Source organism: Pterocles gutturalis, unplaced genomic scaffold (assembly GCF_000699245.1).
Source record: "Pterocles gutturalis isolate BGI_N339 unplaced genomic scaffold, ASM69924v1 scaffold41624, whole genome shotgun sequence".
Classification (NCBI taxonomy): domain Eukaryota; kingdom Metazoa; phylum Chordata; class Aves; order Pterocliformes; family Pteroclidae; genus Pterocles; species Pterocles gutturalis.
In genome coordinates, this window is record NW_010129764.1 from 170,781 (window position 1) to 242,869 (window position 72,089).

Genomic DNA, 72,089 nt, shown 5'->3' on the forward strand with positions numbered 1-72,089 from the left:
GCAGACCATAAAAATCATGGACTTGCTGTGTGCACAAAGCTGTCTCTTTGACTCACAAACCACAGTACAATTTCAGAGAGAAAAACAGGTAGAGAAGAACGGCAGAAGTGGTGGATGTTCATCAAGTGCCTCTTCTGTTCTACCCAGAAAAATCCATGTGACAATAAAGTGTCATTTCTTTATCATCTGTGTGATCCAGGTTTGACAGACTTCTTGTTGACTCAGTACTAATAACTTTAGAAGGATTCCAGTTTGCGACTGTGACTTCCCATTAGTGCAAACACCCAGTGTGTACTAATTGCTCCTTTCTACAATTTAGTGACTTTCTTATCGTATGCCTACTGCTTACTCACACTTGTGATCCCTTTGCTAAATATTTTCAGCCTATCCAAGGAAAATTAGTGGATTATATTAGCACAATCATGAGTATTTTAAAAGCTGCAATATTTCCTGTATGCAAATGTACACATTGGAAAAACGAACAAGGCAGATAATTCTACATATCCTTGTAAAGGCACTAGGATAATTCAAAATCATGTATCAGGTCCCAGTCATCCTTTTGAATGCGTACCAGCTACACACGTACAGCAGATCCATAACTGCTGTATGACTTCACTGCAATGAAGGAAGAACTATCTCCTTCTTGTAGGCATAAAAATATCAATTTCCTTGTGCAAGGCAAAAAAAGATCATTGCATTAAGGGCAGAATATCTTCACATGAAACCCAGTCTCTTGCGTTCACAGGAAGAGCTGTGCACCCACGTTAAGGGCAGAATTTGGCCACCCTGTATAAACACAATTCAATATAAATATGAAAGCATTGCTTTATCTTCCCTTGATTGCTCCAGTGAGACAAAAAAATCATCAGAAGGTGAATCACTCTTGTAGCTGATACTTGCCAAGACATGAAAAAATGGGGATGGCCTGTGAAATAAGAGGCAATAGGAATAAGAGTGAAAACAAAGGAATTGTTCAAAAATACTAGATGCTATCGCACGAAAACAGAAAATAATTACCAAAACCTGTAAATGTTGCATCTGGATTGCTGTCTCCCCTTGTGCAGAACTTCTTATATGTGTTTAAAGTGTCATGCTGGAAATTAATGAAGATAAAATTAAAACACTTGTAATGTAAAATATTACACGCCTTCTCATAGGATTGAGACATACCACTCAAGAGGATTAGCTTATAAAAAGTCAGATAATCCTCACTAGTGGGATAAATATAATTTATAGAAATTCCTGAAGCATGCTCTCCAGAAGCATTTCACTAAAATTAATTTAGCAATAAAATTAGAATTCCTTTAGACATATTTTTCAAAAGTTGTTAAAGATTTCATCAGAGTAATGGAAAACGTTATTTTCTAACATACCGAAATTTCTTTTCTCCCTCAGCAACATTAGATACCTGCTTACAATTCTGCTCATCCCAGCAGTGATGAAAGGGGTGAACAAATGAGATTTTGTGTCTTCTTGTGACCTATTCCATGGTAGAAGAGAGAGGTAACTACTCATATTTTGTTGTTTGGTGTGGAGGAAAGTGAGTGCAGCATGTGGGAAATGGGATTTGGCTGCAGTTTGCAGCATGCTGGCTCTCTGGGATGTCTCAGTGGTAAATGGGAAAGAGATTCTCAGCTGGAAAAGGAGTGAGGATTCCTGCCTAGGACTGACAGCTTCTCACCTGCTATCCATTAAGGTTAAGTGAGTAGGCAGGCTGATTAGTTAAAATCGAAGGAGCTCAAGGAGCTGAATAATTAAACAGGAAAACATCTGGGGAAACGTATGAGAGGGAGAGGGAAAGGGAAATGATCTTATCTTCCTAAAAAGTACTCCTAGGAAGAACTGCTAATAGTTACTGAGAGAGCAATGAAAGTGAACCCCAGGAGCAGAGACGACAAAAGGACTGGACACAGCAGCTGGGTGATATGTTGCCTTGGGGTGGCTAGGGCTAGGAAAAACCATTTCTGCATAAGTGTCACTTGACGGGATGTATTAAAGAGTGCCGGTGATGTAGAAACAGCACTGGAGTTTGGGTGTGTATCCAAAGTCATGATGGAGAAAGAAAGAAGAAAATGATCCCTGTGCAACTTAAAATTTGCAGACACCCATCAGAAGGTTGAAGGTATATAGAAGTACGTAAGCCAAAAATTAAGATGAAAGAAAAACTAGCTGCTGCTTGAGGGATGTATTCAGGATCAGGTTTTCTTTACTAAAAAGAGGAAAGAGACATGGACAGAAACAAAAGCACAAATAACAAAAGCATGTCACAGGACAGGAAAAAGGAGGAACAATAGACCAAAGCCTAGAACTGGAAGGATGCTGAGGTGAGATAAGGCAACTGTGAGAGATAAGAAAAGAAAGGGTTATTCTGTTGAAATAAGGGAAAAGAGATGGAAAAGACCAAGGGGAAAAATATATATATATTAAAATCATGGGTCAAATTCTGCCTTTTGAATAAAGTCTTGGCTCATGTTGTGTCTTTAGAGAGCACTTGTAGAAAGATATCCAACCTGAATAGCTGCCTTGGAGTACTGGTCTTCAAGGACAAAGGCTGACCGAACTGATGACATCTTTAAATTGAACGTTGGGGAAAGAAAACTTGGATAATTAAGCTATGCTAGGGCATACAGACTGCTTCAGGCAGTCAGGTGTGGATGTCTAGCACACACAGCTCAAGAACTATGCTTGGACAGTAAGAAATAACTATAATGTTGTCTTCCCAGTATCAGGAACAAACAAAAAGGATGAACTTGAGAAGTTGAAGCAGTTTGTAGAATGAAATAAAATACAGACTAGCAAACTGTAGTGAAACAGAAATCACGACTTGAACATAGGAGATGAAAGGGTAGGGCTGTTCAGGAGAGAACACCAAGGACGAATGCGCTTGTTGGTGATGTACATTAATGATGTGAGAGAGTGTAAAGAAATCAGGAGAAATATCGTGGGGAGAACTGGATTGGGTTCAAATCACTTTCCTGATCAACTGCAGAAATGTTATATTGGCAATACACTGGAGGCTGACTCTAAATCTCATCTTTGTATTTGAGTATGGAGAAAATTCCGTCATACTGAAAAGACATATGCTGTCAGGAGTGGCCACTGTGAGAACATTTATCTATGAAAATGCACGCTGAAGAAACATTCTTAACTACAATACAGCCCAATTGTTCCCTCCTCACAGGATAAATCAAAACAAATGATTCTTTTTTACAGATGTTTTTGATAGGTGGAGAGAACTTTGAACGCACTTTGTAAGATGTTCATAGGAATAAATCCAAATTCAGTTATCATGAGTGTTTACAGTTTCAATTCAATAGTAAAGTAGAACTAAGTAACTAGACTTTTCCATTTCAAAAATGCCAACTTCAACATTTCGGCTTAATAAAGAGAGCAACAATTGCAGAGCTGGGATGACTTGAATCCAGTGAAAAATTGAGTCTGTTGAAATAAAAATAAAAGACTGTCTGGAATGTGTATTTTTAAGTCAAGGGGGAAAATGTTACAGCGAAGCTCTGGATTTATCTGGTTGGATGATGCGTAGTCTGGAAAATATGATTTATATCAACCAATTTAAAAGTATCATACCATTTAATTTATTCAAAGGAGAATTAAGAGGTGATTTATGAAATGCCTGCATGGGGTGCAAAAACCTGCTCTTGAAACGAGTATATTAGCAGAAAAAGGTACAATGACATCTAATGCTTAGAATATGATGCTGGACAAATTCATGCAAGAATGAAAGTGAAACCTGTCAAGCAATGAGGAAAATAAAGTGTACTTACGTGTAAAATACTTGTTTACATGTTATCAACCAAATACTTATTTTTCCAATAAGCAAGGTACAGGCATTCCTAATTTATTTGCAAACTTCCTAATTTAAAAATACACTTTACAAAATAATTGGAAATTATAACATACACAAAGTTATCTTTTTCTTTGTTAAACCTGCTCACCAATCTTTTTGGTAGAAATTGTCTTCTGTGTCCTGAGAAATGGACTCTTTAAGGTGGTGTGGCAGGAATGTTTTAAACAGAATCAGGACAGAGCAGTAGGACAGGTGTGAGGCTCTGACTGCACTGAAACCATGTGTTAAGGTTATTCATTATTGTTTTCTATTACACCAACCTTTGCAGTATGTTTATCGCTGACATTCATATTCAGTTATTTCTATCCCATGGCCCAGATTCCTCAGCTGTCAATTTAATACAGGTATTGCAAACAATGGGAAAATAAAATTGTTTATAATGACTCCCAACAGTCCCATACAATCATTTTATGATTTGTCTGTTCACCTACATCATGACAACATTGCCTTTGCGGAGAGTCAATGGGTTGAAGGAAGTCTCCTATGTAGTGTAGAATAACTTCTATAAGCAATAGATTCATGTTTATTTCCCCTAGCTATAATGGCACTCTTCTAGGTCAGTAAAAAGCTCTCAGTCTCTTTTTAGGCAAACTTTCTCCCTAAGCTGAGGAGTGAATGCCACAACTGAGTAAATATTTTATTTTCATATATCACCACTAGCACTGTAATACAAACTTTCCAAGGTCAATAGCTTCAGAAATTGCAACTGTGGTACCCGAATGGCATCCTTATCCTTTGAAATCAGACTTTGCAGTGCAAAATCAAAAGTAAATAGTGAAACCTAAAGTGCTGTGGGTTTTTCTCGTTCCTGTAATTTTGATCTGACAGCCCTGGGTAAGCACAAACCAGAGATGACAAGAGGCAGCCTTCCATGGCACAGGGCTGATGTGCTACAGCCTTAAGAGAGATGCTAGTCTTGCAAATGGCAGTGTCACTTCTTTGCCTATGAATAGACAGGTTTTTGTGAAGTAGATGTTTGCCTGTGAGGAGCAGGACAGAGATTCACCCAGCAGTCATCTGAGCTGAAAGACTTTCAGATTAAACTAAACCCAGAACAAAAACTGATCTTATGTTTAGTTTAAAGGAACAACAGTTTCTTATTTTCAGAATCTGAAGGAATAAAATCCTAGATACTGTGCTTAAATGCAGAACTCTCATGCAGAATACTGTGTGTTAGTCAAAATACATTTTTGGCACTTGGATAAATGACCTAATTTTGAGAGAAGTTAGAACACCTAATTTTGATCAACGTTTTTTGCACTTTTTTGCCCTGTAAGTCCAGCCCAGGTCACTGGAAAAAGCAACAGTAGCTGGCTAAGGACCTCGCAGGGTTTGGAAAAGCCATGCTGTAGCCCAGGGACATCTGCCTTTGCACGGGGGATGGGAACACAGAGCGGGTGGCACGTGGCAGCAGAGACACATCAAAGCCCTTCTTGGTGCCATGCCAGTGGCACTCCGGCAGGCACAGGGTGATTCAGACGTGCCAGTGCTTGGTGTGTATGGTGAAATGGGTTTTGAAGGAAGGGGGTTTTAAAAAGAGCAGGCATGGTAAGTTATGCCCTGCCAGCCTACAGTAAGTTACGTGGTATTGCAACACCGTAAGAGCAGAATCAGCCTGATTCACAAGACTCACTGAAGTTAATGAAACAGAAAAACACCCCAGTATGCAATGACTAAACCTTTAATTACCTCTCTGAATGATGGAGGGAGGCTAAAATCTGATAAACATGTTTAATTGCTGGCAATTACAAAAAGAAAAAAAAAAAAGAAAATCTTTTTGAAACACACCAAGTGTTTTGCAATATAATTTCAACACTCCAATGACAACTTCACTACTCTTAGGAAGTGGGTGACAGGAAATTTCTTCCACTGATTTTAGTGGAGCAGGATTAGGCTCAATGTTGCAAGGAATGGACACCTTCAGAAAAACCACAGTGTGAGACTGGTGAGAGCCTCATGCTTGGAGGCGTGTATTTCCTTGGAGGTGTACATTTCATCCATCTCTTTGGGAAAGGAGATCCCTGTTTGTAAGACATGGCTTTTCTTTGGAAATGACTGTGAGCTATGCTACAGACTCATGGCTTGTATTTACAGATAAAAACAGTCCCCTGTGCTTGAGCAAGATTTCTTGCAGGTGAGTAAATAGCAGTGGCTCTCATATTGCTCCCAAAACTCTGCAGTCCTCTGTTTGTCACTCGTTAATTTCTTATTAGAAAACTCATGAAAGCCTGTTACAAAATAATCTTTACAAATTATTGGCAAAACTTGAAAGAAGGGTAAGCTTTTCACTGATTTCTGTGTTCAGTGAGAGTAATAGTAATAAAAAGGTGGCATTTCCCATAAAATTGACAAAAAGCAGAAAAAAATAATTTCCCAGCTGATTTAATACATGCTGCAGATTTAATGGCCCTGAAGTTTGATTGATAATGTAACCTACCAAATCTCATCGTATGCCATCTTAAAGTGCATCTAATCTTCCTGAAACCAGATATGATGGATTTAGAACATGGCTGAAAAGTTCAAGGATTACTCAGGAAAGGGAATGAAGCATCAGCTAGTGCCATGACTTCAGGCTGTACTCGAGAGGAGAGGTTTGTTCGGGATTCAAGTTGTTCCACACCTGATTACATGAAAAATAAATTTTGTGATAGACACATAACCAACCTATAGGTGTTTTCCATATCCCAATGCTCAAGCGTCATCTGAGAACCTCATCATTTTCTATATATTTAGTATTTCAATTAAGTGGAAAAGCACGGTTATCTCCAGATGATGTTGGGGAAAAGGTTCTCAAATGATGAATTTACAGATGGGGAGGAAAGGCACAGAGAGACTAAGCAATATGCTGAAATCTGGGGCAGAGGAAAGAAGTGAATCCAGGTGTTCCTGCTCTCTCACCCATCCTTCCTCTTGCAACTGCCATTCAACTGGGAGGTGAGATTCATCCTGCTGCAGAGACAGCACCAGGCACCTGCACCCTTGAGCTCTTTGGGAATTCAGAGTCTGATGGCTCTGGCACTCTAAAAAACCTGTCTTCAGCAAAAATGCAACATGGAGCCACAGCAAGGGAAGATTTTTGCAAACACCTTCTCAGATGAAGGCTGGCATTTACAAAGGCATGAGACCCTGCTCTGAGATGCAATTAGTTGAAGCATCCTAGCTGAAGCTAGGTGGGCCATCTGGTCTCTAAAGCCCTTCACGTGGTTGTCAGGTCTGTAAAAAATAGCAGGACATTAGTGGCTGGCTACAGTTCTAGGAAGAGGGGTACTGAAAGCTTGAGTAGGAGAGAATGCAGTTTGTCAGGTGTTGCACTGGAGGGTCTGCAAACTCCTTGGCAAACAGAGGAAAGGGGATGTGGTTGACGAGGTGAATTTGGTTTATGTATTTTGTTCGAGGAAGAAATAAAGCTGGAAGCCTGAAGAGAAAGTGGCTGAAACCCTGCAGCTAGAGCGTGTTGTTGAGTGTGTTCCTGCGCTGTCTGTGGGGCTGCACCTGCTGGGAGGGAGCTCCCAGAGATCTGCAGGCAAGGGGAAAAGCAGGCTGTGGCTGTGGGAAAAATTGACTGGGGCTGCAGTGGGACACTTAACATGAGGCTGTTACATTTTACTGTGATATAGAAGCTATTTAGCATGTTGTACATTAGGATGTGATGCTGATAAAATGTCCATGTTTGCTTGTGTTTTTACTAGCAAGAAAAAGTCTTTGTTAAATTTTATGCAATGAACTGTTACTCCAAGCTCAGTGTCTCTAACTTCTACTGATGATATGACAATCTTCATGAGCCACCTCACTTTTAATTAAAAAAAAAAAAATCACTCATTAGGAAGCCAAAATGTTGTCTAGTGAGATGAGTCCAGCACAGCATCTTGAGCCTTATTTGCATCTATTCCTTGGCACACCATCTATAGAAGGCTTTTATGTGGTGTGAATGAGTGCTGTGTAAAACAGTAGTAGCCTGGGCCTTGGCAAAGACATAATTTTTCATCCATACCTTAAATATACCACTCTGTGCAATGGGAGGATGAAAATGCAGTCTCACCTGAGGACTCCCTCATAATCGCAATGCAGTGTGATAAAATTGCTTAAAGCCTTGAAACCTTGCTGCTTCATTTCTTAGGTTGGGTGGCTACTCCATGAGTGTCTCTTATCTCTAGGCAGCGAAGACAAATTACTTTGCCCATGGCGTGTCTGGATTTGTCTGCTGATGGAGCAGGAAGAGCTGTGAGCCTGGACTTTTCATCCCCACTTATGTTTCCATCTGGGAAGTCTGTGCTCCCCACAAAGCAAACCTGGGCATCTTCCCTCCAGCGATGAGAAACATGGGAAAAAAACTCCGAGACTCTCATTCCTCCTTGTTTAAGAGGATTCTTATCTATTTGTTTGGTTGGTTTTTTTACAGAAACCGATTTTGTGGGGTAGCTGAGTGCCTGTGTCACTTAAGGTCTTATTGGAAACATCAACTCCCAGTCAGCCTGCCGATGCCCTGCCTTTGACACAACACAGGTGCTGTTTCATTTACTCTGGGGTTACCCTTATGTCGATGGGTGTTTGCCATTGATTTTGATAGGAGAGGCGCCACTATTAATTCTTTTCCATCATGTACATACACGTGTATTATACAACTGTCTCAGCTACGAGCTCAGAAGTGATGAAAAGTAACTTCAAAATGAAGGATGATTTTAAAAAAATAAACAACAAAAAATTATACTTGATTTTGGTTTTATTTTCTACTAGTTGCTACTGATTACTTCTAGAGTCTTTCTTACTCTGCACAACAATAAATATTTACCTGATGCCACTGTGCCACACACTATACCACAACCTGTGCAACACCAATATCAAGTGTCTGGGATTTAACCACAGTAAACTCTATAGCCAGGAGACATTTTTATTTCCCTATGTGTTGTGTAAGGTCTTGTATTTCTTTTAGAACCATAATGGAAAGAACAGATTCACAGCTTTGGAATTCGTTCTTTCTTGGTCTGAAACTGCCTGAATTTCATGACATTCAGACATGCAGAAAGTTCACCTTTTCTCCCCCAGGCATTGGAGGATGATGAATAACTGTGGTGGTGGTGGGGAAATCACTTTTTACTGTTATTATTATTACCCGTCTTACCAGTAATGGTTTATATTAAATTCTGCTGCTTTTCTTAAGTTATTACTTGAGATTAGGGCTGTGAGATGAAAAAAAAAAAAGTCTGAAAATATGGTTTAGATAGAACCAAAAGCATTTAAATGAAAACCAAGTATTACCAATGCAGGTCGAAGAAATCTTTTTCCTGAGCTAGTAACAAATGAGTTTCCTTCCATGATGGGCACATGCAATGAAAGTAAAGCAATGCAAACAAAAGGGCTAGACTTAAGCACCTTTCCCTGGATGATGCAGCAATAATGTCTCTCTCCATTGAAACAGTCCAGGTGGCCAAACACGCATCTACACATAGATGATTTCAACCTGCAGCCTCAGGACACAACAAAAATTAATTCATATGGCTGGAAGGGTGGCTGGCAGTCTTTCTGATCTTCTGTTAACGTTATTTTTTCCCCAAAAAATGTTTTAAAAATATTGTGACTAATTTTAGACTGATTGATAGAGCATTCCCTAGTAAATACACTATTTATAGGGAAAAAAATTCAAATTTTTAGGATAGTTCATTTTTAAATAGTGAGAGGACTGCATTCACATGGTTAGATGCTGCGTTGGGAAGTTCATTAATACTGCAGTAACGGTCAAGAAGGTCCACTTACAGACAGAAACCCTGTCTGCAGCACAGTGTAAATATAGACCAAAGACTCGATTTCTGCCCTTAGTCTCTTCTAGTCTAAGACAAGAAATAGTAGTAGCAGATATAGTACCATAATAGTGGTAGTTGTACCAGGTAAACAGGGAAGCACAAGGGAATAATTAGCAAAGAGTAGCCAGAATGAAAAAAAAAAAAAAAAAGTCATTATATTTACTATCAGGTGTTTTCCTGTGGTTATCCCAGGAAAGGAGATATTTCTAGAGGCACGTGAGAGAGAACAATGAGGTGGGTTTGCTGATATTTATGGGAGTTTCTTCCATCCATGAAGGCTGGCATGGGAGAAAGGGCAAAAGGACACACTGGTGAACATAGCAAATGGGTGATGCAGTGGGCAGGCATCACTGGCTGATCAGTGGAGAGAGCTGACATGTTGACAGCATAGAAAAAATGATAGGTGGAGTGTGGATACGTCATGAAGGGCCTTTAGGGTGAAGATGAATAGCATACGCTCGATGCAGTGCCAAGTTCACAGATGATTCACTGTTTTCTTTTTGAAAGTCTGAATTTCCACATTTATTTTTATTTGATTAATGCTATTTAGTGCTTTTGACTTATTTTCTCGTAATAACAAACATTCCATTCATTTTACAAGGAATCTGTTCAAAATAATTGATGGATTCCATGAGCTCAATGCAGTTGATGTCATGACATGTTCGTACATTTCTATACTATCAGTTACAATGGCTCACTGCACAGAAAAGGTCACTTAAATTACTTAATATAAATTCCTTGATTGTTCCTAGGTAAAGATCATCAAGCAGGTTGTGGTAGGCTTGAGATAGGCAATATTAATTGCCTGGAGAAAGACTTTTAGATACTATAGTTAAAGATTGAATGCTACCCAAAGGTAACATCTGGTAGTTGAGTTTATTCGGATGTGTCTACCTTTTTAACCTGTGATATTACGTGAAGATTTCTTTTTGTGCCTTTCCAGGAATTGCAGTTTGGTGTGGAGAAACTGTTCCCGAGATGCATTTTTGGTGATGAATGCACTGCAGAAAACACTAGGTATGCTTTTCCAGTCTCATGTCGGTTGTTCCCCGTCCCTTCTCAGAGGGCGCGTGTGCAGACATCCACATGGTAATGGAACGATGTTTATTTCTCCTATTTTCTACTAATGCCTGAGAGTTCAAACTATCTAATCTGATTATATATGCACAACTTTACAATAAAACTACCTTTCCACCCTTGTTTGGAAGCCAGGGTTGTCTGTGGGCTAGCTGTACATGCAGCACCTCAAGTAATGAATCTTTGGTAGAAGCATCTCATTGGTACCTGAGAACAAAAATTAAAGCACCCAGGAATCTCAGTTTGATCAAAGATGTCTCCACATGTACGAGCAGCAAGCAACGTTCATCAGGTAACATCTTTACAAATGGCTAGCTTCCCTTAAAAAAAAAAAAAATAAAGTGGAGCTTTGGCTTCCTAAGGCAGTCTATTAGCCATCTTACTGATGCTCCAATTGCTGATAAAGTCAAAGAAAATGTTAAATGTCTTCATCTGTGTAGGATGAAGCCTGTAATCCTGAATGAAAACTTATGCAAATCTTGGTGAAAATGTGCTTGCCAGCGTTTCCATTGCGCTTGCTTTGTTCAGAGCATAGCAATCAGCTGGAACTTATCCATGAACCCTGTTTATCAGAAGAATGGGAAAAAGATGTCTGTGCAGCATAGTTGGATAGTAGGGCACTGAAGTGCTATATTCTTACATATATATTACGTGAAAAATCTTCATGCTGTTCATTCTTATCAACACTGCCTGTAGACCTTTTGCTGTCCTGATCATGGACAGATAAATTCCTTCACATCCTGCAACACACTCCCTGTAGCAGTGGCAATCGGGGACACTTTGTATTCTGAAAATCAATGAGAAAGAAATGACAAGATCATGACGTCTGGAAATGGAGATGCAAAAAAATGTAGGGGAGGGGAGAATCCTCTCTATTTTAGGAATACGTGTGAATGTGAAGAATCAAACAAAGTGTTCCCACAACATTTCTAAAACCCGTGGTTTTGTCTTCAGCTGCCGTATGTTGGTGGAACGACATTGATTTACACAGATCTAAGATACAGCCCTTTGAAAAGGTGAATTCATGTCCTTTCCTTGAGTGCTAAATATAGATTTAAGTAACAGAGCGAAGGCATCCAACTTTAATAATTTTGGCATGTACCTTCTTCTGGACTTCCATACCACCCCAAAAGAGAAGCTACTTCAATAAATGTTTTTGAAATATTACAAGACTAAGAGTCTTTTCTTTTTGATATTGGCTTTTAGAGGTGCTTATATATAATCCCTTTTAAATTACTGTGCCTATGGAAGTTTGCATGATAAGGCACCTTATAAATTAGACTGTATTATATTGTATTGAAAGTCAAAATATGAAGCTGGATTGGCTAGACGATATCTCATAATTAGAGTTTGGTTTCACCATCTAAGTGGAAGTGTTGACTGCTTCTCAGCCTGAAAGTGTGGCTCTCTGCTTAACATACAGCCCTGAGTAAATCCCTGTATCTTTAAACTCCACATTCTTAAAAGTGAGGTTTCTAGTATGTAGTATTTGATTTTTTTTCTCTCTCTCTGTATTTCTAGGCAAATGAAGGCTGAATGTTAAACACAAGATTTTCAGAAACAGGAGCCTAACGTTAGGTTTTTTTTCAAATATTTGTTTAGGGCCCTCTACAGAAGAGCTGGACACCATTTGACAGCTTTAGATACTGTCAAGAGTTACTGACTGCTCAACACTGGGAACCAGTGGACTTTGTTGACAAAATACGCAGAAAGATGACCAAGACTGGTGATCAAATGGTTTATCTGCATCAAAGCGCGTATTTCTGGTTCAAGTTCTGTCCATGTGTAGGACATTTTGACACCTTTCTTCCTATAAGATTCCAGTGTAATTATATATTTCTTATATAATGGGCCAGGATCAGTTTCAATATCTGATCAGTCTCAGTCGAGTCTTTATAAGACACAGCTAGAGATCAGCAGCAGTATAAAGGAAGGAAGAATACTTCATAAAGAATGAAAAATACTAGAGGATTTTGAAGGCCACAGATGTCCATTCTCATGCAAAGTGGAACCAGTTTTGAAATTGGGTTAACTTAATAGGCTGTGAATTATACAAGCTCTTTAAGTTAATCTGATTTCATAGCCACCTCAGCGTATCCACACTTAACTGTCTGAGGACCAGAGCACAAGTCCTTTGAAGTGTCAGATGAGGTGGATATTGCTGCAAATTTCCGTGCCATCGGAGAATGTTGCTGGTGGGATCTGCTACTGAAAGGTATTTGAACCTCAAACTATGACATGAATAGGTTGGTGCAGAAAACGTCATTGCCAGCACTTGTTTGCTTGGAGTGATGACAAATGATTATGCTGTTTCTTTCCATTGTGTGCACAGTTCTCTGATGTTATTCCATCCTCTTTGCTATATCACAAAGATCATTCAATTTCTGATTGAAGTCCCTGGCATCTTACTTCCAATGCCCTGCGGCATTAACACATTGCATGATTCTGTTTCAACATCCTTTGCTTCTTGGCAGAGATTTCCTCCTATATTCCAAGCCTAGACAGTGCATGAAAGGATTTCTGAGCTTTTATACAACAATCTTGGCTGCTTTTTTTTCCCCCTTTTTTTTTCAGGCAGTAACTAACTAGTCTATCTCCCCATTAGCTGTAATGAAGACATGAATTACACAGAGGTTACCTGAAGGTAAATGTCCCTGTAGGATTCAACACAAATACTTCCAGAAATGAAGGTTTTTGGTAACAGATTTTTTTGATAAACGAAAAATGTAAAACCTCAGATTTGTTTTATCTCAATTCAGATGAAAAAAATACATACATGTGTGCGCATATACATATGTGTGTGTATATATATATATGTACAACCCCCTGTGCACTTCTGTGATTGAACTTTTCATCAAAGCCAGCATTACTTCTTAAAACAAATATTTTTTGAGATGAAATTTTCTTTGGGAAAAATGATTCTTCAAACCTTTTTGTACCTGCTCTAAGCAGAACAACAGACTGATTCTCTGCTTGAAACTGCTTGGAAGGCATTTTATACCAGCTCATCCAAAAAGGCTGTGTTATGAAGAAGCAGTACATCCAATTCCTCTCTCAGAAAGACTAATAAATTTATAAGTGCTCAGAAATCTCCCCAATAACCATTTCTGTCTTTCCCAGCCTAATGCAGAGCACATTAGATAATGAAAGTAAACAGAAAACGCACACACCAATATTTCCTGTAGCACATAACTGCATCCTCACCTAAATGCTAATCACAAGCCGATACTTGCCTGCATAAATCTAATCAGTTTCTTTCAGAATTGCATGAGGAGTGATTCTTTTCATCCACATGGGAAAACATCCAAATTGAGTATCACATTTGTGTCCTTTAATAGCGCTGTTTCCTCTGAAATATACAATAACAGGCTCTCTGCTTCGCACAAGTGTCCTGACAGCAGTACACTCGCGCTCATTTTCATTTCCACGGCATCCAGCTCTGAAGGCAGAAGGGTTTTTAAGTGCTTAGACACATATCCTGCCAGGTACTGAGCAATTCAACTCAAAGAATGTGTTTTGTCACTATCTACGGTTGGACGGTGTGTTGATATGAGGTGTGATGAGATACAGAAGCAGGAATCTTGGCTGATGTAAACTAGCGTAGCTCCTACCGAAAGGCATAATTCTGGTCTGCTGAATATAAACACTGTAATACAGTTGTGTTGATTGCTCAGGGATTGCTTTTAAAGCAGGAAAGGTAGAGAAAATCTGGGGTTTAAGTTTGATCAGTTGTTTTGTTAAACTTCTGCCCTGTCCACCACGCAGCCCCCACTGGCGAGGGTAGGGGGGACATCCTGCCCTCTCCTCGGCACGGGCACAGCTCTGCTTAGCTACGTGCTTCTCTGCAGTTTCAGGAACCTATTTTCCATGTTATTATATGTGGTAGGGGGTATGCTGAAATAATTCTGTAACTTTTCTCCCCAGCAGAAGCAGTCTTCGGCTTGGTGAACGCCAGCACTGTGTGGAAAAGGTGCAATCCTACAACCTATAGGTTGTATAACTGCTGCAGGTCCTGGCATGAGCGTGTGCCCAGCTGTAGGCACCTGGGAATTTTGAGGCTGAATAGGAAAATATCTGTCGATGTTAAGAAGAACGACTCAGATTCTGAACTCCTTTGACCTCAACTGAGTTCAGTTTCAACAAACTGGACTTCAGAGCCTCTGCTCTGCCCAAGCCCAGCATGGGCTGTGTCCCTGTCCTGTATCTGGCTTTCAGTGTCTGTGCATCGCTTCCCCAAAATGGGAGAGGAGCATGGCCTCAGAGGGGGGGTTGCTATGGAAAAATTCTGGTTTATTCAGATATAATGGTGATGGAAGCCATAAAGTGACTACAGAAAACAATGAAGGATATTTTGTTGGTGGGTTTATTTTACATCAAATGTTTTTTTGACATTATCTCATCTCCTTCAGGCATGTAACAATAAAAATATCATTTTTTCAGTAAGCTCAGGATGAAATTTAGTGGAGAATTAAACCTAAAATAGAATGAAATGTGTTCTGTGCATCTTTTGTTTCACAGTTTTAAAAGTTGCGTGGATTGGCTGCTATGCATTTTTTCTTGTCAAACTCACAAAAAAGCAATTATGTAAGTCCTCATCACAAATGAGTCACCAGCATTGTTTTGTTTTATAAATTGAAAATGCTTTAGCACTGTGAATTGCCTCTGAGAGTGCAAAAAAAAGCATATATAAAACTCGGGCTGCTTCTGCTTTACCCCTTCATAACTCAAAAGTGGTTAAGTAAATTATAGCTACTAAACACCACTTTTTGTTATTGAAGAAAAGTAAGGTTAAAGCTTATTCATATGTAACTAAAATAGTGTTGTTGAGCAATCTTTAATAAACCACTGAAGGCAAGATAAAACTTAACAGGAAAACTGCTTTACTTAATATTTACCAGATAATGTTATTCCCAGTATCTGTAAAGCTAAAGTGCCTTAAATCTAAATTCCAACTTTCTGCTCTAAGAGAACTTAGGAGAGGTCACATTTTGAGCATATGTGTAAAACAGCATTCCATAATTGATTTATTAACATATGAGGTCATATTTATGATTCTCTTTGTGAAATATATGAAAGCAAGCTATAACTGTATAATCCTGTGTGATCTATTCAAGAAAAATCTGCTTCAAAAGTTTGAGAAAAGAGTGAAAGGGGGGGAAAAAAAAGCAAGAAAGCCAGTAGAGTATATTATGTAACATTTAAAGGTTATTCTCCAAAGGACAAATTATTGTAATTTGTACTTGATAAGGATCATATTGGATGTTTTATTTGCATTCTTTCACATCTCAGGAGAGATGTTGCTAAATAAATCCAAATGGGATAAAAAGAATATTTTTTTTATTTAAGTGCAAACATTGCTGTTTTCAGGCTACAATGTCATAGCATGTATGGGGCTCAGAAACACTACCTTAAAAAGACTCTTGATGCCCAGGACTTTTGTATGCTGTTTCCAAACCCCCCGCCACCCCCCCCACCCCTTGCTTTTTTCATCTGTGAAGTCTTTTTCTGCATATAATTTCTGAAATGTGAAGCACATGCTTGGTTGTTCTGTAGCACAGGTCCCTCTTCAGCAGCCCCTACTCACTCTCTATCAAAGTCAAAACTCCCTTTGAAGTCCCGTGTTTTGCCCGAGCCCTGCGTGCTGCAGAGGCGATGCCTCCTCCACGGCGTGTTCTTCAGGTCAGGGACTGCCGTGGCGTGTGTTCGCATGGGGCCCGGCCATGCCGGGCATTCACCCCTGGGCTGCTGCTGTCCTGAGAGTGTTTAATCACCGTTTAAACACACAATTTGATCCAACAGGTGGTCCCGCCGACTCCTCCGTGTCTGGCTACAATTTAGTTGCCATTTCTGGGTTGAGGTCCGAGAGGCACCCTTGGGTTCTCCCGAGCTGTGACCTCTGCGATCCCCCAAACTCCCACCCGCCGTTTACATGTGCTTTCCCAAGGCTCTGCAGGGGCTGGTCTTCTGCTTTATTCTGAGATGATGTTACAGGAAAACAATGAAATAAGCATGTGATTTTTTTAAAACAATAGGTTTAGCACATGGCTCTTAACTACAAGATTCCTTGAATTTGTTCAAGTATTAGACACGGTATTGGTCATCTTAGAGATGGTGGGAAAGTCCTGGTAGACACCGTCTCCTAATCTGAGCAGACTCTAATCTGAGTATCCAAAATTATTCTGAGTACACCCCACCCACACTCTGGAAAGGACATACAGAGAAAAGTCCCGTGATCATAACTCATCCTATCTCCTTGTCACATGCTCCAGTACCAACCTCTGATCTTGTTCACCTGCTCAGCACTTTGGGTACCTCATCCTTAAGGACCATTTTCTTTCAGAGGCAGCTCAGCAGTTCAAGGTGGCACAGGGTTACAGACTTGATGGTCTCCCAAAGGTAGTCCTCCAAGGGAGTGACAAGTGTCTCCCTTGGGCAGAGCTGCTGTCTGGAATGCTGCTTAATAGGCTTATCCTGGGCAAGCTGAGACATGAGTCAGACACATAATATGAACTGGAGTTTGCAATTTCGTACAAACAACCCTCTCTCAGTTATGATCCACTCTCCAAGGCTGCTGATGGATTGAGCTCAATAAAACAAAAGACATGGAAGGACAACATTAAATGAAGGGGGGAGAACTGATTTTCCCCAAATATGTAGCAAAATAAATTTGAAATCTGATGGAAGGTGTTCCACTAGCTGTACAGTTGATTAGGAATAAACAGGGAAAATTTCATGTTTTATTTCATTCTTAAAAAAATTTTAAAATTATTAAGTCTGATTTATTTACTAGCCAAAGCAAAGATTGTCCTTCAGGAAACTAATTTCAGGTGTGGAAAACCTTCTGTGCAAGAGCTGAATTTTTGGGAGCTTTGTTGATTGCAGAATCTTCTGTTGTGGAAACAATTAATAAAAATCATAATTGTGCATCTCTACAGATATATTCAATGGCTTAATTTCAAGACTTAGCTGTTTCCAATAGATGCTTTTTATACTTAATTATCTTACCATTTCTGGAAAATACTCTGCTGGTGTTCTCAGCACAGTTTCTATGTTGGCTCCTATGGAGAATATTGTGATATTTTAAGACGTTTGTGTGCGTCTCAGTTCGTACCTTCCTACCCTCCTATGTATTTTCCTACTTTTTTCTATCTTCTAAGATGCTGTGATTCACTGTTCAAGTCCACCACAGCTTTGGATAGAGGAGAGTAAACCATATATAAACATAGGTGCCACGTTGTGCAGTATAAAATAGAATCCTCAGACCTGAGTGACTGGGACCTGATGTCCCAGCAAGGGCTGAGCCCTCAGTGGCCCATGGACCAGACTGGGGATGCTGCAGCCCAAAAGCCCACGCTGGCATCAGTGTCCATCTGAAAAGCTACACTTGGAGCTGGTTTTGGCACAGATGGTGAGTGCTGGGGGTCCAGGAGAGGACTGGGGTGGCTTCAAAACCCAGACTGTATGCTTGTGGCAAGTGACAAAGACAAACCTTACCCAGAGCTTCTACAGTTGTTCCCGAGATCATACGGTAATCATGGATACCCTCTTTGAAGAAAAAGTGCTTGTTTTTTAAAGCCGTTTGTTGGCCTGTGGCAAAAAAAAATTGCTATGGGAAAAAGATCCTGACAGACACATGAAAAACATTTCAAGTCGTGTTATACTGTAATTATCCTCCTGGAGTTAGGCATTCATATAATTTTGGTATGACAGCGTGCTAGAAATTTTTTCATTCCCTGTGATTTTCGTAGGGTTCTTACTTAAAAAAGAGCTGGGGTATATTTATCCCCTGTCCCCAGCCTGTTATTTTTAATCACTAATGGAATGAGTCATTGATGCATTAGAATGGAAATAAGGTTTTTTCAAGGGACCTCGTACTTTTGAGGATCCTTCAAATGCCCAGAAACTTGGGGAAGGAAATATGGGAAGGAGCCGTGTCACTATATGTGTGTTCCCTGAAGTTTCTTTCGAACATATGTTCCTCGCTGGTTGAAGGGCTAACCCATCCCTGGGCAGACCCAAGGGCAGGTGCTGCCGCAGGTGTGGGAGTGGGTTAGGGACTGGAAACCACAGTAGCTCATGGTGAGCTTTCTGTGTGATCCAGAATGAGATGGTTTGCTTTAGAGAAAGAAGACGTAAAATGCAGGTGATCTAAAATCAGTGTTTTCTACAGGGAAGGCAGATTCTGTCATTCTTTTACCAGCTTGTATAATATTAAAAAAAGAAGAGGTGTTCAATGGTATTGAAAGGCAACAAATCAAGTTGTTAATCAGATGAGGAAGGAACTAAACTTATATTGTTCCATAATCATTCAAAACTTGTAAAAAAAACCGTAGCGGGTCAGGGGGAAACCTAATTTTATCATATCTGAAGTATTTTTGCAAAAATTTTAGTGAAGATTTCTGAGCTGAAGAAAGAAAGACACTGACTGATCTCCATCCAGAATGGTGCAGTGCCTAATTCATTCACCCCAGGTTGTGTCTCCCACCTTAGGTATCTGTTTCACAAGGAAATTTTTTGTCCTTTTGTTTATTCTTGAAGACGTTCATAAGTTTTATCTTCCTTCTAAACTTAAAAAAAATCAATTTCTGAAAATTCTAATTTCTGGATGAAGCTAAACTGCTGCTTTCTAGACCTTTCTATTTATTATCCAGGTTTCTGTTCATTTTCCTTTATGGTGTTTGTTACTAGCTACTGCTGAGCAAAGTGCTGGAGAATATGATTCCACATCTAATTTAGTGTCGCAGTTCTTGCATGTTTTACTCTGTTTAAGAAACCTTCGGCCAATTATCAAATACAAAATAGACTCTCTTTTTTTTCCTAGTCTAATCATATGAAAGATTATTTTAATTGGGACTAAAATAATCGAGTTTGCTTATTACATGTTTAATGTCAAGGACAGACCAAATAATTTTCTATTTTGCCAGGCTATACCATGATAAACTCTTCAGAACCGTCCCAACAGTATTGTATCTTCAGAAATGTCAGCCATACAAATCTCCTGTAATGCCACCAGAACAATGGCAAAAAAGCCACCATGGTTTCCCAGGAATACAGGGAGGGTTACAGCTTTTATGATGCAGAACATGAACCTCCCAAACATGGAAAATATTTCATCTGCCTGTTTTGTGGCTGCAGGTTGACAAAGATTAGGATTGGGATTACACAGTTTCTGTGATATGACCCAACCAAAATACGGATTTTTGGTACGTGGCACCCTCAGCGGTGCAGTGTGTTGTAAGGGGCTCAGCCACCCCTTGCCATTTGGAGAAATATTTGGCCAGTCAGTATCACTGCAGGTGATGTTAACTTGGAATGAAGAAGGCTAAATCCAGTGCTTTCCTCCTGGGCTGCCTGGAATTTCAGTCAATTATCTGGAAATAGTTCAGATATTTGTTTGTTTGTGCATTCTCCTTATCTCCTGAAGTTACAGAATGCTAATGAGATGTCTTTCTATTTATAGAAAATAAAACATATGGGAAAAGGATTATGTCTGTCACACACTGCCAAGCTGATTTCATAGAGCGACAGCTCTGCAGGGAAAGTTTCACTTCCAGTACTCCCGGGAAGTCGCACCAAGTCTGTGAGCCAGAAAGCCTGGGTTCCAGTCCCTCCATCTGCAAGGCACTTAACCCCCTGTTCCTCCCCTTCGTCTATGACTTAATTGGTTTAACTACACTTTCCTGCCTCACTCTGGATGCTGCAGGGCCAATTAATATGCAGAAAGTCCTTAAGATTATTGGATGTAAGTTTTGTTTTTCGTGTTTTCACAGTAGTTTTAGAAAGACATGTTCATACTGAAATAAAGCCCAAGGGTTTTCCAAGTGGAAGGTCACCTCTGCCACTACATCTTTTGCTGGGATGGGGCTGCAGTGGGTAGCATTGGCCATTAATAGGTCAATTTTGAGCAATCATTCAGTCCTTACCAGAGCTTCTACATGCTTTTCTTTGGCCATATGTCAGCTGAAGCTCAGCCCAAGTGTGTGTTTGCATCTCTGCAGCACAGAGCCTCTAAGTCAGGGTTTGAGCACAGACTCAGACTCACCCTGCGTAGGCAGAATGGCGAGACCTGAGGGATACCCACCGATGCTAGAGAGAGTCAAGATCCCCTTCACCTCATTGCTCAATCCATGCTAGCATGCACAGCTGAAATGTTCATTATCAGCTGCTAAACTGGGAATGATACTATAGACCCCTGGAAGATCTAGAGTTAAGCATTTCAATGTTTAGTTCTTTCTCCTGGCCTTCTCCCTCACCTCCTCTCTCCATACACCATCTCCTACATGTCAAGGAATCAGAAAAGAAGCTGCAGATGAAGTTGCATGGATAAGCTCCATGGGCCTCAAAAGTGTGCCTGTGTGTGAGACTGTGAGATTCTTATTTGTGTCTCAAGCTTGAAATTTACAGTGCTAAAGCATTCGAGCTCAGTGTATGATGAAATAAGTAACATTTTCAGAAATAAATTCACTGCGAGGCAGAGGAAAAGAAGAGCTTTCCTATCATGCTAAATTGTCACTGCATTTGAACTTTTGCTTTTGCCTGTGTCTTGCAGCCAAATCCTGGTCTCCTGAGCAAAACTCGGAAGAAACATATTTTGCACAGGGGATCTCTGCAGGGACTGGATTTCCCTCTGCAGACTCCAGCACAGCTCCAGCTACAATTTACAGCAAGTAGCCACGATTGCTTCTCCTGCACTCTCCGCAGGGGGAGGATTTTGTCCGATGGATCTGCCAATGCACCCACCTGCCTTTTCTCACGGTTTATTTATTTTCAAGGCAAGCAGCAGTGCCTGCACCTTGTGCTGAGTGCTCCTTCCCACTGTCTGGAGAGATTTCCTTGCCATACAGACAGCCTGCTCTTGAGTCCCCCTCCTTCCTTTGCCCAATCATTAACATAAATCATAACCTAGCAGATGAAAAGAAATTTCCAGTCTTTGTGATCTCCTGCCAGAGTTCTCCCAGTTTTTTCTCAGTTTGGGAAAACAAATGTGCATTGCAGCATGTCCTGAGGGTTGACAAAATAAGGCTGTTTCAGACCAAAGAAGAAGAATTCTGAACAGGAGATCCTGCTGTGACCCTCAGGTGGAGCTGTGGGGCCTCCATGGAGAGCCGTGGGGCAGGACAACCCCTCTGCCCACCCGCCACACTGACACTGATGTGGGAGGGGGGACACAGTGGAGCCTCCATCACCCCTTCCATGAGCCCCCAGAGCTGTCCACAGCCCAGGACCAGTGCCTGCAGGGAGGACAGAGCTTGTCCCCATCCTCTGGCACATCCCTGGGGACAGGATGAGGAGCAGTGCACTGAGAGTGGGGCAGGGGATGTTGTCCCTGCTGTCATCCTTCAACAGAGCTGCCTCCATGGTAAGGGGCTCCTGCTCTGCCAGGTGAGACAGTCACTCTGCACAAGTTGAATGCGGTCTTTGGGATCCATATTTTTCAAACAAGAGTTGTTTTCCAGATCCGACACCCACTCTGTAGAGATACAGGCTGGACTGTTGGTGATTTCTAGTTGTGACCTAAACAAGACATGATTCCAAGTGCAGTGATCTCCTGGAGAGGAGGGTGGCATTCTAAGAGGGCTTCAAAGAACATATTTCCAATAATCCCCTGAGAAGAAATATCACTTCTAAAATGCTGTCAGAAGTCAATAAAAAGTTCAGCTATGCAGATAAAAATGAACACCTTAAACCAGACTTACAATATGAACCAGTAAAGCTTCGCACTTCACCAGCAAGTCTTTTGCCTCGCTTGTGCTGGAGATTCAGTCCCAGAATTTGTTTGCCGTGGTCTCTGCCATTGCAGGACAGTGCACCAACTCTGTGAGTTTGTCCTGGAGGAAATTAGTATATGTAGGGATACTCAAAGATTACGACTTCTCAGATGTGCAGAAGTGGAAAATTTTACCTTGGTGCAAGCAAATGATCACATCTCAAGGTCACTAATGGCAGATAATAGTTGAATAACTGGCCTCAGCCCTTCAGCATAGCGTACTTTTAATAGGTTGATCCAAGCCCATATGGTCTTATTTTATTGTTCCTAGCTGCCTATTATATTGAATTTTGAGGTGGATTTTTGAAATGGATATGGCTTCCAAATTTATTCTGCTCAAGACTTCAACTTTGCTGTTTGAAATTTTATCTTTATTTGAATTTTTTTTTTTAATGAGGAAAATACATGTCATGTGACAAAAAATTTATTTGCTTTGCCATGCGGCCCCCTTTCCAAGACAGGAGGTACAGCGAGGAGTGCCCCTCTGGGGTTTTGTATTGGAGTTTCCCTCAGTTTATTAACTGAGTAGAACCTAACTTTAACAAAAGGATGCCAGGTCTTGTTCATCTAATGCATGCCTTGAATTGTAAAGGTTTTATTAAATTCCTTGGCTCTCCAAGGAATTGTTGCGGGTTTTTTTCGTTTGTTTGTTTTTGTGTGTGTGTGGTGACATAATCCACCAGCAACAGAGTTTCTCCTGTCCACCAGCTCCATGAAAACATGAATATTTCAAGTCAAGGGGATACTCATGGAAGACCTGTCGAGCCCATTTTATCTGACATTGCTTCATCACTTAAACTTTAAAGGCTAAGGGAACATTAACATGTGCATTGTTCTCTCACTTATAATCTTTGTTGTCTTACATCTCTTTCCACCCAGAACTGGGAGTGTTACCGAAGCAGCTGATTTCTGCCTTCATGAGGAAGAGCTGTGCATGTAATTGGGAGTGTTACACACAGGATCAGGTTTCTGGTACAGTTCTTGTCAGTATAATTAGATCTGCCATGATAGGGCTTGTAGCCTGACTGGCATCTCTGAAGATGTCTGTAATATGAATAATAATTATAAAAGCTCAGACAAAGAATAGTATTCCAGCATGTTTGCTGAAAAAGTGTTCTTTCAGAGCCTGTCAATGCGTTTGCAGAAATTCCTTGGAAAAGTAAACACCAAAGGCATGTGAACGTAGCAAAATAAAAAAAAATAAAATTAAGGATTCAGATGTATATTTGTAGGAAGCACGTTACAATTTCTTTCAGCTTTACAAACAGGATTACATGAGTAATCTTCAAGTAATATAAGGATAAATTATTTTTGGAAAAAGCCCCCAATGGTTTAGGTATCAGCAGGCTTTCACTTGCTAGCAGGCATGCATGTGTTTCTGGCCCACCTCTCTCGCAGTGTACAAAACACAAGGAAAATCCCACTCTTTCTTTAGGCCCAAACTCGCTATAATCCTGATGAATATGCATTTTACATCTAATTCCAGAAGGTGCTCAGATGCAAGTTTAGATTTCTGCATTTCTAAGTTGAAGTACTGCCATTAAACTGTTGTCCCCTGTACATAAGTATGTATCTAATTATTTCACTATTTGAATCTCCTCTTTCGAAGCCCAGAATTGAGCTGCTACTCAAACCTCAGTTCCTCAGTTTTGTTCGTGCAGTTGTGGACACCCAAGGGATGGATGCTGTAGCTGGTGAGACCTTTTGGATCAGCTTGGATTCCTGTGGAGTTTGGGGTTTCCAGCACCTCTCAGACAGAGCGTGGTACAGTTCCTCCCGTGATTTGTCCTGCAATTCCTGTTGAAGGCAGCAGGAGTAAAGCTCTTCCAAACAATTTTTAGGATTTGGGGGTACATGAATAGAAATGGCTGTGTCAAAATAGTTCCCATTTCTGTAAGTGCTGAGGAGGTTGTAATTACTCAGGCTGCTGTGGCTGCTTGGTTGTGCCACTGCTCCTTTCCATTCACAACATTCTTCCATTCTAGAGAACTATTTTGACTATTGGTCTATACAATTAATATATAAATCAAAAGCATAGCTCAGATTCAGGTAGGTGAAGTTTCAGAGAACTATCATAATGAACACAGCAATGATAATAAATTCCTTCTGACCCCTTGTTAGGTACACAGTTAATTTAGTGGACAACTGAAAGGACACGAAACCACAACAATCAAGGCTGTGTTAAGAGGTAACAATGTATTTATATATCTGTATCTCAGTCCTGAATATTACGAAAATGATTTGATTAATGATACCATTTAAAAATTATTTTAAATTGATTTTTTAACCTATTTTTTCAGAAGCTGGCAGATTTATTGAAAACGTTATTTGATAACCAAAATGCAATACCGAATACTCCATTTTGTGTACATGTAAAACTTTGTTTAAATAATACATTCAGTCTTTGAGGCCCTTACTCAGTCCGTAAAATAGCATTTAAAAAAAAAAAAAAAAAAAAAAAGTAAGGTAAAAGTTAGTCCAGTTCTGGAATAGCTTTTAGCATATGCACCTGCTCGCTACACAAAAAATCTAAATTTTAATTAGTGATTTGGCATGGTCTGCTCTTCTTAACTAGCAGTGTCTTTTATTTCTTCATCTGACAGCCTCCTCACCCCCAGGGTATGATGGAAAATGACTCATTTTCATATAAGGTAGAGGAGTTTAGTGAATATATGACCTACAGATTTTCCTATTTTTTTATAATATAATGTACTTTGATGCATTTCAAAGATAATCTGTCTGATGCTTTGCATATTCCTACTTAATTACAGTATCTCAAGATGATTTACTACAGTCAGATAATTCTGAAATAGTCTTGCTATGGAGGGCATGCATACCACAGGCAGCTGTACAATTAGCCACAGAGTTCATAGGGAAAATTACACGTGTATGTGGAAGTGAGGAGGGCTGGCACAGGAAGAGTTACAAATAAAAAGAGATATATGGCCTCCTCTAACATTCACTGATGAGGTCTTTCGGACAGTTTCAGTGTATTTTGGCTAAAGCTCAAATATTATTTAAGCATGGTCCTGCTTCCAGCCTCTCCAAGTAGTAGTTGATGAGCACAGGAACACCGAAGAAATATTCTGAAGAAGTTTCTGAGCTTACTTCTTTTCTTTTCCCATTTTATATCATAATGGTCTTGTAAAACTCAGATCTATTTTCAGGCCAGGAAAATCTGGAATAGCATTTTGGCTCTTTATTTGACCATATGTGTTAATGTTCCAGTGACTCTCCCCACATAAAATTAGCCTGGAATGAAGTGATCAGTGCTTGAGAGCATTTCAAAGCCATAGTAACAGATCCAGACTTTTAAGGCCAGGTGAAGGCTGTGAGATCATCCAGGCTGACCTCTCCAACACAGGCTGTAGACAAGGGGAAGTAAATGTGCACCTCTTTGGTCTTTCCATAAATGCTGCGGCAGAGTGAGCGCATCAGCCCAAAGCAGGTGGAGGGTTCCCGTGTGCTCAACCCTCTGAGCCACCAAACAATCCCAGGGTCTCTGTGTCAAGCCATGCAGGTGTTTCCAGTCACAAACACTGGAAGAAAACACCAAGATGTTAAGTCATTTTGGGGGTAGAAAAGCTTTTCCAGAATTTAGGATTCCCTTGGCTTAGATAATGGTCATATTTACTTCTACTGATTTATTTTTACTTTAGCTAGCAGAGTTGTGGAGTCTGGATTACCACGACCTATTTATTTTTGGAATATTTTACTCTCTCTAGGAATTCGCTTAATTCCACCTCTCCAATCAAATGTTAGCCTGGCAAAAGAGTTGTCTGTAAAACTTGCTGCACATCTGCAAATATCAAATGTCCACGAACAGGCAAAAGACTCACTCTACTTACTTTTTTTGTCAGATGGTTTCATTTAGAACCCAAAGGGTCAGGAGTCACACCATGACCTCATCAAATTAGACTCAACTGAGAGAGGTGTTTAGCACAACAAAAAGGAAGTAATCTGAAGGACATTAAATGCAAATGAGACTGCCATGTGCAAACTTCAAAAACACCTGATCCAAATGAACAGTGTTGACGGGGGTCGAAGGGGTGAGAAAGAAGGTTTCATATTTTGGTTGGTTTTTTTCAAGGACTATCAGCAATATTACATCCTGTAGAGCTGGCTGAAAATCTCATAAGTATGTCAATATTTAAACTTTCAAATACCCACTTTTATTTTTGCCAGGTGAGAATATGTCAGTATTTACCAGCAGGAGTTTTTCTGGCTTGTAGATCAAACCTGGTAGCAACCCTTTCTCTTCCAGTGCATTTGTTACTGAACAAGTATTTTTAGAGTGGGATCATTATTGCATGAGTCTCATTTTTGGAAGGGAGTATAAATTAATTTTGAATGCCTAATTGAAGAATTACAAGGAATCTTCAGTTGCTGATGATTCTTTCATACCGAGAAGAAAAAGCTCGTTAGAAGGTTTGCACATTTTCCCTTCAGGACATTAATCCATGGCCCCATTGCCTGAGATGTCTTTCAGCCATGAAGGCAATGGGGCAGTGAAGGTCTTGTTGTAATGGAACCAGGTTATTTCCAGATAATGTGAGTCAGATTGACTTCAGGGATAGATCTGCTTTCCAGATGTTGGATATAGCCAAGTGGAGCCAGGAGACAGAGATGGCAGCTAAGTATAAGAAGAACCTTGGAGTAAATAATCAGTCAGAAGTGCCATTTGCAGTAAGTAGTGTTGAGGTTTTCAACACTGTGTGAGGCAGGGAAAAAGGTGAAAAACAAATATTTGTTGCTGACAGACACAAGGATGTCTAAGTGTGTTGAGAAATGAGTCAAAGATTGAAATGGGCTCAAAAGAGGACTGAAAGCAATACTTTGTTAGAGCTGAACAGAACCTGAATACATCCATAAGAACACAAAAGACTGGAAAGTGGTGGAAATGGCTGGTGAACAGGAAAGAAAACCAACCATACTCACTCATGGAAACATTGCACAAAATGATACAATGAACACAAGTAGAAGAGTGAAATTCAAAGAAGTTTAGGTATGATAAGAGCTGGTAATAATCCTGAAGGCTGTAATATCTAATCCGATGCCGACGGAAGTCAGTGTAAACTCTGTGCCAGCATTAAGTCGGAGCAACTGTTGTTGTTTCTTTCTGTTTGACTCTATTCACCTGGGTTTGTCTGCGTCCTGACAGCCATGAGATCAAAATTACCTGCCTAACCAAGTAGCCGAGCTCTAGGTGCATTGATGATACATAAATCACAAGATTCTAGGAGTTTGCGTGGACTTTGCGCGGTCTTTGAGATAGAGAAATATCGGTGAGATCTTCATGAGCTGCTGGCAGGCAGACTGAGAGATGACTGTCCACATACAAAGGGAAAAACTATTTTATTCAGCAAATCGACAGATTATGTTACACATGTCCATGCCTTCAGGAGTCTCTTCCCATCCTCCGTGTTCCCCTTTGTAGCTGTGGTGATAGCAAATGCATTCTTCTTCTCCTTTGAGGAGCACACAGAGCAAGCCCTAATAGAAGGGGAGGAGAGCAGGACTGTGTGCTTTCCTCCCACGGCCTGTGGAAGGTGCTGCTCTTATTTCCATCAGCATGGAGCAATTTTTCAAGACACAACTGAGCCTTCAGAGGGTGCAGCTCATGGGAACAAGACCAACCCCATGATCAGGTGTCATTTTCTTAACCCGGCCAGTGGCTCTTATCTGAGAATCAGTCCAGCTGGCAGCAAGCTGAAGGCGATTGCTGGCGGTACAAGCAGTCAGGGGAGGTAGCAGGAGATCTGTACAGTTGAGCGTATACACTCAGGGTGTGGGGGCTCACATCTGGCTGCAAGATGCTTTGAACAGTTTGTTGGACAAAGGCACTTGGTCAAAAGAGGTCAGGGCAGGTTCAGTTGTACTGCCAAGGGTGAAAACTATAGTGAAAGTCAATAAAAGGCTCTCATGGCTTCTAGTTTACCCAAATAAGGAGAGAGAAGAATTGTTAACATAGGGTTTTCCCTTACCTTTTCAAGGTCATAGGAAGGTTAGCATAGCTTCAAATTGCTGCATAAGCTTGAAAGGAAGAATGACAAAACATGGATTAGGAAAATACATGGACTCATTTCGAAAAGGTCATTCTACTGGAACGGTGGAGGATGGTGGTCACCAGGAGGGTGAAGTGCAGGCAGGGTGGGAAATTCTGTAGCTTGAGCATTTTTCTACATGTTTTGGAAAAGGGTGTAATGACAAGAAAGATTTTGATGTTACAGCTGGGTGAAATTCAGTGACAAGTAAGGTGTATGTTTTTAACAGTGCTGGTGATTATCCATGGGCAAAATTGATCAGGAAAATTAGGGGCTCTCTAGCTTGGTTATTTTCTGGAAGCTAGGATTTAACTGCGGAAGTAGTCTTTGGGCATAATATATGGCAGGTTGGTGAGATCCTATCATCGGTTTATTGAAGATAAGAAGTAGAGCTTCCTGACACAGGAAGCTATTTTTTAAGCTACTCTTTATATATAAAGAAAAGCATCAAGAGCAATCATCTGGGCTTTGCAAACCATGCTAAGTCACTTTAGTTCTGCTTTTAGAGACAGAGAGCATAACTGACTGAGGCAGACAGTGAACTAATTGTTTTCACTGCTGAAGAAACTAATTTTACTGTTTACAAGTAGTGTTTTAAATGAACACACACACCCCCCCCCCCCCCCCCCCCCCCCCCCAAAAAAAAAATAAAAAAAAAATTCCAGCTTTTTATAAATTCCTGTATCTGTAACACCATTTTTCAACACTTCCAAAGATACCTGAAGGGGTTGACACCCAATCCCACGATAAATTAATGGTAGCTGGATGTGCAAAACCAACAAATTATCTTCAGGCAGTTCAGTCATCAGAAGCTAATGTCAATTTACAGTAAAAAATATCTTCCTTCATACAGAAATAAAAAAATATCAGAGAATCTTCGTCATTTTTTTCTCTTCCACTTCTGGTTACACCATTGTTGATACTGCCTTCCCACTGATTGTATCATTGTTAATAATACAAACACAGAATTCAAAGAAAGTCATGAACAAATGCTTTATGGTATTTACAAGGTGCATTTTTTATGAGTTGATTTTTCTTCTCTTTAAGCAATGCTTCATCTGTATCTACTAAAGTCCTAGATGAGAAACAGTTTACTAGACATAGAATGTTAAATATAAATATTGGGTGGTCATAATAGAAAAGTTTGAAAATGGTTTTAAAAGAAACGAAAGAAGCTTTCAGATAAACAGCTAGAGTAAATATGTGAAAATTTGGACTCTCTTAATAAAACCTACATCATATGTGCGTAGTTAGGAAAATGTCTATATTCACATGCATGTATGTGTGAGAATATATATATTTGTGCACTCACATAGTTCAGCTATACATGTATACACACATTTTATATATTTATAACATCTGTTTATTATACTGATATATGGTTTTCAACACTTGCACTGTTTCAAACTGTTCTAAACCAAAACTGCTTAACACAAAATTCTAATACTCCAGCTGGAGGTAAATGTCACCCTTCTAAAATAATGAGCTATAAATATAGCTTTTGTTTTTACTGTTTACTTCAGATAAATGATATTTTTAACTAGTGCTCTGTCCTGAGGGCATGGAAGATTTCCATAGATGTATACAAGTTATGACCATTATTTAGTGGAAATAATACCAAATTACACTAGGGTTAGAAAGACACTAAGCAGCCTGAAGCATGATACAACGGTTGAACTTAAAAGTTCAGTCCATCTGCAGAGATGTTACTGGTTCCAGCTGTGTTGTCTGTATAGGGGATAGGGAGAAAGTATATGTCCAGCTGGAAATAGAATGAGCTACACGGGGCTCTATGTTCAGACTCTGAATACACACCAGAAACTAAACAAAGAAATGCCTAAGCCTTACAACATCAACTCAGAATAGAAACAGCAGTATTGGTTGAATCATGTCACAATGATCTGAGATACTTTGCCTCCTACATTCTTCCAGGGAACTTCTTCAGGTGACACTTTGTTTAATAATGCAAAATACTCCTATATGTAACCTTTAGGATCTCTGAAATTTATGGTAGTATCGGCATTGGTAATTTATGTGTTTTAATTTAAAACACCTGGTTTTAATTTATACAGTTCAAGGTTTTTTTCAGCAGTTGCTCATGAGTAAGCATTTGATCTTGATACTATATTTTGGGTCTATATTTGATGACCATCTTTCCAATGTGTGCGTTTTCATCAAAAGTTAAATCAATTTGTCTCAAACCAAAAATCAGTTTTTCACAAGTAAAGTGAAATTGTTTTAAAATAACTGAAAAGATTGTTCTGCATTTCAATCAGCTTGGACAATGAAAACAGTCCAGGTCATTTCACATCTGATTTCGGTCATTCTCACCTTCATTTTTTTTTTTTTTGTAGACTGATTCAGTGCTGCTGTGTTGGATAATATTGAGACATAAGAAAGCACCACCGTAACAGAAAAGCTCTCCTATTAATTTTCAGATAACAACCAGACTCAGTGCTTCCAGTTAAAAAGCAATGCTCTTTTTTTTGTGAGACATATGGCCTTGAGCAGCATTCTTAGCTTCTCTCGTGGTTTTAGGATGACTCATGAGTGATGGTTTTCTTGAAGACCCAGTTGCCAGAGTCCTGTAAATGCCTTTGAATTTAATTTTGTTTTATTTTAAAGCAAAGGGAAGAGTTTTTTAGCTACCTGGCTGCAAAGAGGTGGTCAAGAATACAAAGCTTAAAGGCTCAAACACATTAAGAAATTAATTAAGGAACTCAGAATTTCTTTATCTGAAAACCCCACAAATGAGGAGGGGCTTTCTGAATACATGGGACTGGCAGTACTGCAAATCTCTTGGGAAATAAGTCACTAAGATGCTTCCCTAGTAGCAATTTCTTGGTTTCAAACCAAAGTAGTTCAGCTTGGATGACCCCGAGATGCTATCACCTGCTGTCCTTGTCCATGAGTTCTGCAGCAACCACCTTTCCCACCAGAAAACAGCAGCAACAGGCTTTCCCTTGGCATGGATGGTGGCAGCAGTAATGAAAGAGTTGAAAGGAAACACAAACAGTGCATTTGGTGTCTGGAGCCCCAAACACTCCTTCTCTACCAGAGAAAAGGAAATACACTGTGAGGTCTCCTGTTGCCCTGAAGCTGGGGATGCTCTCTTGACATGTCTGTGCCTCGTTCTTTATTAGCAGATGGTTTTCTGTGATTAGATATGTGACAGGTACTTAAACTAACAGGCTCTTGCTCCAGAAGTTCTTAAATCTATTAAGTCTGCCTGATGGATACTTCCTGTCAGTAAAGAAGGAGGCACTGAAGACCAGAATTATGAGAGAGAAGTTGACTAGATACACTTATCACCTAAAATGCATCATCTTTTTTGCTCTTTAAGTAATTCATTAATTACAAATTAACTTCCAGGATTTCGTAGTAGGAAACTTTATGATTATCTAATCTTAACTCCTGTGCAACATACCAAAGAACTGTGCCTTAATTCACTCTCCTTTCCATAACTGATGGTTCAGTCAGGAGTATTGCTGTATCAGGATTCATTTCTCTGCAAATCACGACACTGTACGGTGCATTTAAACAGGAATACAGCAGATTTCCAGAATTGGAAAAATTTAAAATCAAGACTGAGAGACTTCTCTCTAGCTGCTCTGCTTTAATGGATATAAAGCACATCAGTCCAGTCATAACCTTGGAATGGATTTTTTGGCTACTGGCATTTTTGAAGTAAACCTCCCTGATTTCTGATTTTGAGAAGTCTTGGTTTCCTGCCTAGAAGCCGGCCATGCTGGGAGGGCTTACTGAAGTCTTTTATTTGTTCAGCATATTTACCAGTACCTGAGAGCACTTTTATCCTGTGAAGACAACGCTTAGACTTCCAGAGCTCCAAAGGGGAATGTCCTGCTTCTCTGAAAGGACAAAATATGTCTCTTTAGAAATGAATCCAAAATAATTTGCCTTTGGGTTTAAGAGCTGTAGGAGTGTTGGAAGGTCTCAGACCACAGGCCTGAAGTAAGCCAGTTTAATTAGAGTCATGGTAGCAATTTTATTTGAAGAAATTTAAATTAATCTCTCTAAAAAAAAAAAAAAAGAAAAAAAAAAGATTAACAAGTCCAAATCTTAATTAAATGCTATATTTTAAATTCTGTGAATAATATTGTTTAAGAAACATTTAATCATTGTATTTTCTTGTTTAGGATTAGCTGTTTAAAGACAAAAGACTCTAGGCTCCAATTAACTGCTGCCAAAAATTAATTTAAGTAGCCTAATTGACAACTTGCTTTAAGCTACACAAAATCTTGGCATAAAACTTATTGTCAAGGGAAAAATATTCCTAATTTATTACTTTATAATAAATGAAACTATTGACCAAAGTGCACTTGCTCTACTGCAGCTGTTATGTAAAACAATATGTAGATGATGATGATAATGAGTCCTTGTCCTTATGTGTAAATACAAGCTGCTCTAAAATTGCACCAGTTGTTAATGACTGTTCGGTGCCACCAGGCTGGAGAATGAGGCAGAAATCTTGTTTTCAGGCAGCGCTGCTGGATCTCAGCCCTTTCTCTGCGACACCTCCCCTGGTCGTGCAATCCTCGTGGCGGCGAGGCTGGCTTCCTGACGGGCTTCAGACAAAGCCACGAGCCCATTCTGCTCACCGTGAAAACCGAGCCCGACCGCCTTCCACCTCTATGCAAAAGAGAAACGTAAACTGTTCCACATGTGGGAGCAGAATGTGATCGCTGTGGGGAGAAGGTAGCAAGGCTATTAAATGTAAAACCAGGGCTGAACAATCAAAATACTTGTCCGCGAGTGTGCGAGATACTTGGATATCTGTGAACAGGGAGAGAAAATTAAAAGCTGTAAGTACATACTGTAAAGCTCTTTAGTTTCTTGTTTATGGTCGCAACGGGCCAACTTTCAAAGCCACTTCTTGAAACGTTGCCCGTGGCTTTTCCACCTGCAACTAGTTAGACACACAAGTCCTGTATTTTCTGCATGGGCACAGCTAATTTGCATCCCTGAATACACGGCTGACTTACAGAGGTGTTGGTGCCTGCGTGGAGCACAGTTCCCCTGCCAGATCCCTCGGCGTGTGCCGTGCTGGAGGATGTCGGGGGAGGCAGCCCCTTCGCTGTGAGCGCACCCATGCTGGAGTGCGGTGCTGTACCTTCTGCCATTGGCTTTTCCACCTGCTGCTTCATGCCATCCATCTCTCTCGACCTGCTGCATGTTCTTGTCATGCGAGCCCATCGACTTAATCCCATGCGAACTGTTATATTTGTGCATTTTTTCTGTTAGGACTGCAAAAAAAATGATTGCATCAGGAAGGCAGCTTACTGGCGTGTGGCTTTTCCAAGGAGCCTCTTTGAAGGCTAAAAAGGTTGCTTGGAAAATATAGTATCTTGGCTCAATTTTCATTGTCTAGGCACATTTCATTTCAGAAAATCACAAGCTACCAACACAACCATGTCATTGCAATTTTTCAAGCATTTTCTTTTTGTGCGTGTGTGTTTTATATCTCGGTGAAGTCACATCCCCCCCAGGCTATTGGAACAAAGCTCAGCTGAGAGCTGAACTTACCAAACGAGAGGAAATTACACAAGGAAAAGCTAATGTCTAAAACCATTAGTATGGGCACTTCTCCCACAGCCTACATGAACCCTGGAGCAGCAACCTAAGTTGACTCCAAGAGGTGTGCTGGCTCGGAGAGATGCGCAATGTCCAGTCTGGCTGAGAACCTGCCAAAGCAAAACCCTCCCAACCAAGAGTACAGCATCGATAAAAACTAAGAGATGTTTTTGAAAAGCTCCCGGGGCACTGTGAACCTTCACACCCCTCCTCCACTGAACAAACTGTTTAAAGACTGAGATGTGCTGCAGAGATAACGAGCCCTAAAGAATTTACAGCAGGTGCTATTTGAAGAGACTCCGAACAATGCAGAATTACCTGTGCCCATTTAAGTCCATTAATCTTCTCTTGTAAAAATAGTAATAAACAGTGATTTAGAAGCAGGGAGGAGCGAAGCTGGAAGCCCTGAGGTTAATAGAGAGAAACACCAGTGTTTGTGGTTAATTTTCTTTCTGTCTGTGCAAAAAGTGACTGAACGGCTGAAAAAGTAACTGTGGGTACAGCTTAGGAAAACCAAATGACAACTGTTGTGGCTGGTATTATTTAGCAGATATATGACAGGGCTTCAACCAGGTTGTTCTAGGTGCTGTATAAATACACAGGTAATAGCATCCAGTGCAAAGAAAGAGTTTACAAATTGCAAAGACCCCCCATAAGAGACAGATGGGCTCGCACCGAACGCCCAGGGAAGGCACCGCAATAAGGAGTTCTGCTAAAACAGAGCCACTGCCTGAAATTGGAAGGTAAGCAACAGCGGTTAATCACAATAATTACCACATGCTTAGCTATTATCTCCATTTCGGCTGCTGATGTGTCCACAGCATGTACCCTCAGCCTCAGAATGAAGTCTTATTATGATGGATGGGCTCTGGTTTCTAAACTAAAAAAAACCCAATGAGACCTGACCAGAGATCACTGGAGCCAAGGGGGATTCTTTTCCACTGGAACAAGCCCCGTGGCATCAGCAGTCCATCAAAAAAAGGTGATTTACGTCGATGCAGCCGTACAAGATTTTCTTCCCGAATGAAAACAAATGAGCTGGCAAAGTATTAATTTAAAATACTTGACTTGTTAATGAGGGGTATATATTATAAAGGTCGCTTCTGTAAGGACTTTGTGCCTTTGCTCTGCAGGTGGCTGTGTGTCTGCCCTGCTCTGGTATGTGGGTACCTCCCCCAAGGCTCCGGGACCCGCCGCGCACGGAGCTGAGTGATGCGCTCGCTGCCTTCTGCCTGGGAGCTCTCTTGCAAGCAAAGGGGGGTTGTGACTCTAGTATGGCTGCTGAAATTTTTGTAGGTATTAATACACTTTAACAGGTTACCATTAATTAAAAATGCCCTTGTTTTTCTTCTGTGCTAAAAAAAAAACAAAATTAAAAATTGTTTATGAAACTATTTTGGTCTTGTTTTTTGTATGAACAGGGGCTTTCTCTGTATCACTTTAAAACAATTTAGATTAAAAGCATTTTTTCATCACTCATTTAAAACCTCAGAAATAGTTGACCCTTTTAAATCTAGCAAGTTCAAAATAATTATGACAACACTTTGTATTTCATTTTTAAAAAGCGAAATATTTCTGGTTTTGATCACATTTTTGTAGAAAATTGTAACCTTTTTTTGAACAAGGCAGTCATTTCAACAATAAATGATGAAAATACATAAAAATCTGAGGAAGGAAGGAACTAGTATTATTTAAAATATTTTGTAAGATAATAAATACAATTCCTAAAGTGAAGCGGCTGACTAAATACCGATTCAGTCCATTTAAACTTCAGCTAATGGAAACATTTCCTTTACAAACCACACTCCTTTCTTCCCTCCTCTCCCCTCCCTATGCACTGTGCATCCTTTATTTCTGGACACCAGGCAACACAATGGAAAGAAAGCGAGACCCAAGCATCCAGGCAGAAAAACAGTCCTTGGACCGGAGTCAGGAGGTGGCCAGGATTCCTGCGCCACACAATGCCGCGGTGTCAGCACCGCTCCACGCCATGTAATGAAGCCCAAGTGGGCACCTTTCACATCTCGAGAGCTGAAACCAGCTGGTTGCTGAGCACCGCTGCTCCCAGCTCCAGCCTTCAAGTGACTATTTCGCCCAACAATAATGCTGAGAAAGGCACAAAGCCCGCTGCTTCTGCCTGGAGCTTTGGGATGCAAACTGGCCAAATATGTTGGGGTCAGCAGGACCATGATGCTCTTTGTTGGCAACTTAAATGCAGTCAAGGGGTGGGAGTTGGCAAGGACGGTAAAATTTAACAAACATCATTTTCAGAAAGTGCAGGGGAAGGTCATTTTTTTAATTTATTTATTTTTTTTTAAGTCATCCTTCAAAAATGGGGAGGCACTCTTTATCAGGGAGTGTAGTGATAGGACAAGGAGTAATGGGTATAAGCTAAAAGAGGGTAAATTTAGACTAGACATTAGGAAGAAATTTTTCACCGTGAGGGTGGTGAGACACTGGACCAGGTTGCCCAGGGGAGCTGTGGATGCCCCATCCCTGGAGGGGTTCAAGGCCAGGCTGGATGAGGCTTTGAGCATCCTGGGCTAGTGGGAGGTGTCCCTGCCCATGGCAGGGGGGTTGGAACTTGATGATCTTTAAGGTCCTTTCCAGCCCAAACCATCCTGTGATTCTATGATTCTATGATTCTATGAAATAGGCAATCTGGATAAGGTTTGCAACAAAGTGAACAGTAATTCTGGAAATGTAGAGGCCTCTATCTGTACAGCACAGGTCATTTTTGCAACTTCGCTTCTGACTTACCTGAAAAGAATTCCTCTCCCCATGGTTCCTGATAAGGAACTTGACCCTTCAAATTGCCCAGGCAGCGCAGCAAGACAGGGGGGGATGACGTTGTGCTCCCCCAGTGTCCTACACTTAAGCTTTCGTCTGTGAAAAATCCTTTTTATTAAAGGCAAACTGCAGAATAATTGAGCTAAATCTCCAGCCTCTGTTGGAGGTAGCCATGCCATGCACAGTTCATTGCAATGCCTGCTGTCCGAGGGATTTTTATGAGATCATATTTCACAAGGAAATAAATTTCCTCCTCCGGTCTGATGCAATCAGTTTACCAAGTGGTAAACAGCTACGGATATCTCGTGTGCTGTTTTGCAAAGTGTTTGCGGATATTCTAGGATGAAAGCTACCAAAGATAAGATCTTAATCACTGAAATCTGGAGAGCGATTGAGAAAATGGCCCCAGAAGGACGTCGGGGCAGGTTCCCTGGAGGAAGCCCAGGCACCCCCTGCAGACACGCAGCACTTGCATGACCCACAGGAAACTATTTATCAACCAGCCTGTCCCAGCACAGCCCTGCTGCCATGGCAGAGTGACAGTCTTCTTCTTGCAGGTCCCAAGGCACTGACTTGAATTTATTCATCCCTAAATTTCAGCTATGGAATCAGGTGTGAAGTCATTTGGTGTACATACATCCATTTCACTTCTCTTTCAAGAAGCAAAGGAAGAGAATATCTTCCCAAATAGGTATCCTCTTCCCTCTACCTACACAAATTTTCATGGGAAAAAATAGATGGGCGCTATTTTTTTACATTTGGGTAACACGCTCTAGGGATGGTCCAGGCAGCCCATGGGCACTCTCTGATCCATGGAAGGGGCATTATGTGCCCCATAGAGGAGTTAACTCCTCTTAGCAGCCATGACAGATGCTGTTGTATCACCATCAAAATCCGAAAATTGTCCATGAGCAGGAAGCAATGGAAGTGGTTTGGTCTTTTCCAAGCCGTGGACCAGAAACTGAGGAAATTCTGCCAAAACTGTGGACAGCAGCTCCTGCCCTATTGCAACAGCCCATGGAGATCCCTCCTTCCACCTGCACACTGCAGAAGAGCTCTTGGGACGGTGTGAACTTCCCTTGGGAGCGGGTGATTTCCATGCACTTGGATTTAGATGAGACATTTCTCTACCAGTTCCTGGAAGCAAAACAGGAGGTGTCCAACCCGTAACCCTCATTGCTATTCTAGGTTCATCACACAGGCCAAGATTTTGCCTTTTTCTTTTTAATTTTTTTACCTCTTTTTTTGATAATTGCTCTTTCCTCACTTCTCAGTGTGTTTTTCTGCAGTAAAAATATTGGTGTAAAAATCATCTCCATGGGTTTTATGCTTCTGTTTTTCAACAGGCACTTGCTATTTAGTGTTTCCTTAATGTGAGATTGTGAAATACCTAAAACAAGGCCTGATCTGACCAGATAACGAACAGGTGAATTGCTATTGAGATCAGTGGTAATTGCATGTTAACGCACACATCACGAACCAAAAATGCGTGGATCAGAAAGCATCTCAGGATTGGGTTCAAAAGGTGATGAAATGGGAAGCGATCATCGCAAGCGTTCTGATATGACATCCAAAGGATCTACCCAGGTCAGAGAAACCTGATGGATTCACTTGAAAGTGAATCTCCTTGGAAGCTTTCCTTCATCCTAGAGAAAGCACAAGGGATCAGAAAAGGAGTTCTTCACAGATGGCGTGATATTCAGCTCAAGCAATCCTTTAAGTGCACAGGAGAGAAAAAAGAGGGTGATGGACTAAGGGTCAGGAAATATATCCCCTGTACATCCACCATCTTTCCATACAGAAACAAACATGCTCATATAAATTCACCTGCAATGAAATTTGAAAAATAGGTGTTTTTTCAAACAGTGCACAGGACACAAACTCCTGAAAATTTTACTTTCTTGAAAAGAATTTGAATTATTTTTTAAAAATAAATGTGTTCACACAATGATACAGGTTCATCCCCCAATGCAAACATTTCTGTGTTTTTCTTTTCACTTTTTTCAGTATCAGGTGGTTTCTAAGCCTTCCTAGGACATAAGATACATATTCATGAAAAATCTAAATTAAAAATCACTTGGGAAATTAAGTTCAAGGGATTTTAAGTCATTCTCAGGGTATACATCTGAATTTGCTTTAAAATGTTGCTTTCCCAAGGTGCCTACGCTACAGGAGTGATCCAATGCTTCCTTCAGACATTCCTCCCGTGTTGGTTTGATATATGATTTGCATGGCTTTTGGAGGCTAATATCAGCTTCTCAATAGAAATGTATTTTCTATTATTCTCCTGCTCCCCATTCTGCTCAGGATGCCTTTGTAAGATTTTTAGGTAAGAGAAATCTTGATCTGGACCAGAGTTTTGGTTTTGTTGGTTTTAACTTCTTCTGATTTACCTTCATGACAACATCCAACAACATGCAAATATACAGTGCCAACATAGCTCTACATTACACCAGTTTTTTCAAAAATTGCAAGAAGGTGGGCTGATGCCTTACTCTAAAGTGTAAGAAACGAGGTGATACTCGGTATGGCAGCTGGCCCAGCTTCACCTTTCCATCTTGGAGCTTCAGACCATGGTTTTTATGCATGGGTCACTTTCTGGATAAAGCCCCAGTACAACTCACTGTCCAGGCACAGATTGCTCCTGTTTCTTCTCCAGGCTGGAGGAGCTCAGAAACCCACTGTCTTTGCTTGCAGTAGTCTGACATACCATATACCAAACAGCCAACATAAAGCCAACGAGGTTTTTGCTTCAGTGGATGGACTTGGCACTTAGAGAAAAATGTAAAGCAACACTCTCTGTGTATGTTGATCCCACTGAAAGGCCTTCTCTTCTAATCTCAATAGTCCTGATTTCTTTAGACATTCCAGGAGGATTTTGCGCCTCAGTCTAGACACACTTCATCGCTCTGTTTTGAGAGAGAAAGCCTTTTGAAACTGCCAGAGCTCCTTTGTTTTCCTGCTCTGAAGGGCTTTGGTGCCTGTGAACACAATAGGACAGGCTAGGATGAAGGTGAAGTCTTCAAAGCTCGCTGTTTCTCTGTGTTTTTCAAGGTACAAGCTGTACATATGGAGTTCCTAGTCTTTTTCTGCTTCTTGTTTCTTGAAGTTCCCTATTAAAGTTGATAAAAGCCTGTAATACAGAGTTCTAGTTCTGCCTCAGCTGCTCTGACACACTGAGAAAGTCCCTTCATCCTTCAGTTTCCTACAAACATTTTTTTATTGTGCAAATTAATCATGTAACACCTATACAGTGCATAAAGCATTACCCAGAGTCCAAACTAAAAAGGCATAATCACGTCCATTTTCGTTTCCCTGTACGAACTCTTCTATTCAAGAATCAATCTTGTGGGGCATAAATGCCTTCTTCTGGGATTTCTGAGTATTTCTGACATCAAACAGAATGAGACCTGATTACAATTTTTTTTTTTTTTTTGGTCACACAGGTGCTCACATATGGAAGACAAAGAGTACTCTTAAAGGCAGAGCTTTTATAGAGTTAAGTAAGCTACTCCCTGGTCTCTGTGAGAAGCAGCAGCCATTGGGGCTGGTCCCGTCATTGTGCTGTGGGTCATCTTGCAAGAAGTAAGGCAGCAGCATTTCAGATGCAACAGTGATGCAGTGCACTTTATTATTTTCTTACCTTTCTGCACAGTCCTCCTGAAAAATGTCACCAAGTGTGACTCATCACATCTGCATGAAGTTATGAAAAAAGTAAGCCTTGTTAACCTGCTGTTTGAAAACCAGAACACTTTTATCAGTTCATATAATTGCTAACCCCTTATTCACTGTTCAACACTGAAGGGTTCTTTGCCTCCTAAGATCCCACTAATTGCTGACAGATTTGATTTCTCTGTGACAGCAGGAGTCCTGTTTCTGGCCTTTACATCAAGTAATTGCTTTATTTTTCTCCCTCTGCTCTGAAAAACGGAATTCCCTTCTCCCCTGCTTGAACCTCTGTAATGACTTCTTTCTATGTTATTAAATCCTTGCCATTTAAATCACATTTAGAGATGTTTTGAATAACTGATTCCAATTACTAAGGCTCTTACTAAGGAGCAGCTGAAAACGCAAGTCATTACTTGCCCACAGACAAGCAGCTACACCTTGCAGCAAAGTCTCTGGTGGACTGTATTTTATTTCTGCTCAGTAAGGTGCAATTTGTACTCACAGGAGGCGGGTGTTCAACAAATATACAGCTGCTGGAGTTCTCATAACTTGTCGCTTGTGCAAAATAGAGATCTGATTGTATATTTATTTTATAAATAGCTCTATTCCTTAAAGAAATCATCCGGTCTTTCCTGTAGTGGCTCGGGAAGCCTGCTTGGAACAACAGTGGAGATGAGCAGTTGACCGAGGAACGACCTACCTAAGGTTACTATCCCGAGATCTAATAAAAAAGCATGGCAGGGTAAAAGGAAACATGACTGCAGGTCGTACATTCCTTCCGTGAAGCATGATCAACTTCTGTTGTTCTTAACATTGTTTTTAATACAGGTCACGATTTCTTGAATGTACTAAGAACTTCCCGGCAATAACAGTTTAGTTTAGTTATTAATCATGCTTGTAATCATTACCGCCTTGGTAAAAAAAAAAAAAAAAAAAAATGTGCCAGGAGATGATTATTTGACAAATTACTGCAGGGGCTCCGCATAATAGCTTTGCTGATACAATCAGCGTTGAGCCATTGTAAAAAAAAACACACATATGAAGCAACTTCCAAACTGTTTATGAAAAACACTAACCCTGTCAGTGGAAGGGGACCAACGTTTAAACAGTTCGCATGCTGTCGTCTTCACAAATCAAGCTCCGTGCCTTTTCATACGGTTACTGCCACGGCACATGTAAGCAGCTAATAAATGAAGATAATTCGTAACAACCCAGGAATTTGCAGTTGTCTCTAATCCACGAGTTTATGAGGAGCGTGAGTGCTGCAAAGTGACCCCTGGCTGAATCTGTACTGGAAGCCCCTGCTTGGTGTACTGGGAGCCTGTGTGCAGCTCCCATCTTCTGCTGGTGCAGCTGAACTGGTGCCTTGGAATCTGTACAAGGAATACATAATCCCTTCTGTATTTGCACATTAACTTTCTGGTACTTCGTTCAGTCTAGCCCCGATAATTAGCCCTGCTAATATACACAAAGGCCCCAGTTTACTTTTGACCAACAGAGTAAAGCTACCAGCAAGTGGAATAAAAGGTATGCTGATAAAAGCACAGCCTGACCACTAAACTTGCACCAGTGGTCAGGACTTCTGCCAGCACAGCTAAGCCGTAATAAGGAGTTCTCCTTTTTTCCAGCCCTGACAACACAGAAACCAGCACAACTCCTTAGTTTTCAGGCCCTAAGGCTGCGTATGGTCTGTGCAACAACATTTACCCCTCAATATGCAGTGATTGTTCTCATGCAATGCTATTTTGCTTCGTAAGTGGATACATTCATGCCTTAATATTTTTAATGTATTTGTTCTGGAAAGTTATTCAATATAGTGTAAGGTGTTCCTATATTTTGGTTGGAAGTATACTGTGCTTCCTGAGATTGCCTAAAAGCGTGAGCAGACCAGTGTTCGTACATCTCCCTACAGGCATTGCTCTATTTTCACGTACAGATAGATAAGTATTCACTAAGGTCCAAACCTCACCATCACTGAAATAAATCATCATTTTCCCATTGACTTCCTGAGGAAAAGATATGGATCCAGAATCCAACTGCCAGTACTAATATTGCCTTAAAAATACTACTTCATGCATATAAAACTGTAGTTAATGAGCAAACTAAAGTAGGTGGGTTCATTTGGTATTCAGAGATAAGCTTCCTAGATGTGTAAATTAAAATAAAAAATAAATTTTGACAAGTATTAGGGAGATGTTTTCTGTTCTTCTGTGCGGATGTGATTCACAACTTTCCCTTCCTATGCATAAAAATTAAAAAAGATTGAAAATACCTGCTGTTGTTTTAGAAAAACAGCCCAATACCAAGAAAAGTAATAGTTGTGATGCTAATTTTGTTGCTATGAGCACAGACTTGCAAAGTCCATGCGGTTAGCTGTCTGGAAGGCCTTGGCCACGGGCTAATGAAGGGACTCACCTGCATGTACCAAGCACAGGCTGAGAAAGAAAGGCTGGCTTGGTGCTGAACGTCTTGCTTTTCATGTGTTTTAATTAACTCCATTACTGGTTTTAATTAGAGATGCTTAAGAGAATTATCTCTGAGTTTTGATCTGCTCTTTCTAACCCTGTAGTGGCATCCAGAAGGGTCTGAATCGTTTCCCCCATAGAAATTGTGAGTCAGCATTTCCAGAAGGCTCTTCATCCACTTTCTGCGTGCGTGGGAAATAGCAGAAGGATAAAATTTTCCCACCCGTCCTATGCAATGCCCTGGAAATCAGCAGGCTGGAAACTAGTGCTGGAGCTTGCCAGGAGCATTGTGGTGCTGAGGGGTGCCCGAGCTCTCCAGTACACCAGCATGGAGCGCTGCCAGCTCGGTGCTGGAACCAGTTATGGGGCTGTACCTTGGGATACCTGAAACTAGCCCCATAAGGGCAGACTTTCCAAAATGTTTTATAAAAGAGCAGCAATGTTATCAAAAGAGCCAGGATATCAAACTTCACTTTTGAAAATCTCCCCAGGAATCCCATCTATCTGCCTCTTTAGTCACTTTGAAGGTTGGTGATTAAATCCATACTTACAGTGTGATTCTCCCACATATGGGGAGCGATGGGAGCTTTGTCATCACCACTAATGGGGACAGGATTGCGAGGAATGAAATATGCAAGGAGTATGCGAGGGGGAAAAAAAAAATAGGCTTGAAATTCATCAAATTAAAAGAGCCAGTGGAGTTTTTAATTTTTGTCCGTGCTTTAATTACTGAAAATGATAGAAGCGCTTTGCCATCTTTAAAATGGTTAAGTTTAAAAATGTCTGGAGTTGTTTGTCTGTTTCTTTTGGGAACGACTTACAATAACCAAGAGATATAAATCAACCCCTGGTTTTGCTTTTCTTTTCTTCTGCAGCCGCAGTTTAAACAACCAAACAGCGGGGCAGCTTCTCAGCAGCCCGGATCCACACTGAGCGCTCTGGAAAGGCTGGTGCAGGGCTGGCAGCGTGGCTCAGCCCGCGGCGCGTGCCCGGTGCTGGCAGGAGGGCCGCCAGATTTGCCATGATGGAGTTGTCTCATGATGTGCTGGATGCCCTCCTGGTTAGGGGCCCCACAGAGCCTCCCCAAGAGGCTGATTCCCCTGTGTTCTCTTTTGGAGACCTTGTCTTCCTTGGTTTAAAAAGGAGAGGTGCTGAAAGTTGAAGGATAGCCCAGATTTTGTGATTATTTTGGGTGAAATTCTTAACCCAATTTAGCAACTCCATAGGGCCTGGCTGGGAAATGCTTCAGGTGGTGTGCCCAAATCATTCTCCACCTCCGGATCTCCCTTGCACCTTCCTTCTCTCCCATATACACATCAGACTTTAACCTGCTTATCTCTCTTTTGGGGTGAGAGCCCCCTGGGATTCTCAGTCCCCAGGGAAGGAAGCCCAAGGACCCACCCCCAAACCCCATGAAGCAGCTGCCTTGGGTACCGGTGGCAGTGCAGCTGTGCTGGGCGGGAGGCCGTGTGGGCCAGCTGCATGGACACTTACCCGGTGTCATGGACAATATCTTCTAGGACGCCATGGTTGTCTTGCCGCTACTGGCCACAGGGACTATCACAGTCTGGTTTTTCTCTAGAATCCTCAAAAATGGGTTTTCTTCAACTGCCAGGCACAGAGCGTTGATGAGCTGTGGGGTGATGTCATTCTCCAAAGACCACTGAAGAAGAGGGTCAAAGCCATGGAACCTGCCACTGGACTCCTCACCCCCCCCCCCCTTATTTTTAAAACCTTTCCCCCATCAACAAAACATGCTATACTGGTTAAAAAAAAGCCCTCAACGTGTGATACACAAAATATCTCACAGAGCCCAGCGCCTTATGCCCGTTTGTAGGAACAAGCTGCAGGAAGAAGCCAAAGCAGGACCAGGACACGGCTCTCCGGGCAGCTGAGCTGGTGGAGGAGGTTTCCGCTGTCATGTCTGCAGGAGGTTGGCCTGCCTGCTTTCTCTCTCGGTGTTTCAGTTTCCTGTTTGCAAAATGCAAATAGTAGCCCTTCTGTGCCTCACAGGCACACTGTGAGGATAAATATATTAAAGATGTGCAGTAGTCAGAGTACACATCACAGCAAAAAATCTTAGGGAAGATAAATACACCTGTAGACACCAAATAGTCTCTTTCTTTGATGCTTTACTGCTTTTATGGTCAATAAAGACACCTTGAGGTTTACAAAGGCTGTCTGGCAGTTCTAATATTAGCATCCTCACCACAGCTACTTTTCGCTGGAGATGTCAGTATCTCTGTGTGATGCTGATCTTGCTGATAACATTTGCAGGTACAATGAACCACACTACAAACCTAGTGAATTGGTTTGCAAAAATGAAGCAAAACACAGTTCAGTCATTTGAGAACATGAGGAGAGGAAGATGGCACCAAGATTTCCATGTTGAATGAAGAGAAGGGGAAGTTATTTCTCCATAGGAAGCAACTGAGGGAAAAACATAATAACTTGGTAAAGGAGTAAATACCCTTTAGTGGAAACACCAGTGGATATTTGTATTTCCCTTGGCTTTGGTTCAACCCAACTAAGAGCCTCTTGTGATAAATTTAGTGAAAGCCACCACTGGATGAGGCTGAGCTGCCAGGGACCCCGTGCTGGGGGCTGCATGGTAGCCTTCTGGGAGCTGCTCCCGCCCTACTGCACATGGGAAAGGGATCACAGCCTCACTGTGAGAGACGCTACATACACTTAATGTGGCCATATGCATCTATACTGGACCATGAGTGATTGTGCAATCAATCATCCACACCAGGGATGAAGTTAAGCTGCATGTACATCTTCACTGTTCTCTTTTCTTGCTTCTGGAGCCTTACCCGTGCAATTGCAGCTGCCTCAAAGAAGGGTTTGTGTGCAGTTTTGGTTTTTTGTTTTTTTTTTTTTTGTTCCCTGGAACACTTGACTAAATCACATTTGCAGATATGTCAAATTTTTCATTCACGTGACACCTGAGCTTTATTTACTTTTGAAATAAGTCATCTCATTAACAGAATTCATTATCCATTATTACTGTCATGTCATTCTCCTAATAAAAGGAATGACTGTAGAAGCATTCAGTGGCTTAGCTGGTAGCATAGTGAGCTATTGTGCTGGAAACGCGCATTCACGCTGTACATTGGTATGCCAAGGCTGGCAGAGACCAGGAGCATCAATGAGGTAATAGTCTTAATCTCTGAGGGGAGGATTATGTTGTGCTGCACTGCAAATACCTCCTGCCGTTAGCAGGATAATACTTCAGATGGAGCTATAAATTGTTCAGCAAATAAGGACAGGTGCTGGAAAGAGGGTGAAAAAAACCCCTGCAATGTTCCACCATTATCTCCAGGTAAGAGGTGGAAAAACTGTTGTTCTCACAGCTAAACTGCTATCACTCTCCATTTAATTTGTCAGAGTATCACGGCCAGCCACAGAAAAGTGAAGTGCATCTAGAGCAGTTGGGTCTCTTCTTCACAAAAATGCTATTTGCTTTCGTTGACTAAACCAACGCTGGCTTGACAAAGCTTGTAACTGCTCCTTTCCATGTTGTATAGACCTGATGCTCTACGTTCACCTTTACCGGCATGGCAGGAACACAAGCCACCCAGCTGAAGGAGATGCATGTATCTCCTTTTGGTGGTTTGCTTACTGTCCTGCAGCAGGTAGTGGCATGAGAAGAAGAAAATAAATGAGAAATCTTATTTACTGGGGAAAAAAAAAAAAAAAAAAAAAAAAAGTTGGCACATTTTCCACATCATCTTTTGCCTTAGGGTGCCACTAAATTTCACAAAGTTGGGCAAATGTTGTTACTCTCATTTTACAGAGGATTGATATGAGATGAACATTAAAAAGTACTTAAACAGTGATTGCACTGGGATAAACTTTTTTCAGTGGCCTCTGGAAGATGTTGTTCTACCACAAGACAGCAGAAGAGAGGAGAGTGCACTTAACGGCAGCGTACAGGCAACTGGTTCAGGCTACAACATGATCAGAGATCTGCTCCTGAACACACATTGAGTTTCACAGGTAGCAGTGATTTACCATGGGCCCAGCACTTATCCCAACTCTTATCTTGCTGTTCTTCCCACAGCTGCAATTCGCACTTGATCCAAAGCTGCATCCAGCCACACAAACAAATCAGCGTCGGATTTTGAGTAGAAAGCAATGCTTTCAGCCTTATGGGTTACTACTGGAGTCTAGATGAGCAGCTTTGTTTTGAATCAAGTCAACATTAATTTATATTTGCCTGACTTACTTCTCAAGGAACAGATTTCCCCCTCATGCCCAGCCACAACTAAGGAACCCAGACTACATCTCCCATGATGCAACAAAAACTTTCTTTCTCTCCATGTGAAACACCTTCTTTTGACTAGAAATGTCCAAAGAAACATTTTCAGGTCCCTGGATCAACAATATTTAAAAGTTTTTTGCCCAAGGAAAATTTCGGCATTTGCAAACACTGACTGCTGTTTTGGGATAACAGCAAATGCAAAAATATTGAACTTGCCCATCAGATTGAAATTCCCGTTTAAAATTTTATCTAAGTTCAAATTTGTTCAGCCCTGAGAAATGGGAAGAGAGACCTCTTTTGGGCAAACTCTTAGCAACATGTTGTTTAAAAAAATGTTCAGATTGTGGGTCTGACTCCAATCCCGGTTGCGCAGATGGAGGCATTAAGTAATTCCCCCAACACAACTGGCCTTTCCTTTGTGTAGCACCACGAGAGACTGGAGGAAAATCAAGCACACAAAGTAGTTAAGGATATAACTCAACAGATTTGTCTGCCAGAATCAATGGAACAAATGGAAATCTTGATGCACTGATTTAATTTTTTAATTTTGTGTTGTTCCTTCTCCAGGAGGTGTGGGCAGTACTGCACAGAGCAGCAAGCAGCTATCACTTTTCCTTGTAGAAGGGTTGACTTGCTGCTCTCTGAAAACTGATTTCATCATTTCCATGTCTGCGTCTTCCTTTCCATAAATTAATAACTTTTTAGCTCTCACGTTTTTCCCCATCCCCCCTGAAATGCCTGATTTCATATGTTAGAAAGTTAAATGGTCCTCATAGTAATTGCAAAGACTAGGAAAAATAAGTCTATCCCTTCTTAAATCCTTGGTCTGAAGACTTGCTTTGTACCTACTCACCCAGTCATAGCAGCTTTTCACTATAGAACTCAAACCCATGTTTTCTTCAAGTGTTTCAGCTTGACACTGTGCAACTTTGCAGCTGAGCACATCCCCTCCAGCACATGAGCTCCATCTCCACGGTTTATACAGGGAGAACTTTCCCGAGTCAGGCTGCAGGGTCTGGTCTATACCTGGCTCACATTTACACCGGGTTCACCACAGCTGAAGGTGGTGTCAAAGGTCTTTATGGTGATTGTAAATTATAAAGCCACCTTGGCAGAAGTGAGAGTGGGTTTTGCAAAGCTCTAAGCAGAATGGCTTGTCTCTGGTTACCCTGCAGCCAGGTGAGAGGAGCTCAGAGAAAAGCATCAGCCAGTTAAAGATGCATTCGTACATAAAAAACTGATAGCAAAAACCAAACAAACACTGCTTCACCGACACGGCAACAAACTACCCAGTGCGTCCCCGTCCTTCAGCTGTTTTTCTTCACTTTGGAAGTATTTTTATCTTTCTTCCGCTCTGATTTAAGATATAGTGTTACTTAAAACGCCCCAACAGTCAACTAAATGTCAAAAGATGAAAAAAAATTTCCACCAGCCTCTGCTTTTTATAAAAATATATCAATTTAATAACTTGGTTTAAAGAAAAACAGAATGATCATGTTAAAATACTGCCAAATTTATAAACTTTGACAGTCCCACATACTGAGATGAACAGGCAAATTTATTTAATAAGAAACAAAATACATTTTCTCCCTGCATTCATTGAAATAAAAAGACAGACACATCTGTCCTGAATTTCTTTTAAGGAACAGAATGGATGCTAGTAACTAGAAAATAGCGCTTTTCTGCTGGCTTACCTCGAGATAAATTTACAGCTTCACTGTAACAGTATCAGAATTCAAAATGTAATCATCTCAAGTAGAATGAGATCAAACATTTCTGTCAACATTAACGTTTTGATGTCACGATTCAATATCTCACAATGAAAGCTGTGTATGTAAAACGCAAGAAAGTTTCTGCGAGTGCTTGCTGTTCTCAAAGTTGAAAAATCTGCGGGGTCTGTTGTGTGGGGTTTGTACATTCCCATAGCAAAGCGTGGCGAGGATTGTAGAAGGTTACCCTAGAACAGGAGTTGCAGATTTACAAGATTTTTGAGAGATGCAGCTCTCACTGTTGGTGAGACCTCACAAGCCCATAGTCCAGCAGCTGCTTAGAGACCTAAACCAACATCCTCAGAGATAAAAAATGTCCCAGGTGTACTTCAGTGCAAGATATTTGTGCCGTTACAGTACTAACTATACTTCGGTAAAGGGGTGGTTCTTCTATCATCTGACCTCAGAAGAGGGATACTCTCACCCAAAACAGTGCAGAAAATGGACAATAGTATTTGGAGCTATACAAAAGAAAAAAAAAAGCACTTTTTTCAAGAGAGAGAACATGGTTGTCCTTCTCTGTCACAACAGGCAGAGTTATTACACTAAGTCTCCCTTCATCTCCAGAGAAAGAGATTTATGCAATGCCCCACATCAATTGGAAACCCTTCTTTAGGAACTTTCGCTCTCCTCCCAGACCAGGTGTTTCTTCTTGACCTAAAGCCTTTGGTCCTCTCTGTTTCCTCCATGCTTCTCGGATGGCACCAAGGGGATACCAAGAGAAACCAGCAAGGAATTTCCTTATTTATGAAGCTAGAGTCAGCTCATGCAAGCCGAGGAGGCATATAAACAATTGTTTAGTTTAACACGGCATTAATTCTATGGGGAAAGAGCATAAACTAGCCCCATATTCTGGGGACCTGAGTCTTGAGCACCTGAACTTTACGAAAAAATGCCCCATCCCTGGAGGGGTTCAAGGCCAGGCTGAATGAGGCTTTGAGCAACCTGGGCTAGTGGGAGGTGTCCCTGCCCATGGCAGGGGGGATGGAATTAGATGATCTTTAAGGTCCTTTCCAACCCAAACCATTCTACGATTCTATGAAAAGTTTGAAAAACAGAAGGCAGGAAAAGTGTGCTAATACCTAGTTATGATGGTGAACTTTCCTAACGAGAACGAACAAGGGGTTTACTGGGTGTAAATAAGGGTCAGCCGAAGGGGCTACAGCTCCTCATTAGCGCTGCCTGATGAGGTCCTTGTTTGTGGGTTGATGTGACACAGCTGCAGTTGCCCAGCAAGGCTGGGTTGCCTGTGCCCTGGCTCTCATTCAGCCTGTGCTGGCCAAAAAGTGCTTTTCTGGTCCAGCCTGCAACAGTTCTGCAAACAAGGCAAGCTGTATGAGCGAAAATCACTTGATGCCAGTATAAGCTGTGTTTCCCTGAAAGCTTTCGCCAGTGTGAAGTGTTCTTAAAAACTGTAAAAATAAAAAACCAAAAAATGTCACACCCTTGGCTGGCATTGGCATGAGTACAGATGTTTTAAAGATATATTTGGACCAGGTTTGCTTTTGCTGGATAAGACTGTACCAATGTAATTGAAGAATGTTATGTTAATAATAAATGTCATGCTTATTAACGTATTTAACAGCGTTAATAAATGGGAAGCTGTCACACTGGTGTTACCCTGAGCAAAGACCATAACATTAAGTGGCAACTTCAGGGGACTATAGGAAAACAAGAACCTTTCTTCTGGTGGAGGTGCAAAGTGCTGCAACTGAAAAATAAAGCAATCTCTTTCGTATCTTTCTGAAGAGCACCTTTGAGATAGGGACGGTTAGTTAGGCAGGGTCTAGAACATACAATGAACGCAGGAAAAGAAAAAGAAATGAGGTTGTACTAGAACAGGTCAAGGTCTATGGATTCCCAAAGGCTATTTCTCTGCTAATAGAAGTACTTTGCTCTCTCTATGAGACAGTGTATGCACTTGTCTGTTGAGAAGCATCTGAAGTGATTTAACCCACCACAGTGAAATGAAGACTTCCATGACAGGATCCCAGAGAAAAAATTAGCAGCCCTGAATATACCTGTCTGGGACAAAGCACGTGTCCTCCACAGGCTAGACAGGCCAGACTCTGCATCAGCCCAAGAAGTCTGGATACAAATCCTTGACAACTAAAATTAAAAAATAATTACCTGAATAGAGGTCAGAGAATCCATTTCTTTGGTGATTAGGTTTATTAGAACAGGAGAATATCAGATAGATATGACAAATACGACCTGTCATAATCCAACTGAACCACAACTGCATATAAAAATGTACTGCTTTCTCCTGCCCAGCTGCCTGATTTTCAGAGCATTGTTAGTGCTGGAGCACAGCTTTGCTCTATGGCAAACCAGTGGGTGCCTGCCTTCTTCAGAACTGGTGTGTGATGGGGGCTGTAAACTGGGGGGGGACTAAACAGTTGCAATTCAGAAGAGACCATTCAGCTTGCTGTGTTTGCCAGCTGCGGTTTGGAGAGGGGAGGATTTAAATATATTTAAGCACCATAATTTTTCCTATTCAACCAACACTTTTTTTCCATAATTGCTTGCAGGTTAGAAGGACATTTGGACCCCGACCAGCTAAAGCTCGTGAGTATTTCCAAGTCAAGAACTTTGAAGTCAATAGGATTACTCACCTATTTGAGAGCTTGAAGGAGCAAGGGAGGCAAGGTTTGTAGGAAGAGGTAATGTATTTTATGAAGAAAACTGATATCACTGGAAAAAATGGACAAGCTCTCATGGACACAAGTTCTAAGTGCAAGCCCTGTCAAAGGCTTTTGCTTCTGCTGCGGATGAATGACTTGGTTCACACCTTCTGTTGCCTTAAAACACCCCAGGGCCAGTTTCCTCCCATTTTCAGTCACTTGGCTGCTGTGCCTTTTCCCACAGCCTCTTCAATGACATCTGAGCTGCTTTCTAGATGTATCTATCTTTTTTTTTTTTTTTTTTTTCACCCAGGGCACCTGAGGCACCTCCTATTATGTGCCTATAATTCAGGGGGATTTAGGACACCTGACGTGTCATGTAATGTTACACAATTACATCCCAGATCCTGGCTTTCAACATCTAAAATCCAGCAAACGTCGATGAGGTGATTTCAGGCTGAGTTCCTTTGCGGTTCCATTATGTTTTTTTGGACAATGACTAGCTGTAACATAAAGAAAAAAAAATCTGGCTCTGAATTGTCTAGATATTCAATCCTCTAATCCACCCCCAGATAATCTGTTCTATTACACAGCCCTGGGTGTAGGTGTGTAGTTCAGATCTGATGACTGAACGCTATTATGTGAACACCCACACGGTGCTTGCAGATGGAGCGATGCTGCAGTTCTTCCTTCTGCACAGCAGTCAAGCTCCAGCATCCTCGCTCCTGCTCCAGCCCTTTCACCCCATCCGTGCTCTCTTCTCCAGTGCCAGGGAACTGGTTCCTACAGACCAGGCTGGTGTCTGTGCTCCATTCCCTGCTCTGACTCTGCTCCAGCAAGATGTAAAAAGGTACTTACTTGCATTTCACATCACCACAGCAGAGAGTGGAAAGTACGATATTCTGTGCTTCGTATTGCACAAACTCATGAGCTGTCGGTTATGAAGATGAGCAAGCGAAGAAGAGGACGGGGATTAGGATTTCAATCCATTGGATGTTCCCCTGATACTTCATGGCATTTGACATACAAGGGCTTCATTTCGTTCAGCTCCTATTGCATAGATTTAAACCCTACTAGAAGTTACCTTGGCAAGATAGCTGCTCTTACAATATATACATACATGAGCGTATTCCCACTTCTTGTTTTCAAGAGAAGAATTGTGCCTTTTACTTGCATATAGAATCATAGAATCACAGAATGGTTTGGGTTGGAAAGGACCTTAAAGATCATCAAGTTCCAACGCCCCTGCCATGGGCAGGGACACCCTTCACTAGACCAGGTTGCTCACATTCTTCGTTCCTTTCTCCCTTCATGTATTTTATTTATGCTAGAATATCAACTTTGAAACCAAATGTCTTCTTATACCCATTTATATTTGCTAGCCTTCACAATATGTGCCAAACGCAGAGTTCCTAAAAAACAAAGGACTGGTGAACAAGTGCTACTGCCTGCCAATAAAATAAGTTGTGCTACAGAAACTTAATAGATATTTTTTTAAAATTTAATAGGAATATTATTAAAAAGTACCAAAAGCCTTCACCCACCCAAATATTAATTGAACAAATTGGGCAAAAGCCTCATATTCTTACATCCATCTACATTATTATTAAGAAAATATGTACTAAGGAAGATTCAGTCCCTAGCAGGATGCAGCTTAAGAAATGGTGAAGGAGCAAAAGAGAGCTTAGCAAAAGCAATGCCAGTGACACACATGACAATACATACCATAGGTGTTATTTGTTTAAAGGAAACCCCTCTGATTTTGAAATCTAATTAAAACTTGTTATCAAATATCCCATTAACTGATTCCAAAACCTGTTTCATCAGCTCACTGGGACAGCACAGGTGCATACAAAGGTATAATTTGAATTTCTTTCTTATGAAACAGCTCATAAGTAAAACATACCTTGTTTTAGCTGTTATCAGACATATTTTTCTAGGTGCCCATAATGGCAAAACTAGCGTAAGCCATTCACATCGTTAAAGCTTTGGGAGCTGACCAGGCTTGATACACAGGCTCTTTGAGACCATAAAGAAAATGTTTGTGAGCAAATTCCTATCAAGAATGAATCAAAGCTCTGTGTGAAAGGTAATTTCAGCATCTCTGGCGTAGAAAGTCATGCCAATTTAAGTATATAAGACAGGTCGCTTTCCACTCTTGTCCTGGTTGAGTCAGCGTCACTCCTTAGGCAAGGCAAAGGGACTCAGACAGGAATCTGTGTGCACTGAGGAAAGAAGAAACCAACCTGTGTCATAAATCAGCTTTACTCTTACAGGAACCAACTTCACAGGTTCCTTTGTGAGCTCTGGAGGTAAAACCAAAGCAGTCAGGCTCCTGCTTAGGCAGTTCTTAATTAGGCTGGAATATTGTGCCCAACCATGCACCACTCACCCAGAATCCCAGACAAATGACCAGAGATCTTCTATTCGGATAACATTTCCAAGCAGAAAAATATAGATTCTGTTGTAAGAAATCTAGGTGGGTATTAGTCCATTTTTTGTTTGTTTGTTTTAAAGTAATGCGCATCCTCATTCTAAAATTCACAATCACACCATTTAACAGCTGCAGCTTGTGCCAGCTGTCTGGATTAGTAAATTAAAATAATGAAATTGTGAAATATCTTCCCACCACCAAGAAAAGAACAACAACAACAACAAAAAAAAAAGAGTTCTAGGGCTTTCCCAAGCATTTGCAGTGATGATCTTGCCAATCAATTCCTGTTGTGTAGCGAGCAGAAAAGAACTAATTATGTGACTTATATCTTTCTTTAATTTCAGAACAAAGAACATATAATAATTGTTGGTCCTGGAAACTTAAATATAGAATATGCTATAATCCAGAGTTCATTATGACTTGAGGGACTGGTAATAATAATAAGGCATTATGCAGTCCTAAGGAGCTTCATATCTAGAAGGTAAATACTTAAAAGCCATGGTACATCAGCAAATCCAAAGGCAGGAATAGAGATTATTATGGTTTTAGGTGGGGGAACATTATAATTCTTGTTTTTAAATCAGCTTTAATTCTGACTGCAGAAGAGCTTGATTTCAAAAGGGAGATTTCGTGTTCAGCAACATGGGAAGGACCTACCTTTCAGGTACTTTCTACCACTCCTCTGTTGGTATTTCACAGTAAAAAAACAGCCTGAAAATCATTAAAAAATAAACAAGCTGAAGTTAAAAGCTTTGATCATGTAGTGGAAATAGGAAGCAGATAAGTGTGTAGAGTTTTCCTTTATTGTTCTGCCCTCAGACCAGGATGACTGAAATTTAAAGTCATTGTTTGTTGATATTTTTTTTGTTTGTTTACACCTTGTATGTACAATGTTTTGATCATCTCAGTTCAGTTCTTCATACAGAAGGACCCTCACTGCAAAGAACTACCAGAAACCTGCCCTTGTTTTTGACAAGCCACAAGACCTGGGTGGTTAAAGTTATTCAATGACCTCCTTATCCTTAAAGGAATGAATAGCATCTGAGCCATAACTCCACATCGATAATATATAATGTCTATTATATAACTCTAGTTATAGAGTCTAACTATAGTTACTCTATAACTGTAGTAAATATATCGTTGGTAGCCAATTAAGGGTTGCAATGGGATGTCTGTCTCCTGCAGGGCCAGGCTGCCCTTAGTCACCTGCTGAGTAACACAAGCCCTGCGGAGGAAAAGGAGAAGAGAGATCACCTTTGGGGCACTCCGGTTTTACCTCCTGGAAGTGTCAGCGGTTTCATAGTCCTGCTCCAAAGAAGATGGAGTATTTCAATCATGAGCCACCCACGTTCCACCTAAATATCCTAGCCACTGGACTGCAGGAGAGAGGGGCTAGAGGAAGACTTGCTCATTGAAATACAAATTTGGGATAGAAATTAATCCTGCGGAACAGACTTTCCTACCAGCTGTGTTTCTGGATGGCTGTTTTAGCTGGCTTGGCTGTTGTGAATCCTCCTGTTAAGATAGATGCTGCCTCTCCACAAATACCAGGAGAAGAGCAGGTCACGGAGCCCATTAGTCAGCAGAAATATTGTCTTTCCATAATGCTTGACTTTGGCTGTGAGTTCTTTCTGGATTTATCACTGATGAGTGACGAAGAGTGACCTGTCACCTTATACAAATGCGCCTGCTTCTGCAGCAAGGGACTCTTGGGCAAATGTCCTGTAAAACTAAGGGTGGAAAAGACAAGAAGATGAGAAAAGCATCCCAAAGAAGCCCCTGAATTGAGGGAAAGGTAACAGCCGGATTAATGTTCAACTGCTTCATTTTGGGGTTTGCCATGAACAATTAAGTGCAATTAATAAATAGTGCCCTGAAGATAGGATCAAACAGACCTTGGGCGTGGTGCTTAATCCTTCCTGAGTTGGGGAGTAAGGCCAGCAGCCTATAATGGATTTAACTAATTCTCTTAATTGCAGCTTCATTTGCCTGATCTTTCTAAATGGTATTAATCTAGTGATTTGCAGAATAAGCACTTGGAAAAGACTTACCAAAATCACGTTAGGATCTCAAAGATGTATTTCTCTTCTTTGACTTTTTTTCAGTGGAAGAGGAGATTTCATTGACAATGCAAATTCTATTAATTTGGTTAAGCACTCACAGTCTTTGTGTGTATAAAATAAGAATTTAAAATGTCATTAACAAATTCAACCTTTAGAATCAATGCTGGTAATGACAAATTCTGCAAGGCTCCTGAGTAGTTAGTTATAGATTGAATATTTTGTGAAAGACAAAACTGCAGCATTTCACTTTCATTTCCATTCTGGGTATTGAAGCATCGTTCAGATTTCTGCACCCCACATAAGCATTAACCAAAAACACCTCCCGCATGTCAGCAACCACACTGGGAGACGATGAGATAATCACATTTCTTTATCACCCTTTGCCTGGACAACAACAAATCTGCACAAGAAGCCTTTAGCTCTGGGGAAATTCCAGCTAACAGAAGTTATAGCTCATGTCCCCAGGTTTTCCATCCCAGATCCCACCACACACCAGCACTCAGGTGTTCAGCTCCCTTCTCTGTGGAGCTCCCCAAGTCAAGCCCAGCAGAGCTAAAACAGTTAACAAAATCCTGATACACAGGCTCCACCCAACAGTTTCCCTCCTTGGGCACAATGGAAAATTTATTCTCTGACAGGGGTTTGCCTGAGAAAAAGCTCATGAACTGCAGCTCACATGGAGAGAAGTGAAGCTCGGTGAATGCTGTTGACTTGCCGTAGGTGATGGACTGCCAGTTCTGACTCTTGAGCCATTTTGAGTTTGATCCTGTTCATGACTACTGCAGAGGTAACTTCTGTTCTCCTCACTTGAAACTCAACAACACCACTGTGCTTTCGCACATGCAAATAAATGGCCAAGTTCCCCCTGGCTCAGCAGCACAGCATCTGCCAGCCAAGTCCAGTTCTGCTGTGCCTTTAGCCCATGGGAAGGACCATTCTGCCCTTTAATTACAAGCCACGAATAAGATATGTAAAAAAATCTTAATCAAACACGAGTAACATGGGCTGTCCAACCACACACGCAGTGGTGCTGATTTGATGTAGGTTCACACCGCTTGTCCTTTTCCTTCCGATGGTTTGTCACCTCCACTGCTGTGTTTTGCCTTCAGTTGGGCTGTAAGTTACTAGGAAAAGCTTTTTGTTTTTTTTACTCTGAGTTTGTACAGCATCGAGCACAGTGAGACTCCAAGGGCCTCTCACCCCACTGTACTATCAATAATTAAGAGCAGTCATTATTTTACTCTCATTATCAAATCAAAGAAATAACGCTGCTTCGAAGCTCCACATGCTGTTGCAAGTAGCAAAGTGCTTGTGATACCCATGGCCCTTGTGCTGCTCTTAGCGAGCCACTAACTCACTTAATTTTGTGTAGTTTAGCACATTACAAGATTGTTCAAGAGTGCCATAAATGATGTCAGGCACCATCAGAAACCACTTCAGAAAATCATTGCCTGTAGCCAGATCAAAAGGTGAACACCTGGAAACTTGCAGTTCTGGGTAAGCAGAATAAATCTTTTTTCTTTTTTTTTTTTTTTTCCCCTTTCTCTTCCTCTTGGAGATTTGTTTCTTTTTTGCCTTAAAGAATTTGAAAGGTTTATTTACAGCTTTTCAAATGACCCCTAATCTATTTAGAAAAACATAGCATGGCAAATTCATCTCGGGTGTAACTCCATTTGTTGACTTAAGCAGACTGGTGCCAGAAGGGAGCCTGGCCCAGGAGTTTCTCTGCAGAGAAAAACAAAGCATTTGAATACAACACTTAACTGGCTTGTTGAGTCCCACCACAGACTGTCCTGGAATATATTTATTAAAGGTAATTCTCTTATTTTGGTAAGATTGTATTGGTAACTGAAACTCACAGTATGGCTTTAAACCTTGTCTTATTCCTCAGGCTTCGCTGCTGGAGGCTGATAATTTTCACAGCACCTGACAACATTTAAGGAGACATTGTGTTATGTAGCTTAGTGAAATCTAAGACCTTAAACAACTGGGAAAGTTGCTTATTCTGTCAGATATCAGCAATATAATTAATTAAACAATCCATCAGGGTCAACTTTTGGGAAGTAATACAAAATGTTATTTACTGTGGTACTGCAGAATTAGAGCTGTGCTGGGAGCCTGTTGCAAGGACACACAGAGTCCATAAGTAATATTAAAATGATGTCTGCTATAGAGGACTTAATGAAAAGACAATTGGTTTGTTTAAGCTTACAAATTGCTGGCATTCTTCTCTTGATCAGGTTTATAGCTCAATTCATTATTTTTCTCAGTGAGCCCCAAACCATGAATACATTTATGAACACATAAACCCCAGGAAAAGTCTGGGGCACAAACAGTCCCATCAAAAAATGGTAGCTGCTGCTTTCCAGGTGATACTGCCCTAAATACAGAGCATGAATCTGCTGTCAGAGCTCTCTCTGTATATGTTGACTACAGAGCAGGGGCACAGTGGGACAGTGGAAGGACATTGGGGGAAAGGATTGGAAAAAAGGGTAAGGAAAAAAGAGAAGAAAGCAGGGAGAAAATTAAAACTAATTAAAACTTTTATTTTTGTGAAAAGCAAACATCAGCAAGTGTGATTGGGAGGCAGAGACAGGGCCAGAACATCAATGGACAACCAAACCTCTTCCCTGCATGGCTGTTGAGTGGATATACCCGCTTGTAGTATGAGCCCTCTCTGTTCTGTCCCAAGAAACAAGCCCTAAGTAACAAACCAGTGACGAAGTCAACAGAAAAGTGGGGAATAACTTCTGTATGATTTAAAAGAATCAGTTGCTTTGCTTTCATTTGGATGCTAACAATGTTGTGATTGCATTAGGATAAGTTGGGTTTTGGTTTTCTCAAGGACAAAAAATTCTGTACAATCTTAATTATTTTACTATGAATGAGCTCACTTTAAAGAGTGGCGTTTTGTGTAGATTTGTAGAATATTTCCATCCCTTTTTTTCTGACTTTAATATATAAGTGTGAGAGTTGTGCTTATTGTACTATTCTGGCCTTTCACCATGGCTTTAGTCGTGTAGTTTAACAATTTATAAGTAATCTTGAGGCCACAGAGCATATGCAAACACTTATCAAGCTGAACTGATGGAGACAGCACTAAGAGGGAAATTTGTTTCAAAAATGAAAATGACCTTCCATGCACAACCAAACTGATTTGAAGGAAAAGAACTAATAAAACAGAGCCTTTTAATGAGATGTCCAAACAATTTTTTTAGAAAAACAACTTCTTGCTAAAGAAGCTGGCTGGGCATACGCACATGCATTGCTGTTAAAACCAATTGGTTGACTACATACGCTAATAATGCATATGTGTACTGGCAAATACATATGCTTATAATTCAACCAGGAAAAAATATTAAAGAAAAAAAAAAAAAGAAATTATGCTACAAAAAGCTGGTTTGATATATCCAAGAGACTTTGAATTTATACACTGTGGGAGAGAAAAAGAACATTTTCTCATACAAAAGAACAGCAGGTAATTTAGAAGTTAAAAAAATATAAACAGGGTCAAACCCCAAACAATTATTTTAAGGTAAAATAAATGAAATGCCCAAATTATTTCTGTATATATACATCTCATCCAGAGTCACTGGGATTTTAAAACTGACTTCAAGAGAGCAAGATCACACTCTGTAGCAACAGTGATCTTATAGACTCTATTTTGATCTGGAATCACAAAGTGTGAAAACTTTTATTTTTGCTCTGGAGAGCTCTCCTGGATGAAACACACTTACAATCCCTCCAGTGGTTCCAGGTTACAAATGATGAACGTAATCTGAAGAGAAACATTTATAGGTTTGATGTTAACTGTAGTAACAGCTTTATTCAGTTAGACCTCTTAAACCTTTTAATAAAGCAGATGCTTGGCATGTAGTTTTTATTTTATTTTTATAATAGATGTATCCCCCAAAAGTTTGAACTGATAAGTAATCTGAATACAGAGTAATATTTCTCAGTATTTGCCACATAGTTTGTACGTATTGCTATTGCATAATAAATAGATGTTTTAAATATTTGTTCATAGAGGTCTTTCCTTGAACTTAAGCATAAGTTATCTAAACAGTTGAAAAAAGATTTATAGTTATGAAGAGGCCTATCTGTCAAGCAAAGTTTTATGATATGTTCCATAATAAATTAGCAATAAATGGATACAGGTGACTGTGGAATTTATGGCCTTTAATGTTTTAATGCTTCACTAAGGGAAAACCTATTATTAAGGTCCTAAAGGGTAATACAGGAATACCATCTACAAATTGTCAAATTAAATAGTTGTTGCCAGGTATTTGAACAGTGGAAGGAACATTTGGGCTTGACCAGCAGCAGGGATAGACAGCAAACAAAGTATCAGAAAACCAGATCCTTTCAGAAGTACACATTAGGATTTCACCAAACCCTATGCAAACCCTACGCAAGCCTGTCACCTCTGCTGCAGCTGTACATGATGGGCCTGATCCTTAACCAGCTCTCATGTGAAATTATCCAGATAATCTAAACCTGCTCGTAGGGCTTCAAATCTCTGATCCAGGTAAGGGCTGCAGGACTCCTCCCAGTTTAACCAATGGCTAAAAGCTGGTGTGTGAAGCACTGTGCCCCACTTTGCTTGGCAGAGACCTTTTCAAATATTTCTATCCCTGTGAAAACTATTGCTTGGATCCAAGAAATAACACACTGTGGGAAAGAAACAGATTTCACTGGCCTAACAGTGTGACCTCAGGTAACATTGGAAATTGTCCTAAAACAGATTCAGACAAATGTCAAAACTAGATGATGCACCTATGGAAGATGCCTGCAAACCCTTTCTGCTCACATCTCGTGAGTGGTTAAACTCCATCAAAAGACAAAAATAGGGATAAAGCTGATGAGCATCTGACCAGAAGAGAAACCAAACCTTTGGGTCAAAACAGAGATGGTATTTGGTGGGCTAAAGGGAGAGAAATGTATCTTTGAATGGAAACCAGACCTGGCAGTAAGGAGTTAAGGTCCCAAAGCCACTTGGCAGCGCCTGCCCCCCCCCAAAGATATAACACAGACCCAACCCAGCACTCACGGAAAGACTGGGTCAAAATTGCTTTTTTAAGATTAGGCATATCCAAGCCATTAGCATGATGTCTGCACGTTAACACATCAGCACAAAGATAGGGCAAGGGGGAGAGGGGGAAGAGTTATGCAAAAGTGCTCTGCGTCTGCCATTGGGGCAGTTCATCTCTAACAGGAAACACATGTTATCCAACCCTCCGCCTAATAGGGTTGGACAGTAATTAAAAAATATCTTTTATTTGGAGAGCTGGGTCTTGAAACTACCAACTCGTGCTATTAATCTTTTTGATCTACTGCAAAGATCTGCAGCAAGGGTCAGCGAGCGGGATCTCTGCCGTTGGTAGAGGGACAAGCACACTGACAGGACACTGAACTGTGAACCAGACACTATAGTCATTACATACCGTTATCGACTGACGAAAGGGATTGCACGGTAACCATTACCTGGTCACATCACCATTTGCTCTTGTATCTTTGGGCTGCCATTGGTAAATCACCTCCAAAACCACCAGCAGCTCCTCAGAAATAAAATTTAGGTGGGGCAGTTGCACGGGGAAACTATTTGGATTGAATGGGAAGCAGAAAAAGCGCTGAGAGAAAGGCACCATTGTCCTCAGGCTGCCTTGTTCTGCTCATCAGAGGTGGAAGAGCAAAAGCTACTGCTGGGCTGAAAATCTTGAGATTTGCTCACTCCGGAATGCACACGTGTAAAATGGGTTGCCCAGACTCCAAGCTCTACCACGTTAACTGTGCCATAACAGTGAAAACAGCAAACCCAACTCATCTGTCCCATGCTATGTGCTTTTCTCCCAGCGTTTGGCTCTGCCCCACCAAATGGTTACGTTTGCCCCATCTGGGGAACCCTTCTGGTCTAAAGCACCTTGACATCATCCACCAGTTAAACTAAATCTGCAGAGGGGTGGCTTCCGGCATAACCAGGCAGGGTTTGTGGTCAGGGGGAAATCTCTAAGTAACCAGAATGGTCACCGAATAACAGTTTCCTAGCAGAGCCTGGAGGGCAGTGCTATAGCCAGACACTGATGCTGTCTCAGAAGATGTCAGTTTAAGCCCTGTTGTCATTCAATTAATCTCCAGCCTGGCTTCAGTAACAGAGAGAAGCTCTCCACTCCAGACAGCCACGATAATCGCTACTTAACCCATGAGTCTTGCTCACTTCATGGTTCCTTTCTGTGCTCTACTGTCATGACACCAGTAAGGCTAAGAATCTCTCTTTGTTTGTTGTTTTTGGTTTGTTGTTTGTTTTTGTTTTTTTTTTAATATATTTTGGGGTGTTTTTAGAAAGAATGTGATGAACACCTGTGATTTCATCTGGAAGTTGTTTTTCTCCTCGTGCTGTGAAGAGCTAACTTCCAGATCACCCTCCCATCCATCTGTCTATCAGATGTGTTCGTGTTGTGCTGGGTTGGGCAGGGTGGGGGGTTTTTTTCACTATGAACTATGAGCTTCTCTGACCCTTAGCAATGACTGCTGCAGGTGAGCTGTAAAGCTGTCTGCTGTTCAGATATAACTCAGATGCTATCTTACAGGTATGACCTCTGTTCCCAAGAGCCTTCTGCTCTCCTCTGGCCAGAGGGCCACCAGCTATCGCTACCCAGGGAAGGCTCCTTCGCCCCCAGGGAGCCTTACCAGCTACAGTAGTCACATATTATGGAAACTCTAAATAATTGCTGTGTTTCCTTGTGCTTTTATTTGTTATTCATCACTTGCCCTACAAATTCTGTACCACTGTAAAAGGCAGATTATCGAATAAAGATCCCATGATTATTTCTTTGAATTGTTTCACCCTCAGGACAGAACAAACCGAGATGATTGTGAGAGGAAAGGATTAGTTTAGCTTGAGCAAGGGTCCCCAGATCTGTCTCTAGGGTATAATATCACCTTTCTGTTCTCTCTGAAGTACTTCCACTCAGGAAATACAAGGGGAAAGGCACCATCAGATACATATTTTTTTTCTCCTTAGACAACAGAACTTAGCAGACTTAGATCTAATCGTGATCCCCCTTAGGTTAATAGTGTTGTTATGACTGACTTCAGTAGCTGTGATGAGGAGGCCACAGACAGAAATACTCTGGAAAGGTCAGTTCACAAGATCACTCAGCTTCTGAGGACAGGGCAAGTAAAACAACTCTTGTGGAAGTCATTTGGTCCCTTCTTCTAAATAAAAAGTTCCAAAAAAAAAAAAAAAAAAAAAGGACAGATGTGCTGGTTCAAGCCAACATTTCTTTAATTTACATATTTACCCAGCATACTTGTGCAAACAAGAAAAAAAACTGTACTACCACTTTACTGCTGGTAAGGTTCTTCATTATAATTACAGGCTTCTGAGAAATGGTTTTCAGGCTATTCTGTCCCTATCTGTTATTCCAGCATAATAGATCTTTAAACATATTATATAGCTATGTTTCTTGAGATTTCCAATGTATGGATATTTTAATGGCATCTACAGTAGTGTTTAAATGAGTATAAAAAATAAATTTATGTATTTCAGATGCTTCTGAGTTTAAAAGCAGAATGAAAAATATGAAAGTGAGGAAGTGATGAGGCATAATGAACCGCAATTGGTTTGCATTTGGGACTTTCAAATGTGTTTAAACCATCAGAATCTCTTCTTGCATTCAGATATATTTCAAAGAGCTTTAAAGAGTCTTTCTTCATATAGATGCTGTGTATTGGGCATGGGTGTGAACCAAAGCCCTACTCTGGATGCTCCTGTTCCAGTCCATGGCTCTGCATCACAACCTCAACTCTGAAGCTGAGGTCCCTCGCTCTTATATACAGGATTGCTAATTCTTGTGACATTTCGTGTAAGGAGCCATTTCAAGTACTTGAATTGTACCTGTGCCCTCTGAGAGCTCCAGCTGGGAAGGAAGGGATGCCAGCCTTCACTGCAGCCACCAAACTGCAGCTTGGAGGCTGGGCTGCAGGGACAGATGATGCTTCCAGTGACTACCAGTGGAAACTGCAGCATCTCCTGGTATGTTCTGCAAAATATGAGCGAGCCGGGTGCGAGCAGGAGGTCTTCTGTCAGAAGGAATGGAGAAAGTGATTGAAGGAGCACAAGATAGAGCCATGTCCAAGTAAAGATGAAGAAATCAAGATAGGGATTTTTCTTCTAGGAGCAAGACAGGGCTACACAAAATCAGAAATACCGATACAAGCTTAAGCCTTCTAGAAGGACAAGGTTGCTGTTTGCAAGATGAGGAGGAAGATGCTGAGATAAGTGTTTGAAAGAGTTGCTGTAAGAGATGGTACATGTACCATGTGATAAAAAAAAATAACAAAAAGGGGTGTGTCAGTTCATACGATTTTAGACATTTCAGGAGTTACTGTAGAGCCTGCACAGAAAAAAAAAAAAAAAAAAAACAAAAAAAAAACAAAAAGGCCAACAATGTTGAAAAATGGAAAAACTAAAGACAGAAAAGTGAATTAGCCTCAAGATCTGTGATGTTCGTGATACTTTCCATGTGCTCAGCAGGGGCTTCCTAAAAATTATACTGTCTTCTAATGCTGAAAGAGAAACACAGAGAGAAGCACCAGCAGCTACGACTGCATCTCCATAAAACTTAAAGGTACACTCACACATACAGCTTCAATATGAAGCAACAGTCTAAAATGCCTGGCTTACTGTCTGACTTCCTGGTTTAATTTATTTATAGTCTATTGTTTCATGATAAATATTTCCAAGTTGGTGATAATGGAGCTTGATGCTTTTTTTTTCCTTCTCCTCTACTGAGTTTTCTATCCAAATATATGTGTCTCATTTGATATTGGCTTAAAGGCTACTTTCCCAAATACAATAATGTCTACCCTCAACACCATTTCTGCTGTGATTTATATAACAGACAACTCAGGGTCATTTCTTTTTTTTTTTTTTTCTTTCTCTGACAATATCTCCATGTCCTCTTTTTTTCTTGTTTATTTCAACTCAAGAGGGAATCAGGAAAAAAAAAAAAAAGGTGGAAGTTATGCTAATGAAATTCTGTGTTTCCCTTTTAAAGACAGAAGCAAAATCTTTCACTGCCTACTGCACATTCAAACATGCAGGATCAAAATTCAAAATCATTCTCACTCTTAAATACATAAAAATCTCTAGAACACAAATTTAAACCACAGCAGAGAATACCACACTTTGATACCAATGATCAAGTTCAAGTATAAACCTGAAATTCCACCACTAAGACACTAGGTTATGAATCCAGCCCAAGCTTTTCTCTGTAGATGTGCTGTGTCAAGCACCCCCACCCTGGGACTGGGAGGATGAAGTGACAGCAGAGTGTCACCTCTCCAGGAACAAAACCGACTGCAACTTGTCTGGAGTTGAATGTCTGGTTCTGGTTTTATTTCTGCACGGCTGAAGCTAAGCTATATTTTCTTGCCCTCTGTCAGTTGACAGAAGAATGTACTCAGCCCCCTAACGTTTGCACCGCCTGTCTTGCTGCCATCGTTAAGAGAACCCACTGCCTTGTAAAAATGTAACTACACGTGTTTCATAAAAATCGATATAAAAATAACAACACCAGGGTCCTTACATCTTTTCTGGAACAATTGAATTCTGAAACAAGCATCTCTGGTTCTTCCCCCTGCGAATGGATCATATTACATTTCACTAGGTAATAAAGCGTGGTACGATAGCCTGCCCAATCTGTTTTCATCTTGTCTCGTACAACGGCTCCCATATACTTACTCATTACTCAACCTAATGGGCCTGCGTTTGGCATAGACCGAATGTTAGCGCTCTCCTTGGAAGCTGCAGAGGTTAACTGCTCCTAACAGTCTCCTTCCTTCCTTTCTGGGCATGTTTTCACCATGCATAATAGAAACAACAGAACGGAATGTCATAACAGCCCAGAATGAAGGTGCTGGTACAAACCACGGTGATGAAGTAATGGCAGCAATTGTTTTGTCTTAATCCCTGATCATCTCCGTGGAACCTACTTCATACCTGGAAATACTTTTAAATGCATCAGGGAAGGAATCTGCTCCTGACAAAAGGCTTGCAGAACTGAAGGTCCACATTATTATGCATTATTATCATTCATTATTCACTTTATTGGTAGTGTTTGTGTGATTGTGGCTGTTCATGAGGAAAACAAATGCTGTCAGAAGCTGAACTGCACATGCTACACCCTTCATTCAATTATCATTTCAGGGGAGGAAAAAAATCTTTCTAAACACAAATGACCTAATTTAATGTTAATTACGACTAAATCATGGTCATTGTAGTCCTGTAAGTGGTCCTGCTGCAGCAAGTGAAAACCAAAATTACTTTTGAAAATATAAGCTTGAAAAATATTTGTATATAATTCATAGGCTCTACAGCAAGGAATTGCAGAAATCGCTAATTGTGCACAAAAATAAATAAACTGTTGATACGGATGGAATGTTCTATTTGCTCTCATTTTGCACTGCAATATTCTTCCAGTCCCTGCACTCGAAGTAGATACATCACATTTTGATGCAGTTAGGCTCTTTTCAAGGTGTGAAATTGGTAAGTACCAACACTAAAAGAAAAATAACCTCTTTTAATACAGTGCTGTACCACTTGAAGCAGTATTACCCTTTGGCTTTGAGCCAGCAAACTCCAGTGAGAACTATTTTATAGCACATGACTATAATAAAAGACATTTAAACATGGCCTAACAATGGATTAAACTAGTAAGACATAGTTTGTGTTAGATCCCAAGGATGAATATCAAAAATAGAGGCAATAGTTTTGAAACAACAGCCAGCAGTGAAAAGTTTACTTCTAATATAAACCAGACAGTCCCCAAAATAATTTGTGGTTTATTTAATTCTTACCGTTCATCTTGTGTTCTTTTGAGTAAGCTAAAGTAAGACACCCGCCTAAAAACACCAGCTGGTTTAGATTTTGATTCTGGATCTCTAGTGAGCTGAAAAACTGTAATCTGCATCTGCAAGGGTGGGGAGGCATTTCTGTAAACATGAAAAATAACTATGGGGGGGGGGGGGGGGGGGAAAGGTTATTAGAAGGGGGAGGACAGCTTATGAGAAGGTGCATTTTGGGAGAAGAGAGAAAAATCAAGCTCGCTAACATATTATAATAAATTACTGTTTTGTCATTATCTGGTTATATTTGCACAAACATCAGTTGCATGTGAGCCCTGAAAAAGAATGTCTCATTGCCTTTAATATGCGCTGCAGTGTGCACCCATACAAAATCATTACTATAACAAAACCAGCTGCGTGTAATAGAAAGCAAATGATTTACAATGTTACTATAAGAAACTACTTTATTTCAGATTATCATAAAAAGCACAGCACTGAAAATTTGCATCACAAACACAGGAACCCAGGAAATTCCAAATCTAATTCATTTTTAGGTTTTAATAGGTATTAACTTATGGAGGTGAATTGTTAAGAACATTCCTTGAAGAATATTTCCAGAGACTTTAGCTGCAATATTGGAACCGTATTTAGTGAAATGCAAACTAGTCCAATAGATGAAGAAAATGCATAAACCTTAAATAGTGGATTAACTGCTGGACATAAAAAAAAAGCATATTTACTTTTACCACCATGCTATGGCTGAAGGTTCGGGTCTACCATTTCTGAAGCCACTGGGACTTCACTTCCCTGCACAAAGTGTTATCAACCTTGCACAGTTACTGTTTTCAGCGATTGTGAAATTATAACAAATAAACATAAGCAGTTTCAAACTCATGTTCTGCCTGGTTGTAAGCAGTAGTTGGGTTACTCAAGTGATTTAGCAGATTACGAGAGATCAACTCCCAAGTCTATCTCACAAAAGCCATGAAACAAGTTTCTGCTGTGTCGTGGAAGGTAAGCCGATTTTATGGAACTATCGGAAGAGATAACAGCTGTTACCAAAAAGGTGGCAGGCATGTAAAACAAAAACTAAAGTCTTGAAAAAATGAAGCTTTATAAGACCCAGGCAGGACTCAAACAAATGTTCAATGAAAGTCACTTTTATGGCTTTACTTTGGTTTATCGCAAGGCAGTAATAAATGTGTCTCATTAAAAGCCAGTAAAAGAACACCACCTACACCACCCACACCACCCATTGCTGTAACTGCAGATATAGCAGATCTGGAATAGTTACCTAAAGACCCTCATTTCCTAGCATTTAATGCTTCCCTGTCCATATAAACTAGCCTTCTACGGATTTAAAGACTGTTGGATGCTAAAAGCAGCAGCTGTTGCTGGGAAAATGACACTTTCAAAGCCCTGGTTCTTTCTCAAGGTGAAGTTAGAGGGAGGCTGAATGAACACGGAGCATTCCTTGACAAAAAAAAAAAAAAAAATTGCCAGAGGAGAACATGCCAACAGAAAGACAAGCAATTCCCCCATTCTGGCTAGAGCCTAAGTGTTTTGCCTCAGCTTTATTGCTCAGCGGGTCAAATTCATTCCTGGTGAAATGGCAGTTCCCATGGTGAAGCCGCAAGAAAATTCTGAAACCTTCTGGCACCTGTCAAGAAATGGGGATGTGAAAGTGGGGGGAGGAACTGGCATGCAGAAACTGGGATTAAGGGTGGGAGCCACCACATAAAAGGTTATTCTTGTTCTAGTTGTTAGAACTTTTTTATTGCGTAGAATTTACATACATGCTTATTAAGTGGTTTAAAAAAGAAGCCTGACAGATATTAAACAGCATGCCACACTCTTTATGCTGCTGCCATACAGATGTGTCCAAAGCATAAACAGACTTACAGTCAGCACTCGGTTGCTCTATGGGAGAGTATCTCTGTAGTAAATTTCTCCAAACTTTTCAGGACAATTAACTTGAGAATTGGAAACTTTCCCCCCACCCCAAGATTTGATCCTTTGCTTGATCTCTCACTGCTTTCCAATTACCCAGGGAAAATATATAGCAAGTGTTTTAATACCCTGGATTGAATTTCCTAAACCTAAGCTAGGAGCAGAATTACTGGGCCAGGGATTCTGGCACAAGAAGTACAGCTGTGTGTGAGCTGGTGGGAAAACTACTGGAATATCATGACTAGTCTTGGTGTTCACACTTCAAAGAAGCCATGGAAAATTGAAAATAGATCAGAAAAGAATGATTTCAAGATTTGGAATATCTGCCTTGTAGGGATAGATGTATGCAGCCTAATCTGTTTACTTTATCAAAAGAAAGGTTAAGAGACTTGATCATGATATATTAATACCTACATGTGGAGAAGATTTGTAATGGCTCTGTAATTTAGCATATAAAAATGAATCAAGACCTCGAAGCTGAAAATGGTCCCATTTTGACTATGGATAAAGCAGACAGGATTAACAGTGAGGTTAATTAGCCATCAGGAGAATTTCTACGAAAGGATTGTGGGTTCTTCGCCCCCAAAGCTTTTCAGTCAGGACTGGATGGATCTTTGACACAGACCTGTGACCTGGGTGGGTGCAGCAATCCCAGGTGAGGCACTCCACCCAGAGAAAATCTGTTAAACATGATGCCCCCTATGACCAAGGATGTGCTGGGGCTGGTCCATCTTATTCAGTTGGACTAGTTGACAAAATCAGCATTGGCATATGAACCACAGTAAAACCTACGTCCCAGGTAGTCCCCTCTTCACAGCAATGCTGATGCTCTGGGAAGACCCATCACCTGTGCTTGGCTTGGTGCGCAGTTCCCTCTTTCCTTCCCAATAACCTCCACGCCCAGACTTTCCTGTAGAAAATATAAAAATGGATCCAGGTAAACTGCTTTGTCCAATACCACTGCTGCCAGGCACAACCCAATTGCTCTGATCTTTCCTCTACCTCTCTTTCTTTTCTCTCACAGACTTCTACATTTCAGGCTTGCCACTGGATTGAAAAGTCTGGAAAAATACCTCCTTTGGGAACATTTGCTGGATATTTAAATGTCGAAGTGAATCTCTGTTTCTGTGATTTAAGTGACTTCAACAATGAGCCTGAAAAGTGGTGTCTTGGCTACAAGAAGTTAGTACTTCCAATTGCCTGTGAGTTTTGCTGAGTAAAGGTTATTCGCACAGTAATGTTAGTCTTGTGCCTCTTTAGCCAGCGCTCTCTAGGTATTACCATGCTGCTCAAAACCAGAAATGGTGCAATCTTTAATGCTTTACCCAAAACATTTCTGTGACCTCTTGATACTGTCACTAGGGATGGAAGGAACCATATAGTGGCATGACACTGTACAAAAGATTCCAAGATAATTTAATCAGCAAGAACATGTAATTGCCAAAGTGGAGCATTTAATTACCTAGCTTTTTCTATCACTGTAAATGAAGGCGGACATGCTGCTGCAGTAGTATGGGGGAGAGAAAAAATGAGATTGAGCAGCAGCAAAGAAACAAAGGAGAAGCTGAAGGAAAACAAAATATGGAGATGATTTAAAATCACTTATGAGACCTGTGCCTGCTAATGCATTTTTTCAAATGATTATGACTTACACAAAATACATTCAGACATCTTCTTCTCATTAGAAATACTGAGTTGAAAAAGATATAACCAGTATCCCAGTGTGTTCCTCTTACATGAGCTTTTGAACCACAGCTACGAAGTTGCATCCAACATTGATATGCCTTCACATCATATGTTGCTGGATGATGAGACATCTGTGTTCTTACATGGACAATCAGATTTACTCCAACATCAGTGAGAGTGTTTCTAGAGAACAATTGCTGATGTGTTAGCATGGTTTCTATTTGTCTGTTGAGACTGGTATGCTCCATCTTTGATTTAATATTTTTCTAGCAGATGGGAATTTCAAAAGAGCTGCTAGAGAGAGCTTTTACTGCTATTCACAACTTTTTCACAGTTAGATAGACAATGCTGTCAAATATTAGCGGAAAAAGAGGGGGCACCACCAGCTTAAGTCATGAAGATACAGTGAAAACCCTAAGATAATAACCAAAGTAAGAAAACAAATCACTTTTCCTAATGGTAGGTCCATTCAAAGTCATGGGTGAAGAAGCTCAGAGGGTGACATCCATTCCTAACACTGTTAGTACGGACTCTTGGTGAGGCTCAACCAGAACTCACTCCAGTGGCAAACTTCCACAACGATTCCTCTTTAGAAGCAAAGACAAAGGAGCATGAAGAGCAAAACTATATGTCCAACAAGGGATTGCAACACCAGGTAACTGCTTTCATTTTTATTTACTCAGACTCCAAAAAGAACTAAACCTGACTGTATCGCTTTGCTTTCACGCGCGGGTACATTTTCTGAGCACAATTCTAAAGTGATAGCGGACAAGCTGACAGAAGAGACTCAGTAGGTTGCTAGTGTAGGGGAAAGGGCTTCAGAGCTGCAAATAATAATCAAAGGCGAAATTCTGTTCTCCATCACACTGGAGAAAATTCAAAGTAATTACCCCACTGACTTCAGTGGAGTGATCCTAGATTTATATTGCTGTAAATGACAGCAAAAATTGGACCCAATATAGAAATAATTTATCTAAGGCCCTAAGTATAGTTGCACAATTCAATCTGTACATAATGCCACTAATGCACATATGGCTAATTTACATCCAGACTATGAGAACATATCCAGTGCTGATTTCCAGGATGCTTGAAGCACTAGGCAGTGCCAAAATAAATTTGTAGTATTCCCATAGCCCCCACAATCCTTCCAGCTTTTGGTGTTGGGAAGAAGATGCACTACAGATATTTTGGAAAAGTGAAATCTTATCTGTGACATGACTAGGTATTGGATTGTTCTTACAAAAAAGGCATAGAAGGCTGTCAAGCAGCACTCCACATCTACTTGCATGAGCTCTGCAAGCTCTCTCCTCTCAATAAGTTGTTTTTATCTAATTTGTCTCTTACTGGGAGCAGAATTTTAGGAGCAGCTTGAGTTTTCTAA